Source organism: Dipteris shenzhenensis, chromosome 32 (genome assembly GCF_047967505.1).
Source record: "Dipteris shenzhenensis isolate YYH24624 ecotype China chromosome 32, Dip_SZ_1.0, whole genome shotgun sequence".
In the NCBI taxonomy this organism is placed as follows: domain Eukaryota; kingdom Viridiplantae; phylum Streptophyta; class Polypodiopsida; order Gleicheniales; family Dipteridaceae; genus Dipteris; species Dipteris shenzhenensis.
Genome location: NC_141627.1, coordinates 28534635 through 28606723, shown reverse-complemented (window position 1 = coordinate 28606723; position 72089 = coordinate 28534635). Strand labels below are relative to the sequence as shown.

The window sequence follows — 72089 nt, the reverse complement described above, 5'->3', positions numbered from 1 at the left end:
ACTTGTGCATGATGCACCCTTTCCACTTTTAAATTTTATGCATATTTTGTAAAAGACATGATTGAGATGTCAGAACTCTATGAGAATCCATCGGGAAACTTGAAAGTCCAATTGAGACTTGAGAGTGCATTTGAAAATTCAAAACTCTACCAATATTGCATGATGACTTATGAAAATTCTTATTGGGACTTTGGATCTAAGACTATAATACATAGAGACTCAACAGATTTTGTTGAAAGCTTCATGAACATTATGACAAGAGCCGTCCTTTTATCAAGAGTAACGATGAACAAGGTATTCGGGCAACAAGTACATCAACAAAGGTAAATTCGGATTCATTAACAGGCTCAATACACACAAAGAACTGCTCACCCAAGTTTGCAAAACATCCCTGTTTGCGAGTTTCCAAATTTTTTGAAGGAAAGTTCAAACTGTTTATGTCCTGTGAGGAAGCATTGGTGAACAAAGATGAAAAATACTACTCTGAAGAACAGACTTCTAGAAAGTCAAAAGACCCTGTCCTTTTAATGTTCTACCACAGGCCCCATACTCGATTTATTAAATCTGTAAGGAGCGCATTAGCCTCACGAAATAGGCTCTGTCATTAACTACTCAATTCAAAAGCATCTTCTTTAGCATGAGGCAAAGGCTTAAGGTTGCGTTTTGTACTGGCGAGTCAATGGACAATGGATATGGTCGGTCAAGGGAGAGTCCGATTTACCAAAAAGGCAACTTCTGGTCTCCTAAGATGACTCCATGTCTAGCATGCTCTTTACAGACCCAGGCCACCCTGTTGGCAACCTTCAGCTTCACTTTGTAGAGGCCAAACTGTTTTCCCATGTCAACAACTCCAGGCAGAAAATGACGCAGCACTTCTAGGAGCTCCCCTTGATCTATGGTAGCTTGGCGGGTGGACTGGAGGAGGAGCTCATCAGCCCCAAATTGCAGCCCATCTGCGAATTTCTGAAGAAGTGTTGGGAAGACTGTTTGCTGAAGAGCCTTTCCATCAATGAAGCTGAAGGAGGGGATGACTGCTCCCATGCCAGGCAAGAGAACAGAAGCTGCTATCGTTGCTGCACAAGCAGCCACCTTAAGGGAAGGCACCAGCACTGGAGCGATCTTTCTGAGCAACTCCCTTTCTATGAACACATCCAGCCCAAGCTTGTGGCTGTCATCGTTGATGGGATGTGGGCGTGTTGGACACTCACAGGAGAACCGAAGCAGAACCCTTTTTCCAACCAGAGCTGTTAACTGTTGCCACACGTAACCAGTGTCCTCTGGTAGTGTGAAACATGGGTACTGTGGTAGATGCCCTTCCACCAGCTGTTCCAATATCTGATTAGAGCACTTGCTCAAGATTTCATGTCCCAGCTCTGATATCGTCTCTTCTAGTTTGTTGATATGTTCTTTGATATCCTACATTTCTTGCATTACAGCCTTGAATTTCTTGGTGAGGTCTATTCGCATCGGAATGTCCCTCCCGAATCCATCTTCAGACTCTTGTCGCTTCCTGCTTGCCCACCAACAAACTAGACTTGGGGATACCAAACTCCTCGGCAATTTCAAGCAGCTTGAACGCCTTGGAAGTAACAGATGGACGACTCGATCTGTATAGCCATGATTCCAAGTATGACTATAGTTCTTACCTTTTGTTTGAAACTCCTCCTCGATCACTGAGACACGTTCCACTTGCAAGTCCAGCGTATTGAATCTCTCCACCGACTCATTCATTATGACCATCTCTAGTAATTCGACAGAGGAAGAGAACCCGGTGCCTGGTTCGCAAATGTCTCGAATTTGCTTTTTAAGCTGACTGAGTAACACTTCTGCGTCAGAGAGCCTGCTTTCAGCTTCCATGCTAACCAGAATGTCAACCCATTGCCGATCTTCCCAAAAATCTCAAAATTACTTTCATCGCATTCTCACTCAACGATATCCATCCATCCCCTACATCATAGTCGTTGGGATATGCATTATGGAGCCTCACTTGTAATCTCGTGAAGATTCCTTTCGGAAGGAGAGTTCGATCTTCATCCTTGCACTGAAGCCTTCTTCCCCTGTATACTCTTCGCCACTACTACTACTTGCACTTGGTAGTGGTGACCATGTTACATTCTTATTCTCAAGCAGGGCTGGAACTATTACCTTTGAAGGCGGGAGAGAGGGATTTTCACCATGGGGATAGACCAGCTCAAGCTTGTGCAGGTAGTCAAACATCTTCTCAAGCTCGTCACGCTTAGCAGCGCATTTTCCCAAGATTAGATTCTGAATGTCAACCCTGCTCCAAATCCATGGTGAATCCTGAGAGATGCGCTGCTTTGACCTAAACTCAGGATCGTTGGATGGCGCTATGAGCGTTCCTACAACCTTTGTCAGGAACCATTGAGGTTCTAGAATGACCATAGGGCTGTAGATGTGGAGGTGGAGGTGGAGGTGGAGGTGGAGGTGTCGTCTTCTTCCGTCTTAAAGAAGACTACTTGTCCCATATGATGCAATAGCAGGAGGGCATCACTTAACATTTCCCGAGTGAAACCTTCCGGCCGCACTTCACGGCATGCAGCTGCCAACTCTGTCAAGCTTAACACGCGCCGTGCGGATGGATTCCGTTGGCAGAAATGGAAACCTGTTTACAATATTTCTGGTGCGTGCTTCGGCTGAGCGAGACATGGACTCTCCGGGCACGCATGCATTCCTGGAAAAGAAGTTGACAACTTTCGGTTTCCTGGCATTAGATCTGCAGTGGGAAACAATAAACCGCAACCAGTAGCGCAACTGCTTCTCGAATGCTTCGAACGCATTGAGAAGATTTCCATTCGATTTCAGCCTTTGGCGTTCCCCCGTATGTGTGTACCTTCAGGTGTTCCAACTTGCTTTCTTGGCCAGCCTTCACTAAGGCTTGTCCAAGCTCCAACGCCAATTCACCAACAATTGATGCCTTCACCCACACCTCGAGCCTTTCCAATGGACAGGATTGGATTGCGATGGCGTGAGCGATGCTAGCCAACCTCCCTCCATGGTCGAAGTATCTCGACATTAATTCAACACATTTCAATCGGCATGAGGGGTGAGCGAGAGCTTTCCCAATCGATCAGGCGGCACGAGTTGCTGTTGAAGAGTCCACCCACACGTCTTCCAAACGCAAGCGTGCCAGAAGACAATGCTCACTGAGCATTGCGCTCCTCAAAAGTTCTTCTACCTGCTCTTTCATATGCTCCTGCACCCTGTCAAGCTAAGGTCTTCAATCTGATTGTTGGGGCTCGCAAAGATCTTCGCGATATTAGGTTCGACAATGTCCATCCATCGTAAAATTTCAAGCTGACTTTTGAGCAACGCTTCAGTACAGGTTCCAGCAACAGAAAGTCTAATTTTCTTGTTTCTGTTGGGTTCGGAGAGGTTCTTGTGCAAATGGACAACCTCTTCAGTGTGGAAGATTCATTCCCCAGCCATTATTCGGCAAGATGACTCAAATCGTTGAACACTCTTCCTACACCTGAATCGTTGAGTTTAAGTACTACTGTTCAGTTTCTTCCCTACTTCTTTCCAAAGCTCACGGCATAAAGGGCATTCCTAAGTATTTCAAATAAGAGCATAATAGTTTACAATTTTAGTGAAAAGCATTAAGACTCATGAAGTGGAAGAGAAGTAATAAAGCTAATAAAAAACTCAAATTAAAGCTTGAATTACAAACCCTCCTAAAGGTCCATGGTTTTTGGCCTGCCTTGAGTAGGCTTAGCAAGGCTTCAAATTAGGCATTTTTAGAAATTTTGGAAGTGCATTTTTCTTGACTTTTCTTCATTTGACGTGAATGAAGACTTTAAACTAGTTGACCCTCTCTCTCTCTCTCTCCCCCCTTCTTTAGTTATCTCCTCAAGTCTTCTTACACACCATCTCCACCTTTTCTCCCTCCCCCCCCCCTTCTCTCTCTGCTCTCTGCTCTCTCTCTCTCTCTCTCTCTCCCCCCTTTATCTCCTGAAGTCTTCCTCCACACTATTTCCTTTTTGTTTGTTTTTTGATCTTGGGCAGGCCTTATGAATGATTAAATATCATTCACCTTGTTACATTGCCAAAGGCAAACTTAGCCATTTAAAATGCCTCACTAATCAATAAGCCCCCATATCCAATCACTCTCCTCTTTATACCTCCCCTTGCAATGGACTAGTCCTCGCCCTCCTTTGTCTTATATCATTTGAATTATAGTTGATTAAATACTCTCACAATTTGAAAATGTTTAATATTAAAATTTAAATTATTAGTTAGTAATAAATGGTTGGAGAAGGGGGGAATTTTTTTCAATTGTAAAAGAATGGTGGCCTTAAAACATAACCATCTAGATGGAAAAGTGTTTTGTTAAAGCCAGTGCGCACATGTAGGGAAATGCGAGATCGAGAGAAAGGCAAAGCGCCACCAGTGCGAGAAATAGCACCTTCAGTTTTACAGGTGCAAAATTCGGCACCAGTGCGCCATCGTTGCTCCATTTTGGCCTCAGCCAATCGACTGCCTCTGGAGTTTCGTCTGCCAACACTCAGAACTCTCTGCACTCACACAGGTCCCCCTATTAAGCTCTATGCTCACACAGTGCTATTGACATCGATTTTTGATGTAGACAATTTTGCTTACTGTTCACGTGAGTGATTGCACATTGGACTCGCACCAAACACACATTTGAACCAGCGTGTGCATTAATTTGGCCATTGCAAAAAGAAGAAGGGATAGCCCTTCATATATGAAGAGTGTCTCCCCCTCCTACCTTTTCCAAAAATTATTAAGTTTTTGCATTCTTTTCAATTTGGGGGACTTTGCCCCTTCCCTTGCTTTCCACCTACCCTAGTTGATACCTTTTTGCATTCTTATCAATTTGTGGGCCCTTCCCTCATACATAGAGGGATGCCCTCATTATTCATTCTCCTTTACCCCATGCCCCACCCCCCCCCCCCCCCCCTCTTTACATACTATGGGCTTTTTCTATGAGGTACTTTCTTTGAAGCCATTATCATTCCTGTCATCAAATTCAACTCCAGTCACACCTCCTCTACATCAAAGCTATTGTTAGTTCCACCTCTCTCCTTCTTCATCACCTTGGTAATAAAAGAGGTAGAGACATTGTGAAGATATAAAAGTAGATGGAGATTAAGCTAATTATAAAGTTGATTTAAAGAGAGCGTGAATGGAGTTGAATTAGAAGATGAGGATGCTAATGCTTTCCAAGTGAAGCACATGATAGAAAAGCCTCATAGGTTTGAGTACATTGCCATTGTAAATTAACTCTACTTCCATGAAGAAACTATATACAATAGCAAACACCATGAATATAAAGGAGATTGATGAATGTATGATGATGACAATAGTGGAGAGAAAGATAGAGATAACTTGAGGATGAAGACGACTAAAAAAGAGGGCCATGATTTGTTTTTAAAAAAGTGTAGCTCAGATTATGAGGAAGAGAAAGAAGAACATGCTAATGAAGAATCCCATGATTAAAAACAATGAAAGAGAGGTCAAAATGAAGATAGACATGTTCATTCTTACTATTTTTCCTAACATTTTCGACCAAACTTAATCGCCATCTTCTTTTCTATTCTTATCTTTATAAAGTAGCATGTACAAGTAGACCTTTTAAGAAGGACATGCATTAATGACAATAATAAAGATGAAATGCACATGGATTGGACACAAGGACACTAATAATAAATAGCAAAAGGCAAGAGGTTCATGACTAAAAGCAAGGAAAAATAGGTTGGAGATGAGGCCATTAATAAAAAAGAACAGGGCAGTTGGTTTGAAAAAGTAGATGGAAGATCTTGAATAATAGAGTAAGGGGCCCATGATTAGAACAACGAAAAGAAGATAGCGACTAGTTTGCTTGACAATGTTGAAAAACAAGCAAACAATGACCATGGCGTACCTCCATTTTAGTCTCTTTTTCCTTGTTTTAAGACTATGGAGTGTGGATCTTTTTGAGATTGATAGAAGGCCTCATAGGTAGAATGGGTTGACATTTTGGTAGCAAGTGAATAGGATAGTCACTAGAAAACTTTGAAACAAGGAATAGATAGAATGACTTAGATGAGAATGAAGGGAGAAATTGCACTTAGGAGAATAGGGTCTGAGACAATAAACGAGAAAAGAAGATGGAGATGGTGAAGATAGGTAGCTAGGTTGAAGTTAAAAAGCTAGATCTCCAGAAGAAAACATGCAAGAAGTAGCAAGAAACATGCAAACACACTAATACTGACCTTTTTGGCCTGCCCTCTCAGGGTAGCCTTAGCAAAGAGGTGAATTTGGGAAAGCTAAAAATCACTTTTTTTTTAGATTTAAAATTCCTATATTTTGATTGGTTGATATGAATGAACTACCACGTCTTTATTGTTTGGTGGGCAGCCCTCCACGTGGTGTTTCACAATGCTAACTGATAGTTAGCTGGTAGATGGAATGCTAACTGAGAGTTAGCTTAGTTAAATGGGTTGGTTCAGTGTTGCATGGCCTTGGTCCATGCATTGTGGGATTTCTCGGACGGGCTCGATGGCCCGAACATGAATTTACTATAGGGAAGGAGGGGTGGAGTCTTCGACGATGGCGATGGCAGTGATAATTTGTCTGTTTTATTACATTCTTTGTGCAGTGTATCTAGGGAGGATTCGCCACACCAGTCTCCATGATGAGCTTATCGAAAAGTTCTCGTGAGCTTAGTTTCTCTCCTGCCTATTTAAGTGGATGCTTGGAGAGTCTTCCTCAGTCTGTTGTCTATCCAGGACCTCTTGGTTTTGTTTTGATGGCTAGTCTCAAAGGAGACAATGACTACATGGACACTGATAATGGAGCGTTTGAGCGAGGTTCCACTGAAGCTGACTTTTCTTCCATTTCTTCTCTTCGAAGCAGCAACTACATGGACACTAATAGTGGAGCATTTGAGTGAGGTTCCACTGAAGCTAACTTTTCTTCCATTTCTTCTCTTCCTTCATTCTTTCTTTGATTTTAACTTCGTGCTTTTCTTCCATAGAGCTTTGTGTTTGCTGGCTCGGTGTGATTATTATCTCTTCTAACTATTTATCTTGTGCATGCAGGTCTTGCAAAGGTCTGCCCTGACATATGTCAATCACTCGCCACTCCTATAGCTGTAAAGGTTGTTTTGGAGAACAAGGTTAGCATGGCTGAGGAAAATGTGGGAGAAAACTTTGGAGAGAAAAGTATCGACCTGCTCTTTCATTACAAACTGATTTTTAGTTTATTCTAATTCGTTAATAGATTGTGAGTTCAAAGAGAATGGATAGCTTTTGTTTGTTTTTCTTTAGAGCAAGAGGACTGTTACATGCAAGAGTATTGTTACAAGCAACAATATTGACATATCTTAGATCTCGTCATTTCTAACGAAGTTGTTTGATATGCTATGATTCTGAGTTTTGAAAAGACTCGACGGCTTTCCATTTTGCATGTTTTGCTCAATTTTTGTGATTCATCTTGCCTACCCTACGTAATACTGCTTCCAGTGTGGTGTCCATCTTGAGGGAGTCATGGAGATCCATCCAGATTGATTTACTGCTTCAGTATTCATTCTTTTATAAAACGTTGGCGACTAGGTAAAGCTATTGATGTAGGTTCTTAACTTGTGCAGAAGCCTATGTGTCTTTGGCGTACGCATTTCCTAGCCAAAGTTATAGCTATTTGCTAAGCATATCGTAGCCTTTCAAACAACTAGCAAGCATATGAGATTGTGCCTTTGAATCACGACCTTTAGTTGTAGACAGGCACATTTGTTTTGGCTTGCCGTTTTGAAAGCAAGACGAATTTGTTCTGGAGATGGACTTGAGACAGTTTAGATTTCACTGTTTTCAATTGGAAAATAGTTTAGATTTCATTGTTTTCTATATTCATAAACTTTGAAATAGTAGCGCACCTTCATTGCAATTTTTAGATTTATTTGATTTGTTTTTTTTTTTTAATTTGTTTGCAATGTTTTCTATCAATGAAGGAGCTCGTAAAGAAAAATCCGGAGTATGTTGATTTTAGATGTAAAGTTAGTGCAAGAGTGGTTCGTTCAAGTGTTAAGGATCGTGCCAAGCGTGTAAAAAATATGCACTTCCCCTACTAATAGTGGCATGATTGACATCATTAATATAGAGTTAGATTGATAGAGTCACTTATTGTTGTTTTTATGTGATGGACTTGAGACTCAAGTAGAAGTTATTACTTTGATCTATTATAATATGGAATAATTTTGCAAATGTACTTGTGTTATTAATGAGTATATTATAGTTAGATGTTTTTTGGTTTTTATTAATCTAAAGTTGTTTTTTGCAAATCTCATAATTCTTGTTTTAATGGTAAATAAAAAAATTTCATGGCAATAAATTATATGAATTAAGACATAAAATACAAAAGCAAAACTCTCATTGTTTTATTTTTCTATTTGCAGCTAGCAAGCATGTCTCCAAACAAAATGATGATGAAGTGAATTCCTATAATGGACCTAATGACAATAACAATTCAAAAGCACCACCCCATTATATTTTATCCAATGCTAAAGCTATTGTCCCTAGCAAAGAGAATTTTGTTGGTGGTGGAAATTCATTAGTGTCCTTGGCCATTACCCAACTATCTGAATGTGTACCTCGTAGGTTTGTATTTGAAGGCAAGCTCCTTGCTAAGTATGGTACTTATAAAGTACCAAATCCCAAATATGCTGTCTTTTTAAAGGTCAATTTGATAGACAAGCTTTGTTCCCATACTATCACATTGCTTGTACCCTCCACCTACATTCACCAATTCGTTAACTTCTTGCAAGTTGGTCAATTTTAGAGAATTGAGGGTGATAGTGTTGTTCCAAAAGGAACAAGTGAGGGTGGAACCTCAAAATTCTCTCTACTTGTTGATGCAACTACATGCATTATTAGAGGAGAGCCTTTTGATGGGAATCTTTGTTTGGAGCCGAATCATTCTCTATGCACCTATGTACCTTGGGCTGCAAAAATGATAAACCTTTGCAATTGGAATGTTTCAAATGTTGTGGGAACCATTGCAATAGTGATCATTAAGGTTACTAGTGAGGATGGGATGATTGATCAAATCATTGTTGCGGACGGGCCTAGGGACCAAGATTAAGCAGCTGTAAGTAAATTTTTCTTGTGATATCATAGGTTTAGACAAAATGTTTCAACAACTTATATCTCTATTGTTGTGTTTGATTTTGATGGTTAAAGCTTGCATTTGTCAAAGAGCGCAAATCCACACTTACACAACTCGTACAAGATTTCAATGAAGATGGCATGGTTGTGTATGTGCTTAAGAATGTTTCATTGTTAAAAGCAAAGGGAACAATTTGTGTGTTTGATTCCACCATACTAGCAGAGCTTGCAGATGGTCCAACAAAGGATGGATTAAAGGAAGCATTTGTGGCCCAAATCTCCCACTTGGGTTGTGGTACAAAGGTAACTCTGAAAACATATCTCTGCTTCTTCAATGTAAATGCATCCATAACACACTTTGCTTTTTCTAGGTATTTGGTATCTTGCACTTTACAAATGTGAATGCTGATTTGATCGAGCACGAGTACGAGAATTGTGGAGGCCTTCGTGTCAGCAGCAGGGATCCACTTTGACCTTATTGCTATTCTTGCAAAAGTGCCCAAAGTATTGTTCAAGTTCCTTCTTTGACAGGTGACATACTACAGTGTGGTGGTGAGCGTGTGCTTGTTCAAATCCGAGGACCATATGTGGATCTTGTACTTCATTTATGTGTTCCTTTTATTGACATGTATGACCAAGATGTAATGCTAGCACATGGCAAACTTAAGTCAACAAAACCTAGTGGCAGTTTCACTGTCAATAGCTCAGGTTTTGTTATTACTTTTGAAGCAAGTGAATGAAATAAGAAACATCTATTTCCATTAATTGTTGACTTCTATATATTCCTTCAAAGTTCTTATCATTTGTAGAGTGGAATCTCAAATCGAAACAATGGATTTAGATGCATTATTACAAAGCAAATTCTTAGTTTATGACTTGGACTTTATGGAAAAGAACCCAATGAATAAAAACACTCTCTTATGTCTTAAACATATATATCAATGCCTTACATATGATCAATTGATAGAGATCTTGTTTCAACAAGCATTATCTAATCCAAGTACAAGTACAACCCCATGGCACATCCTCTCTACAATTTCCATGAATGATACATTGACTATTGACATGGTTCAAAACTTACTTTTGAATTAATCAAGTCCTCGGGCGATAGTTGTAGAAATTCTTAACTACTTCCACAAGACTTTTGGAACAATTTCCAAAAGACTTTTGGAACAACATTTACCTTGCTTTGCTTTAATGGCAAGACACTCGAAAATAAAGCAACTATAGGACCAACAAAACATTCTATTGTTCATACTCTATTGTTAGATGAGTCCAAGTCAATTTGCACAATCGTGCCAGTAGTCCAATTGAACATAAAGCGCACATATTTAAAGTCGACTGAAGAAGATGAAACAAAATTGCACGACTCAATCATTAAAAATCCTGAAGAACCTGCCAAAACCATTGTAGAAAAGTTCTCATCTCTAGATCACCATAAGAATTACACAATCCAAAGCACATTGAACAAAATCTACAAGCTTAGAAAAATAATGACATTTCCAAGTTCTATTGCACAACAAAATAGCCCACAGCTAATAGTAACAAATACCTTGATCAATATGACCCAACCAACTAAATTAATCATAAGTTGTAAAAGAAAAAGAAATGTTGTTTCTTTTGTAGATCAATACAAGAATTTTTTTTTGGACACTCCTAGCTTTGAATGCGCTTGTTGCATTGAAATTTTTGTCCAACATGAAAAAAGTAAAATCAAACATGGCAATATTTCTTCAAGCAAATGGAATTGATGCAACAAACTTAAATTTATCGACGAACATGTTATGTTCTCAATGTTACAAACATGTTAAAAATGACAAAATGCCTTTGTTGTCTTTTAAAACCATGAAGATGGCTATTTAAAAAAAATACACAAGCGAGCTTAATGACATTGAAGCATGCTTAATCTCAATTCAAATACCTTTTGCTCAAATAAGAGAGCTAAATCATGAAGGTCAATATGGTTTGCATGGAAGCATTGTTAATGTTTTTGTCGATGTTGATAGAGCTCAACAAGTGCTGCCAAGATTTCTACACCAACATGACACAGTAGCACTTGCAATCAAACGCAAGCTTGCATATAAGCATAGCTACATGAGTGGCGTAGTGCCGCCAATAACCACAATGCTAGCACTATTAGAACTATTGGAATCCCCACTATACAAACAATATAAAGTAAAAATGAACACATTGTGGGAGAATCATATAAAATGTTATCAAATGAAAGAAAAAGAACATGAACAAAATGAAGAAGAAAACATAGAAGACCATGAGAAAGACTTCTTGGATATAGATACTTTGGTCCATGGAATATATACTAGCCAACAAGCTGTTGACTTTGAAGATAAAAGCATTATTGTAGCTCCTTCAGAGGGATTTTCCCCATTGAGCATTTTCAAAGACAAATTTTGTGAGGAGCTTGCATACCCAAAACTATTCTATGGTAATGAACATAACTACAACATTCCAACGTGTACTTCATACCAAGACATTGCTTCTTGGGAACTTGTAAACATGGATCGTCGATTTGCATTATCAATTGAAAACATTTTTTTCAAAACAATGAAAGTTCTTGTCAAGTAGGTACTTTCATCCTCTTGGGTTCACATGCGTAAAGCACAAACGAAGGGAAGAGCATTACAAGCGAAGGATGCAATTTTAGACACAAACATTGAGAAACTCTTGAAATCAAACATTGGCTACAAAGATTTCACACACCTTCGTACTTCAATAGAATACAAATATTTACTCAAGAAGAATGTATTTGCAATGATAAGGCAATTAGGGCCTCCAACTTTCTTTGTAACTTTGTCTTTAGCTGAAAGATTGTGGAAACCTCTTTTAGATTGTTTGCACAAGCTTAATCCAAGCACAACAAATGAGCAAGAAGAAAATACAAATGTACGAATAAGACAACTCATACGCTCCGATCCGGTAACTACAGCACAATATTATGTTCACAAATTCAAAGCTCTTAAACATCTTCTTAAGAAAGATAATAAGGGAAAATTCATGACTTCTTCTTTGTAACAGAATTCCAAAATAGAGGAAGCCAACATGATCATGGCCTAATTTGGATTGAAAATGCACCTACATATGGGATATCAACAAATGAAGAAGTTGTGGCTTTTGTAGATAATGACATTTCATGTGAGATATCTTTATTTCAACTTCAAGAAAACCACATTCAAACACACAAACATCTCAAAACATGCTTTAAAAGAAAGACGAAATGTAGGTTTGGCTTTCCAAGACCACCAATGGCCAAAACATGTATATTGTTACCAATTAAAACTCATGACAAACTTCATGCCCTCAAAAACAACATGAAAAACATACAACTTGTTCTAAATGAGCAATCTACGATGTTATTGGACTATGACTCCTTCTTAAAAGCAATTGGTCTTACCGAAGAAGAATACATCTCAACAATTCAAGCATCAATCTCACAACCAACTATACTCTTAAAAAGACAACCTAAGGACATTTTTACAAATAATTTCAACCCAACTTTGTCCAAATTATGGGGTGCGAACACAGACATTCAATTTTACTTAATCCACATGGAGCTGCATCATACTGCACCTCTTATATTACCAAAATCGACAAGGAAACAATTGAAGCTGTTAAAATTGCTATTTCCCAAAGAAATATGGCAAATGCAGTACCAAACGAATGCATTAGCAAAGTCAGCAATGCAATCCTCCAACAAACCCAAAGAGCACACTAGGTTTACACCAAACATTGCATTTAAAGCTAGGCATGATAGTCAAAATTTGTTCAGGAAACTTGGACATTTCAGATGGACTAGTTAATGGATCTAATGGAATATTCAAGAGCTCCAACCAAGAAATAAAGCCAAATGTTGTTTGGATTCATTTTAACCATAATAACATAGGAAAAAAGGCAAGAATGAACAATGCACACCTTTATTCTTACCATATCCCTCACTCTTGGGCTCCTATGCTTGCAATGACAAGAGTATTTCAAATAGGTAACAATTTCCTCAACACAATTTCTTGCCATCAATTTCCAATTCAACCAGCAGCTGCTAGAACTATACACAGATCACAAGGATTGATAATTGATTCCCTCGCCTTCAACCCCTCTTCCATAAAGTCACATGGACTCACATACACAGCACTATCCCATATTCGAGATCCTGACAACCTTTTCCTTATCAAACCTCTTCTGCAACAACACATCAAAGTTGACATTCAAGTGCTTCGAGAACTTAAAAGGTTGCGCAACGACAAAAAATGGAATCCTAAGCAGCTTAACTTCTTTGCTAGCACCAACAAATTTGAAACAATACAATCCCTTAATACATGCTCTCTTGCCTCACATTTGCAAGACATCCTTGTAGACAAAAGCATCCTCTCTGCTACAATTCTATGCCTCCAAGAAATTCATCTACAAGACTCAAGACCATTGCAACTACCTGAATTCTCATGCATTTGCAAAAATTCAGGTGTCGGACTAGCAACTTGCTACAAAGCACATGTGTAACTAATCCATGAGAAATTTTCAAACATTAATATCACCCATCCAACTTTACCTTCATCTACCATAAAAACTAGATTGGTTTCATCTACAAACAATTGAGCAATCATTCTCTACTTTCCATTATGTGTTGTATTGCAAATGGCCCGCAACAAAGGCTTAGTGACAGTTGTAGTAACAATAGGGCTAGAGGGTGTCCCTACTCATCATAGATCTTGTAAGGGAAAGATGCTAAAATTCCTACCATTCAAGATCACTACCAAGGTAGCATTTTGACAAAGGCATTGTATGACTCTACAAAATTTAATTTTAACTCCCATATTTAAAACAATTGCACTAATATACCCCTAGGGAACCTTGTAATATGATTTCTCAAGTTCCAAATGGAGAAGAATAGAAGCCTTTAGGACGTTGCTCATGATATTCCCTTGCACAAACACATGTTCTTGGGCATCTATGAGTCCTAGGAAAAGGAATTTTTCCTTAGAGCTAATTCCTTAAAAATTATCTTATACGACATGTTCAATAAGGTAAGAGCTCTCCAAACCCCTACTATTGACCGACCACTACTTTAGTGGTGAGCATTCATATATTTGTGTATTTTGTTAATTGAAGGCTATAAAATCATAACTATTAAAAAAGATAGACTATAATTGGAAGATTTATTGCAAATCTTCTTAAGTGGAGAATTAAAAACCCAATAAATTAAGGAAACAAGTCTTGAATTTTCTTAGATTACTTACCTCTCCATCTAGGTATCTAATTAGGAATGCATTCTTTGAAGATAATATATATAAATTTTGTTGATTGATGGTTTCGAATGTTACTAAAAATATAATGAAGTCCAATTTTACACTAGGTCCATATGTCTCATAGTCTTCTCTAGACAATTTTGCAAATCCTTTTGGAATGATTATGCACCTCTAGTCACTAGGATTTACATGGTTGTCACTTTGCCTATTATTAAAAACTAAATATATAGAAAAATATACACACACATTATGAGATATTTTTTGAAGAGCAATGTGGCATTTCTTCAAACTTGTAGATATCTATGCTTGCGTCATGTTATAAGCACCATGAGCATGAATCTACCCTATCTGGAGAGACCTTTTACAATAGAGGAATTGAAGGAAGTGATTACAACTATGGTAGATGGCAAGACACTAGGAGAGGATGGGCTACCTATTGAGTTTTATAAGACTTTCTGGGAGTTGGTTGGCCCTTACCTTTTGTTATTGTGGCAAGAAAGTTTGTGTAAGGGTGCTCTTTCCCTTCATACCATAAACTGATTTCAAAAGGGGGCCCCAAAGATGAACTTAAAAATTAAGTTCTTTAACAATGTTAAATTGTAGCTATAAGATATTTGCAAAGGCTCTAGCCCTTAGAATACAAATTAAGATGAAAGAGTGAATTCTTCCTAAACAAAAGAGTTTCATTAAAGGACATCATCTTCTTGAAGCCCTCATTAATATCTGGGAAGGGTGTGAGTATGCCAAAGAATCTAGACAAGATATATGCTTTCTTAAAGTTGATTTTGATAAGGCATATGATAGGCTGGAATGGGATTTTTTAATTCAATCCTTACAAGACATGGGTCTGGGTCCATCCGTTGTTTCTAATGTCAAGCTCCTTATCACTAATGCTTCAGCTAAAGTGAATGTCAATGGGGAGATGAGTGAACCCTTATTTTTTAAAAGATCAATCAGGCAAGGATTCCCTTTAGCTCCTCTACTTTTTGATATAGCAATAGATGCTCTTAGTTGGCTCCTCAGAAGTCAAATTCAAGAGGGCAGTCTCTAGGGGATTGAGCTTATGAATTGTAAACAGCTTGTCTGTCAACAATTTGCAGATGACACCACACCTACCCCTAGAAATAATGAGCAGGATGTTAGGTGTGTTATGGATTGTCTTGATGTTTTTTGTAAAGCCTCAGGGTCCTTAATTAATCATTCCAAAATAGGTTATGATACTCTAAGTAACAAAGAATTTCTACAATAGCTGGGGTGTCTCAAAATCTAAAAGGGCACAGTGTTTAGACTTTTGGGTATCCCAATGGGCTTTGAGATAACAATGAAGCAAAGGTTGAAGTGGTTCTTAGACAAGTTTCAAAAAAAGTTAGATAAGTGGAGAAGCTTTTAGGCAAATTTAGCAAGGAGGAGATTGGTGCTTAACCACTGTCTTTACCCTATTTCTATTTTTTATATATATTGATGCTCTCCCTCTAAAACTAGACTAGATAGATTTATCAGAATGTGTAGATCCTTTTTGTGGGGGGAAACAATAAAATTTCCAAGGTAAAATGGAGCTACTACATTAAACCCAGGGAAGAAGGGGGTCTAAGTGTTATAGACATTTAAGTTGCTACCAAAAAACTCTCTGCCACATTGATAATCCAAGCTCTACTAAATTTCAAAGATGACTAGGCTCATAGATTTTATTGAGAAACATGAGGCACATCAGACCCTATAGGGCTTTTAAATGGAGAAATTATCCTCTTACCTCATTTATTTTCAACCCTAAACCCTGCAAGACCAAAGGAAGCTCACTGTGGAAATCTATTTGGGGTGCCTTTGAAGAGATAAAAGCCTTTCTTCAATTCTCTGGTAAAGGTGCTTTCATGGCCATTGACTCAATCTGGGCATCAACAATATTCAAAAGCTATACGCTGACAGAGGAACAATTCAGCTTGGCATCTTCTCTGTTTAAGAAGGGACTACAATCTTGGGGGCAATTATGGAACAGATAACTTTTCAAATGGAAGACATGGCAAGAAATTAGAAGGGAATTTTCTCTCACCAACCAAAGCCAGGGACTTATCATGGGTAGGCTAGAATTATGGAAGGGAGAAATTAGCTGGAAAGGTGGCTCTGTCGTGTATACATAAAGAGTTCTGTTGGGTAGGATGTTCTTCCATACTTCCAATACCAACTCCAACTTCTAATATGGATGACCTTTTCATAACTCTTAATGATAGAGGATAGTAGAGCTTTTTAGTATGCCAGGTTTAATAGAGTTTGGGATAAAAAAGTTCTAGAGAAGATGTCTTGTCTTGCTTGGCTTATTCTCTACAAAGCAGTTTAGACTAATGCTAGAGGGCTCATAATAGGAAAGGGAGATGGCAAATGTCAAAGATGTCTTGACTCCATGGAGGATATTTTTCATCTTTTTGTTGCTTGTCCTCATACTAGAAGACTTTGGAAATTCATTCAAATTGAGTGTGGAGAACCTATTAACTGGAATGCTATTTTACTAGGAGATGCTTGCAAAATAAGCCATGAGCCTTGGTTCCAGATAAGGGCACATGCTCTATGGTTCATATGGATCTCTAGAAATAACTTTCAATTTAACCATAAAGATCTATGTATTGATGCCTTGTTTGCTTCATGGTGGGACAAGAAAAAAGATGCCTTGATTGCTAGATAAGTGCCTAGAATTTGGAACACTCAAGATTGAATGCTGATATTTGAAGACACAAACGTTCATGCTTTATCTCTGATGGAGGGACCCACAAAACTTCCTCACTTCCTGCAAAGAAGAACTACTATAGTTGATCCCAACCCTACTACTACTGGTCCCTCCACTCAGATTCCTTCTGCTCATATGTTGGCTGATGCTACTCTCTCCTCTCAGATGCAAGATACTGAGGAGATGTCTATTGACCCTACCCAGGGTGTTCTTGCTGCTGCTGTTCCTGCTGTCATAGCTCCTACACTGACTCCAATGAGGAATCCACCAATTTCTCCTTCCATGTTCATGAAGCATCTCTCAATATTTATTAAGGAATCTACTATTTTTGCTATTATCACTGTTTGTAGGAGAGTAAGCCTATGTGAGGTCAGCTCACTTGTTTTGGATGAACTCTGATGATGTACAAAGTTTACTCAAGTTAATATAAAATACTTTTTTCTACCCCAAAAAAAAAACAACTGGGAATTCATAGGGTAGCTAGGACCCAGTTCATCACCTCTGAGCCCTAGGTTAGGTCTACCTATATGTGCAAAAACATTCATATTCTTGTGAGCGTGCATGCAACAATTTAGTTGTAGCTAGGGGGGATTTGGCATTCCCAAATCTTTGATACACCTGTGTCAAAGAGAGAAATTCCATAAATTGAGAAACCATTCATCAAAAACTATAGAGACAACTGGATGCATGTGATAGCTTGCCTTAACTATTAAGGAATGGTAATGGCATACTTGGTCCTGAGCTCTTGGCTCAGCCCCCCCTCCTCCTTCCGCCACAGCCTCCACCCCCGCCTCACCTCCCCCATCTACCTCCCTAGCGTATCCTCTCCTATTCGCCTTCTTCCACCTCTCCCTCACCTTCTTTTGTCTGCAGGCCACCGGTCCCCACCTTCCCCTTCTGCCCTCCCTACCTCCTCCATTCGATAGCCTTTGCCTCTACCCCCACTCCTTCATGCCTCCCTTCGGCCACCTCGCCTCCTCTTGCCACCTCACACCCCCCCGCACTCCTCCTTGCCTCCTTCTCCTCCTTCTCCTACCCTCTCCTTCTGCCCTTGCTGCCTCCCCACCCTCTCCTCTCTCCCCTCCATCTCCTTTTGCCTCCTTGTGCCTACCTCTACCTCCTGCTTCTTCTCACCCCCTCCCCGCTTCCATTCCTCCTTCCGCTCTCCCCCATCCGTCTTCAGCTTCTCCACCTCACCTCCTCCTTGACTCCCTCCTCGCCTCCTGTTCGTCTCCCCCTTTGCCTTCTCCTCTTTGAGGGCTCTCCCTCTCCATTGGTAGCCAACTGCAAGGGTGTGCTTCCCTGCAAGTGGCTCTTGGTTTCTTCCCCAACAGCGGTGAGCGTTTTCTTTATCTCCGGGGAAGATCTTCTTGGTGGTGACCCTTGGTCTGGCTAGAGGGGCTCTATGGAAACACCCTCGAATCCCACAACCATTAAGATTCTTCTTTCCCCAACTGACAAGCAATAGGTGAAGCATGTAGTTCGATCACTTCAGGACAAGGCGATCGTGGACAAAATTGTGGGCCTCATGCCTACAAGGAGAGTGGATCCAGGCGAGCTTAGCACTAGAGGGAGACCACATTCAAGAGGTCACCATTGATGGAAGAGGCGTATTCCTCATCCAATGAGCTCCCCCAACACTACCTCGACACTTCTGGAGCACAGCCCCATTCTCCTTGGTGGCCCGCATCTGGTGTACCTCTTTCCTTGGTACCATGGCTTTACAGTGGAGGACATGGACACGGCACACCATGCTCCCTGTTTTTCGATTACCCTCTGCTTCCTAGGGCTCCCAAAGGAGTATTGATCCATCCTCCCCTCCATTGGTCAAGGTCTCCGTTGGATTTAGCCGCTTCAGTGGTTGTAGATGATGGGTCCTCAAGATCAGCAGACTGGTGGTTGAGAACCCAGAGTCCCTCCCAGAGTTGATCCTACTAAAGACCCTCGAAGGGGGCACACCGCCACAACGAGTGGAGATTTCTGGGCTACCATGCCAATCTCTTCATTGCAGACAGATGGGTCACCTAGCTAGAGATTGCCCCTGTGGCCATGGCCGCGCCCCTCCCCCCTACTCTCGCAAGAGCAGACCGAGTCAGTAGAGGCCAGAGGCCAGCACCCCCCCAGGTAGGAGCAACAGGAGTCTCAGACAGGACTAGAGAAAAAGAAAGTAAGCAAATAGGTCCACAAGCGTCACAGGCAGAGGGCTAGACGCATTGAGAGAGAGAGAGAGAAGGTTTTTCAAGAGGTACCTGAGGAGGAGTAGTAGCAGTAGGAGCCCTTATGTGGAGATCCACCTCCCCCAGTGGTAGGGGCCATTGCCTAGCCAGAGGATCCTCATGTAACGAAGGTTCAGCAACAGTGAGCTCCTAACGCTGCAATGGTGGAAGCTTAGGATGTTAGCCCGGTAGCGACGAGACTGAGGAGGAGTGTGCGGTGAGCCTGATCAGCAGGGGGCTCGTGGTTGCCCCTACTCCCCCTCACCCTCCTCCCCCTCTAGATTATGCTCCCTCTCCACCCCCCCTCCCTCCTGGATTGCCCCCACCTCCGCCCCCCTTGCCCTCCTGCTATGGTCACCCTCACCACCCGCCCCCTCCATCCGTCTCCCTCCCTCCCTCCCCCTTCCCCCTCTGCCTCTCTCTCCACCTCCTCAGCAGGTTCTTCAGCCTCCCAACCCCCTCGCCTCAACACCCCTGGTAGCATGCAAGGGTAAGACAATGTCCCCTTTTGCTTCCTCACCACAATATCCGGTCCAGTCGAGGAGGGATCTAGAGGAAAGGGGCTCATCCTCTCGGTCAGCAGCTCCCCATCTCCAACCTGGATGTCCCTTACTACGGGACTTTTGGAGGCTGGTGGGACCCTGGAACTATCTAGAGATTCCGAACTCGTACCCTCTACCCCTAGAGGTAACGCTTGTGGTCTTACAGCTCCGAAAAGGAGGTTCAATCAGCATAGTGGGCTCCTAGACACACCCAGTTTGGAGATTCCAATTAGCATCCACAGGGTTGGAGAAGTGGTCCCCAGTGGTGTTTGATGCTATTATGGGAGATCAGGAGTGGATGGGGCCACAGGGATTGGACCTGTGGCACGTCCATGGTGCGGAGGTGAATTTTTAGTTGGACTTCACGCGAGAGAAGCCGATGTGTGGCTTGGCAGTAGGAGTTATCAGATTGCCACTTGAGGCAAAGGTTGATCAGGCATACGACTGGCCACTCCAGAAGTATCCCAAGTTGTTTGGGGTGGAAGTCTCCTTCATGATGAAGTGGGTAGGTAAGATTGGCATTGAGCCAGTGTCCACCTTAGTACGTCGACGTAGAGACACAGACTACTCACCCTCCAAACCCCCGACAAAGTCACATAAGGCAACCTTTTGGAACTGGCACCCACCCATAGGAGAGCCTTGTTCTCTACATCCCCGTCCTCATGAGCTGGACCATTGTGAGTTGGAACGAGCTCCATGACCATGCTCGTAGTCAACCATAGTACCTGGTCCTTTGGCAGGAGTTGTAGAGGGTAGTGGTAGGATGGACAATGGACATCCTTTTGATTCAAGAGCACATGTTCTCAGCATCAAACATCAGACGACGACACCACCTCCTCCCAAGGAGAAGTCCAGAGGTGTAGTCCCCTACAGTAGGACGGATTGGAAGGGTCTGCATCTTGGTCTCACAGCTAGTGGCTCCAGAGGTCTATGATCAAGACGAGCTTATCCTAGGACGAGGGCAGTTTGGATGGGAGAGTCCAGGATTGGGATCCTGAATGGTATGCCCCAGCATGCAGATAGCACCGTTCGGCCTTTCGGAGGAGGCTTTCAGAGTGTCTTCTAGATGTAGATTCCTGGATTGTTGGAGGGGACTTCAACAACCTGGAGTTTGGGGAGGACAAGCAGGTGGCGCCTCCTTCTCTGAGATGCTAGCAGCAGAGCGGAGCACCTGGGAGCATTTCATTTTCATGATTAATGGTGGCAAAGACCCATGGTGAGAGCCAGATTTCAATAGGATACCTAGCAGCCTCCTCTTCTCTTTTGGATAGAGGAGACATGATGGAATGCTTGAGAGGCTAGACCTCTTTTATGTTGGGGACTGGGCATTGCATAGCGGCTCTACAGGGATTCTAGCAGGTACCATGATGTTAGACCACTCTCCAGTAGTACTTCAGTTAGAGCAGCCCCTCTAAGGCCTTCCCCAAAAGGGGGTCCGCATTCCAGAGGACCTCCTGCAAGACGAGGAGATTCAGCAGGTCATGACAGGGATTTGGTAGCAGTCAAAGACGACGACACTCTATGCGAGAGCTCGGCTTTGTGGGTGGCTAATTCGATCCAGAGGAGCAGCAGGCTCATGCCCTTAGGCAGAGGGGGACTCTTCAGGAGCGTGAACGGGCATTGAGGAGAGACGTCGCCTCCATAGAGCGACTCAAGGAGCAAGACCCAGGTTCTCAGTGACTGAGCGACAGGTTCGAGAGCACTCATCTCGAGCTTCAGGACACAGAGATTCGGCGAGTTGAGTTCTCATATCATTCTTCCCAAGCCCGACAGGTACAACAGGGTGACAGGATGACGAAGCAATTTTTTCAGACCATAGGGCCCTGATCAGTAGGCACACAATTGCAGCGTCTCTGAGATCCATAGGGCACTGGGCCCCGATCAATAGGCATGCATCTGCAATGTCTTCGAGATCCACAGGGCCCTGATCAATAGGCACACAATTGCAGCGTCTTCAAGATCTGTAGGGCACTGGGCCCCGATCAATAGGCACGCATCTGCTTGACCACATGTTTTTATAGCCAGCTTTTTCAAATAGAGAGGATGACTCCAGTTGTGGTCTTGTGGCCTGGGAGGTAGTTTGGGATCACGTTCCGACAGTAGTCTCTGGAGGAGCCTTTCACGGATGAGGAGCTTTGGGAAGCCCTCAAGGCTTTCCCGACCCAGAAGTGTCTTGGTGAGGATGGCTTGACTCTGGACTTCTTCCAAAACTTCTAGGAGATTATCTCCACCCCTTTCTGACTAGCTTGCCAGGAGATTTTTGACACGGGTTCCGTCTCTCACAAAGGGTGAATTTGTTTGATCCTAAAAGAGGGAGATCGGTCATATATCCAACAGTGGAGACTGATCACTCTACTTGCTTGATACTGCATACAATATCCTCACCAAGGTCTTGAGTTTGTGGTTACGGCCCCATCTTACTGACATCTTTCACGACACACAGACTGGGTTCTCGTCCAAGAGCGCAGCATCTTGGACAACATCTTCATGTTCTAGGAGGCAGTCGATTGGTCCAGGGAGGAGTCATAGCCATCCTCCTATTGGATTTTGAGAAGGCCTATGACAGGGTGGAGTGGTCCTTCCTAGAGGGTACTATGCAGAGATTGGGTTTCCCAGACAGATGGGTCAGAGGAGTTTCTGCGCTTTATGCGGGGAGCTCTAGCTAGATGCTTATTGGAGGACACACGGGCGAGGCCTTTCCTCTCGCTGGGTCTGCCAGAGCTGCCCACTCGCTCCCTTCCTCTTCTTGTTTGTGGCAGAGGCTTTGGGCTATTACTTGAGATCACAGGTGGTGGACCGCATAGGGTTGAGGCTCCCAATCAGGCAGGAGGAAGAGCTGCTAGACTCTGAGTTTGCAGATGACACGGCCTTGTATGTAGAGGGCACCACAGCAAGTTTGGAGAGAGTCAGGGGAGCCCTGGCTATCTACTGTGAGGCCTTGGGTGTGCGGATCAACTAGACAAAATCTATAGGTTTCTTCACAGGCTCTGAGGAGACACAGGAGATTCGTGAGTGGGGGAGTGACTTTGGCTTCACATGGATACCACAGGGCTAGACAACGAGATACCTTGGATGCCAGGTTGGTATTGACATTACAGCAAAGTAGCAGATCGCACCAGTCCTTGAGAGTGTTTGGCGCAAGCTTCTCTACTGGAGCTCGGCCAAACTCTCCTTAGCAGGTCGTGCCTTAGTGGCAAACTAGGTCCTTCTTGCCATGGCCTTGTATATCACCTCCTACTGGTGTTTTCACATAGGGTGCATTGGGCAGCTCCGATGATTGGTTCAGAAGTTCCTTTGGGTAGGTTCAGATGGCACGAGGAATACTAGAGCTCGGGTCACTTGGCAGATGGTGATCATGCCATAGGCACTGGGAGGCTTGGGTATCATTGATCCGGAGATGCAGAGCAGAGCCCTCTTGGGCAAGTTGGTTGTTCGCAGCCTCATCCTAGGTGCAGAGCCTTGGAAGCTCCTCTTACAACAAGGGCTTCTCAGGAACACCACACGCACTGGGGGCAGTGGCAACTTTCACACATATGGATCTTTTCAGAGGCCCCCCTTATAGGGAAGGGTTCCCCCTTGATGAGGAGCCTCCATAGGGTCTAGCAAAGACTAGCAAGGGGCCTCATTCATGCTCAGCTCAGATGCATAGAGGAGTTCAAGCGTCAGCCCCTTGTTTGGCACCTAGAGATCCTTGATCAGGAGGGGCATATGCTCGGACAATAGACTCACATTGGTTGGGCACAATGGGACAATGAACCAGCTGGGTCATTTGGTAGTTGGAGCAGATTACCCATGGAGGTAGAGGCGAGGCTTGGTGCCGTCACGCATCTGCGCGAGGCAGGGCAGCAGATGAGAGATTAACCTAGCCACCCTTGAGTCTGGTGGGAGGGACTTTGCATATGGATGGACAGCAGATGGTTGGGCCAATTTTCTCGAACTGTTGTCCCCTTGAAAATGAAGATGCAGCAAGGCAGCACGCAGCTCAATTTTTTCCATGTAGGACTTAGAGGCCTACTCCAGGCCTCACTAAGAGAGACCCCGATATGGATGGGAGTCTTGATGGGATTCACTGTAAGATGATCAGAGTGGTGGGATAGTTGGGGAAGGAGTGGCACATTGACCCTCCCAGTATCTCAAAGTAGCATGCCCCTAGATGGCGCCTTTGGCTTTGGGAGGGTAGACCCTTGAGGGAGGTCCAGCAGGATTCGAGAAGAGGTCCAGCAGGATTCGAGAGAGTGGTTCTAGCCCTCCAGGGGCAGCCTTGCCGAGCCGGTGGACGAGGTGCCCTTCTTTTCCTACACCACATGGATTGGCAGGAGGCTTCAAATGGTGGACTCTTCGATGTAGACCACTTCAAGGGAGAGGCATTGGGTGGCCAAGAGAGTGCCTTGGGATGTCTGTTTTAGGTTTTGGATGCAATTATGGTCAAGTTTGTGGCCGAGGAAGATATCCTACTTCTTCTAGCTAGCCGCCCATGGAGGCTTGCCCATCGGACCATGGTTGGAGCAGATGCAGGTAGAGGGGCAGTGCCATTGCTACTCTACTGGTTTTCTAGAGACGATCCTGCACTGTCTCTAGAGTTGTCATAGTGTAGCGAGGATTTGGATGGGAGCCCTCAGGATCATGACTCGTATGCAGAGTCTTCAGAGGGACTACAGTTGGGGGATGGTGGCCTGGTTGACTGAGGGAGGACACGCGTTTCAGATTGATGAGATCTCCCCAGCTTATTGGATACAGGGTCAGAGCATTTAGAGGATAGAGCTCCATGAGGCAATCCCTCCTGATAGCCTGGCTTCTCCTCTGTTCTGCAAGACAGCATATCGGAGGTAGTAGCCGGTGTCACTGCATGGAACATTTGGGTGGCTCGCTGCAGTCGGGTGATGGGTGAGCATTCGGTTCCACCCTCGGCTACCTTGGTCACCATTTGGCAGGATATCATCTACACCCTATGCTCCACCTAGGAGTGTGGGACCCCAGGCTCTAGGGCGACTGTCGTGAGGCATGCTCGATTCTACAAGGCTTGGCCTACAAGGATTTTTTACATTTTCACTCAGTGAGGGATTCGCTAGTTGTATAGTCCTCCCTCCTGGCTATTAGCCCCAATACGAGAGATCCCCTAGGCAGTGAGTTGGGTTTCTCTGGAACAAGCCGTCCATACTCAGCACCTTCGGGGCTGCTGTTTTGTATGAAGTCTTTTAAGCATTAATAAAAGTTTCCTTTCTTTGCCCAAAAAAAAGGAAAAAAGGAGAGAAACTCCATACACTTGTGTCAGAGAAAGAAACTCCATAAAATTTATGTCAGAGAGAGAGAGAGAGAGAAACTACATACACTTTGTATTGGAGAGAGAAACTAGATACACATCCACACTTTGTATTATAGAGAGATTCAACTAAGGAACATGTATTATTGCAAAGAAGCTCTCACTCTTTGGGGCTTAGTGTTCAATTCAATTTTGTGCTCATGTGCTTGATCTCCTAGCATATATGCTCCCTCACACCATCAATACAGTGTTCGAGCATGCTCTCACCCATGCAACCCCAATCGTCCCTCCTCCTACCTCCTCTCTTCTCCTCCCTCCTCCTTCCTCCTTCTCTCTCCTCCTCCCTGCTCCTCTTTCTCCCTTCTCCTCAACTATGTTCACACCATCTCAACCCTTTACTCTCTGAATCCATGAAAGAGACTAGCTCTCTAGTCCTCAACCTTGAACTCCTCCCAAACCCTAGGACTCTTTTTAACCCCTACAACCCTAGTTAGCTTTCTCAAACCTATCCTACTTCTCATCCCTGCAAACCTTTCCTAAGCCTTGAACTCCCATGAAGGTGAGAACCTCCATTAATCCTTGGGATCAATCCTCTTGAGCACACACTATTTTCTACCCTTGAACTTGGAAATGAGAGAAAAAGAGACAACAGTTGTGCTAGCTCTCTTATGATGTGCCTCTATTTGGATTTTAGTCTTTTGTTCGTCCTCTATTTTGGTGGTTGGTGTTGTTTGTGTTTCCCTTGAGGGTGAGTAACTTGCTCTTCATGGTTTTTAGAAGTTGAATATGCATTTAGTAATGATTGTAATGACATGTCATGTTGCTCCCTAGAATACAGGTTTTCTATCTCCTTTGTTTTCTCTTCAATCATGTTCTCAATTGATTGTAGTAGCGTTTTGCTCTTCCTAATGTACAAGTTTCATCACGGTTTTTTTTTCTCTTTTGATCATATTCTCATGTTGTTTGGTTGTATGCATATTTATTTCCCTAAAGAGATATCTTTATGTATGGAAGCATTGTTGGTCGTGTGCTTGGTTTGTCATCTTCACTCATTCAAAAGTCTCTTCGAATGGGGGTGCCAAAATGGATTGGACTAAGATTTACTACCTTTGGACTAAGACTTACTACCTTTGGACTTATTCTCTTTCTTTTGTTGTTAGTTTGGTGGTTGGTTCTATCATATGTTTATGTTTTGGATTCTTCTTTTCTCTAATTGGGTGGAAATATCATTATACAACTGAAAAACTAATACAAAACTTAAGAAATTGCTATATGAAGCCAAAAAAGGATTATGAAGTTGAAAACTTGGTTAAAATATTGAGACTTAAAAAAGTGTTTTGAAGATGAAAATATTGATATGGACATTCTAAAGTTGAAATATTGCTTTGTCTTTCAAGTAAGAAATTGTGACTGCTATATATATTAGAGCTAAAAATGCTAAGGGTATCGAAATGCATACAATTGTTATGAGAGAGAGAGAGAAAGAGAGAGGGGGGGGGAGGGAAGGAGGGAGAATCAATATCATGATTTAAAAAATTTTAAATAATAGATGATGCATTAAAGGTCCACTAAGAAAATTGCACGCATAAGATATTGATTGATTAATTAAAGGTGCTTGAGTTCTTTTTCTATCTCTTTAATTTAATAATGGTGTATTAAAAAAAAAAATAACGGTGTTATTTCCATATTTATGATAGGAATCAACATGGAGTTTAACATTGTATGCCGTGGTATCTTCTCCGCTCTCTGGTTTCATGTTCTACAGAGGGTCCACACTTAGGTGGCGCCCAATAAATAAGGCAGGGGGAAAGAGTTCTCCATGAGATGTCTGGTGGGTGTAAGCGCCTCACACAACAAAGTCGGCTCTCAAAACAAATTAAAGTAGTTCATGAGTTTGTCACCACGTGGTTCTTTGATTTTTTTTTGCCATGCCAAAGGCAAAGCCATAAAGTTTGTTTTAGGTTCTCTTTAAATGACTATGCTTTGATTAAAGTAGTTCATGCGTTTGTTACCATGTGGTTCTTTGATTTTTTTTTGGGCATGCCATGAGATGTCTGGTGGGTGTAAGCGCCTCACACAACAAAGTCGGCTCTCAAAACAAATTAAAGTAGTTCATGAGTTTGTCACCACGTGGTTCTTTGATTTTTTTTTGCCATGCCAAAGGCAAAGCCATAAAGTTTGTTTTAGGTTCTCTTTAAATGACTATGCTTTGATTAAAGTAGTTCATGCGTTTGTTACCATGTGGTTCTTTGATTTTTTTTTGGGCATGAAGGGCCCGGTAGTTTCGGACTTAGTCTCCAAATGCGAGCACCTTACGTCGGACCCGTTTCCGAGTCCCAGCCTCCCTTAACGTCTCTGCTGATACCAAATCCCCTTTATGCGCAGCTTATCCAACACGACCCCTGCCCGGGCCGTCCACCGTTTTTCCCCACTTAGCCACACGCCCCACTGGGCAAGCCCTTAGGCTTCAACACCTTGGTCTGCAGGTTCTCCCGGGTCTCCAAGACCCACAGGAACGTCCTCCGCGCAACGTCCTGTTCAGCCCACTTTCTTTCCCAGTTAACGGCCGTTACGTGGGTCGGCACGTTAGACCCCTTCGGGCAATCCCAATGTCCCGGTTCGGTACCCAAACGGTTCACGGTTTATACAGTGGTATGGAGAATGCAAATGGCCCTCACCGTCTCTTCGTCTTGGTCCTTCTTGACCTCATCCTGCACCTGCCCAAAAAAAAATCAAAGAACCACATGGTAACAAACGCATGAACTACTTTAATCAAAGCATAGTCATTTAAAGAGAACCTAAAACAAACTTTATGGCTTTGCCTTTGGCATGGCAAAAAAAAATCAAAGAACCACGTGGTGACAAACTCATGAACTACTTTAATTTGTTTTGAGAGCCGACTTTGTTGTGTGAGGCGCTTACACCCACCAGACATCTCATGGAGAACTCTTTCCCCCTGCCTTATTTATTGGGCGCCACCTAAGTGTGGACCCTCTGTAGAACATGAAACCAGAGAGCGGAGAAGATACCACGGCCCTGACGAACCCAGGCATGCAGGACTTGCCTTTGACCCTCAAGCCTCCGGCTCACCACGTTAAAACTCCATAAACCAGCGGGTGCTCGAACTAGAGCTGCCATACTCATACTGGACGTTGGTTGTGGTGTCAGCAAGCATTCAGAGTCTCACACCTCTCCGTATGCCTGCATTCAACATTTGATTATGAAGCCAACATTTGATAATCAAAGCATGAATGTTTAGGAAGCCAACATTTGATTATCATGTGCAAGGATCCAACGTAAGGTCACTCGAAAACTGGGCAGGAGTTTGCTTCCATTTTGTTCCACATGAAGGGGGGACAAAGCAGTGCCTCCAGATCGAACGTTAGATTTCGAATGTATGTATTTCTATTGTCTCCCTCGCCTTTTGCTTCTGATTTCCTTGCTTTGATCGAGCTTCCTTTGCATCACTCCAGGCCAACTGCCGAAAACCTCATTCCCATCCGCATCGATGTCGAGGCAGAAGGACAACGCTACAAGGACGCCTTCACCTGGAACGCAAACGGTATGTTTCTCCGATGTTGAAATTGGCTTTTTCATCAGAAAATCACAGGCAAAAGTGCCCCCTATCCCTACCCTCGTTGGGCTTTAATGTGCGACGTTGCAAGATATGGCGAGCCTGTGGTGTAGAGTTGAAGGCCTTCTGAAAATCCACAGAGCAGAATATACTCTTTGTTTGTAGTTTCTGGCATCCTTAGTGAGAGCTTATGATCCGTTCTCGGCTTGACCGATGGCTCGCATGCATGCTTGCTCAGCATACTCCCCGATGTTATCTCCAGTGCTGATCTGTATAACTTGGGGTGCCTGCATGGATCCCCTACCTTTTGAATCAGAATAATGGTAAAGTGCTGGAGGATGTGGGAAAGCCTTTGCACAAAGGAGGCTTTGTGGAGCAAGGACAGGATGGGAAAGTATCCCCCACCAATGGTCAGAATTAGGATGAATAACAGAAAGATGGAAAGTTTTGGCTGGTTGTCTAACGAATATTCTTCCTGCTGCCGAATGTGCGTCTTGTGTGGGACTGGCACGGCGATCATAGCGGCTCAATACCTTGAGTCATGGCTACATCACCACGAACTGAAAGCATTTCGTGTCACAAACATTCAACCTTGATAAGCAGTAGTTAACGACTTTGGCATTCGATCATGACTTTGTTTAGTCTTCTTACGTGCACCACAATTTCTTCTACAAGTGGCACTACATGGCAGCAACTTAGATGGAAGCAAGCTGAAGCTGAAGGTACAGAGCTAAGAAAAGGTCTCTAAAGGAGAAGTTAGAGCTGAAGGGGTAGGGAGGAAACGGTACAGAGGCTCCGTTTGGGCTTTGATCTCAATGTAGAAAACGGTATGGAACAGATTAGTGAAGGGAAGTGGGAGAATTATATCATTGGCATATAACAATATCTGTATCATCAAGTCCATAAGCAGTGACCCCTCACCTCCTAGGTGGTCAATAAAGGTCGTGATCTTATCAAGGTAGAGCCCAAAAAGTCAGTGAGATTGCTTCACTCCGATCGTGCCCTCAATCCAATTTGGCAAGCCTCTTGGGGCACGTACTCTCCCTCTTGCTGACTCAGATAGACTTGTCAGCCCTCAAATAATGACTCATATAGACTCATCACCCCCAAAATAATTACTCATATAGACTCATCACCCGCCACATAACGAGTCGTGGGATATGCCAGTCTTGAAGTCTTCTTAGAGCGTGAGACTGTTTCAAGGGACTTCCTGTCTACAAAGCAAGTGTAGACTTTTTGATCTCGAATTCGCCTCTTGGTGATGGCCCGTAGAGCGAAGATGTGGTATGGTGTCTTCAGAATCCAGCTTGTCTCAAAGCTCCCTGCCTTTGTGTCTTTGTGTGGAGATTGATCTCTCTCTCTAGAAATCTTGGCCAATTTGTGGTCAATCATGAGAGTGCAGTAGCTCTTTATGTATCGGCATTATGGTTGTGGTATACCAACCAGGGGGAAAGCCATGGCATCCGGCATGGTTGAATGTTTGTCCTAGGATCAGGACCAAAAAGGCCTCCTGTCCATGTGTAGAGTGCTTGCTCTGTAGCCCCTTGTGGTCCTGGGCTCTCTTGTTATGGAGTCGATGCAATGCAGCCTGCACATTCCAAGCAAGTAGGATGTGGTGGGCTTGGGCAGGGAGGACATATTAAGTGGTGCATGGGCTGGGACATCATAGAGCGACGTAGCATATGTGTTTTAGATAGCTAGGTTGGTGATGGGGATGGGTGGCTTCCCATCTAAGAGAAGTTTCCATGCCACTCAATAGTGGAGTCCTCTCCTTGAAAAGAGCAAATCACCTCATCCGACCTATGTGAGATGAGAGCTCGCCTCTTACGGCATGTGAGATCCTTTGTGCCTTGGACATGTTTGATGCTTGAGTGCCCAAAGATGAGATCTCACCTCATACGCGAGGAGGCTTACAAGCCATGGGCTAGCCCTTGTACAAAGCTTGTGGGCTAGCTTGTGAGCTATGTAGCAAGTACCTATTGAGCTAGCTTGTCGGCTAGCCCTAGTACCTTACGGTGTTCTAAGACTCCCTAGGTTTTTTGCTGGTTGCTCTAGCAGACTTTTCAAGTTAGTTCTGCTGTCCCCATAACTCTCTCTGATGTTTGTGTAAGCTCGGCATTTTAGGAGTACATGCTGCTCATTTTCTACCTCCCTGTGGGGCAGATCTTGCAGATCCTTTCTTCTTTGGGGTTTTTGGGTGTTGGCCACCTACCCTCTCCACCTCTAGATCATGTAAACTGGTTCTGATTTTGCAGATTAGATGCTTTTAAATATTGATGTCTTCCCCAAGGTATTTCTGTATCCCATAGCTGTCCATTGAGTTAATCTCCTGCTTGTAAAACTGCATTTTTGTCCCCGGGTTTTGCCATAACTTCAGTAGCATTTTCTGCGTTACTATCTCTCTGATTTCACATGCATCTTCTGACAGCTGTCATGCCCCATCTTTCCATCCACTTCATCCCTTCCCTATGCCGTCCTGCTCTTTGAGTAGCTTCCATCGCCTTGTGTGGTGCCCTATTGGTGTCCATCTTAACAAATTTCTTGAGGTAAGCCATGAATCGACACATGGCCTCCCTTTCTATAGGTATCATACCTATTTCAGCGAATAGGATGGGGTAGGATGTCTGTGCTTGAACCCCTAGCTCTCCTATAAGGAAACATTTATGTTTGGTTTCTATTCTTTCCTAGTAATCCTAGAGAGCCTAGGTGCCCAGGCTGGGCATCCGTAAAGAATTACTATCTGCACAACCATAGTGTATAATAATTTTCTCATTTCCCAATTCCACAAATGTGATATTTGGCATTTATTTTGGAAGCTATATAATGCTTTCAATCCTCCTAGTATCCTCCTCTCCACACATGCATTCCATTTCTGTGAAATTCAGCCCTAGGTATTTATATGTGTAGAGAGAGAGAAAGAAAGAAAGAAATGTGCTAAGGAACAGAAAAGAGACTGAAATAGCAAAGAACAAGGAATATTTGTATTGCTCGAGTGTCTGTAGTGTGTCATCCATACAGTTGGGCCTCTCTTACATAGAGTGTGAAGAGTCACACATGAAAAGGTGTGTACTCTAAAGTGTATGTGCATGAAGAGGTGTGTGCCCCTTGTGAAGGGTGTGACCCTTGATGAGAGGGTACATTACAATGGTAGTGTCTCTTGTGAAGGGTTGTGCCTCATAGGAAGTGTCCCGTCGAAAGGGCATACCTTTCCACAAGTGTCCATTCATCAAACCATCCATAAGTCTAAGTTACAGAGAAAGAAATACGTCATAGATCGTGACATCCCCTCCCATTCAAAATAAGACCTTGGTGGAGATAATGAACTGGTGTGAAAAATATCATGGTAAATTCTGAAAATATTGCTGTAATATGTCAGGGTACTGCTGTAAGTCTTCATCAGATTGCCAAGTAGCGTTGGAGTTGTCCAGATATCCCCAAAGAACATGGAATTCCATGATAAAAAATCGTTGGTACAATCGGAGTGTGTCCATAAGTTGCTTGAGATGGAGTCATGCTAATGGCACTATGGAAAGAGTTATTATAAGCAAACTCCCCAAGCTGCTAAGTGTGACTGAATATAATGTCGAAGTGTTTCTTTCAAAACTTGGTTGACTCTTCCAGTCTGGCCATCTGATTTTGGGTGGTAGGCTGCAGGTCGTCTGGGTGCCGAAGTTCAAGTCACCATTGCGCAGGGGAACAATAGGGTTGTACCCAAGGATTCGAACAGAGAAATCCAAAAGTGACCGGTAAACTTAGGATCTTTGTCGGAAATGATGTTCTTGGGCAATCCATGCTGTCGAAAGATATGTTGTATGAAGAGTTTGGCGATGTCTGGAGCGTGGGCACTGCTTTTGCAAGCAACAAAATGTGCCATTTTGGACAATTGATCAACAATTACCATAATTTGAGTGTTACCACTGGATGATGGTGGTAGTGTTGTAATCAAATCCATGGAAATACTTTCCCACCTTTCAGTTGGAACTGGAAGAGGCTGAAGAAGTTTTGCTGGAAGTCGTCGACTTGCTTTCATTTGTTGACAAGATAAGCAAGACGTAACCCTTTTGATGATGTCGCTTTTCATTTGAGGCCAGCAATATGTTGCACTGAGTAACCTGTAAGTCTTGTTGATGCCTAGATGTGCAGCATAAGGAACTACATGATGCTCTTTTAACAAAAGACTTCGAACATCCTTGTCATGTGGTACATAGACGTGATCTTGATAATACAAAAGGTCGTCCGTATAAGAATAGGATGAGAAGATCTTCTGTTGTAAAGTTGAAGGTTGATCTTTTGAAAGAACTTGTACTGCGGTGCCGAAGTCTTGATTCTGGAGATACTTCACTTTGAAAGAATTCGGAACATCCATAGATAATGTAGAGATTACCATAGTTGATGCTAGAGGTAACCTGTTGAGAGCATCTGCAACCACATTGCGTAGTCCTGGAATGTACTCAATGGTGATGAGAGATTACCATAGCTGATGCTAGAGGTAACCTGCTGAGAGCATCTGCAACCACATTGCGTAGTTTGGAATGTACCCAGTGTGCTTGATGAGCGTTCATCACTAGCTAAGTAAAGATATACTTTAGGGAGTGATGGTCTGCTTTCACCACCAAGTCGGCTCCCATGAGATAATGTTTCCAAGAGTGGTAAGCATGTATAATGGCAAGAAACTCCTCATCATAAACCGGGTATCTGGTTTGGATATCGGAATGTTTATGGCTATCAAAAGCAATAACTCTGCCTTCTTGCATCAAGACTGCTCATCGTCGATCATGACCTCAAACGGAAGGTTTGGTCAGCAATAGCCATAATAGGTGTGGTAGTGAGTGCTTGCTTGAGTTGTTGGAAATTATACTCTATTTCGGGAAGCCACTAGAAAATTGCCGTGCTTTTCAATAATTCGGACATCGGAGCTGCAATCTCGGAAAATTGATAGACCTTGGTATGGTAGAAGTTTGCCAATCCGAGAAAAGAGCGGACATCATGAACGTTCTTAGGAGTAGGCCAGTTTCGGATTACCGTGACCTTCTTGGGATCCACAGAGATGCCTTGGGCTGAAATAACATGTCCCAAATATTTGAGTTGGGTTTTGAAGAACTCACTCTTCTTAATGTTGATGTAGAGAGAATTTGCACGGAGAACTTTAAGAACTTGGTGAAGATGTTGTTTGTGCTCATTTAAGGATCTGCTGAAAACAAGGATGTCATCGAGGTAAACGATGACGAACTTATCGAGGAAAGGCTTGAAGATATTGTTCATTAGTGTCATGAATGTGGTCGAGGCATTGTTTAACCCGAAAGGCATGACCAAACATTCATAGTGTCCATATTTTGTTCGCAAAGCCGTCTTATACTCATCACCTTCTCGTATGTGGATTGGATGATAACCTGAACAAAGATCAATATTTGAAAATTGTGTTGCGTGTAGAAGTTGATCGAAAAGGTCATCGGTAGTCGATGCAAAGGCGCATGGACTTATTCTCTTTTCCACAAGTAGTACAGGAGATCCGAAAGGGTTGGGACTAGGTCGAATGTGACCTTTGTCGAGTAGTTCGGTGACCTGTCTTTGGATTTCTTCATTTTGAGTGTAAGAAACCCGATAAGGAGGTTTCAATGGTGGATTACTCGAGGTGGTACTGCTTTGGCAATTCTTGTGGGAAAATATCCAGGTAAGGTTGGAAAAAGGGTTGGTTGAGGTACTCAAGAGGACCCTTTGTTGGTGTCTCCTCAACTGCCATAGCCAATAGAAGTGCAATCTTTACTTGACGTTTACGAATCCACTTCTTTACTTGTAAGGCCGAGGTAACTGGAGTTGAAGGAGAGTCCCTAGAACCAGTTAGCTCGATAAGTTTTCCCTAGTGGACAAATTGGATAGTATGGCTGCGAAAATCGATTGATGATCATAGTCATATAGCCACTGTTGTCCGAGGATGACATCGTACCAGGAAAGAGGCATGATGTCAAAATTCAACTTGTCTATATAATGTTGGATGTGAAAGGATAGGTTTTTGACCCTGGTGTTGCATAAGAAGGTAGTTCCATTAGCGAGTTCGATCTGATAGTCCTTGGAACTAGGACTAGTGGTCAACCGAAGTCTTTCGACCATAGAACTAGCTAGGAAGTTATGAGAGCAGCCACTATTGATGAGGATAGTGACCGTTCCACGAATCGATCCTTGGACACAAAGTACTTGAGTGGCCAGGGAATGTTTGGGGTTGCTAGCAAGGTTCATGTGGATGGTATTTGCCATTCGAACAGCTTTGCTCTTCTTGTCTTGTGCAGGAGTAGCATTCTGGGAAGTGCTGGGTTCCATATTGGAATTTTACTTGGGTCGATTTGGATAATTGAACCATCTATGGTCACCAGTGCATATGGTACAAAGTTCTTTTGTGCTTTAGTTGTTCTTCTTATTAGAGGCTGCACCTTAATGTTGGTGATGATGGTCATGGCTTTGTGAAGAGGAAGGGGCACGATCCTTAGAGGAGTGCTTTTGTTGGGATCCAACATATGATTTCTGAGACTTGTTGGGATCTTGAGACTGTCGAGAACCTAGTTTTTTCTGAACTTTGAGTTATCTTGAGGGCGAGCACCCTTGGCCGATGTAGAGTTCTGTGATTTGTTAGAACCCTGCTCCTTGTATTCTGGAAATTTGTAATGTGCTCTGCGTAAGCAATAGTGCCAGCAGTGGTTTTGATGTTTGCTTTAAGGACATCAATGCGTAACGGGGGATTTAGGCCTGAGATGAAAGCATGGAGGCAATCATCATTAGTCAAACCATCGATCTCCAGTACCAAAGTGGTGAACTGGGAGATGTAGGAAGACAGGAGCCCGTTTGCTCCAACTGTCAGAAATTTTGAGCGTGCTTGGAAGTCTGCATTGGCAGGTATGAACTGCTTACGGAGCATGTGTTCAAAACGTTCCTAGGTTAGCACACTTTTGCCGTCCTTTAAGCGTTCTTGCCACCAAAGAAAAGCTGTATCTTTGAGGAGGGAGGCTGCCAAGGCAATCTTCTTGCCTTCAGTGAGGTCGACAATGTCAAAGTACATGCGCATTTTGGTGAGCCACTGGTTAACTGTTCGGCGATTCCGTTGACCAGTGTAGGCTTCTGGTAGTTTTATGTCAAGTCTTTAGCTTGAAGTAAGTGGTAGAGGGCACGAAGTTCAACGTTTTCTACCTCTAGTGGAATTAGGTACACGTAGTTGTCGGGTGGCCTCACGTCATCCTCTGTATGTGTGGTACTGCGAGACAATATGAAAGAGAATCCTTTGAAAAAGAGAATGGAAAGAATCCACCTGGCATAGATCAGTTCTGCCCAATTAGTTGCATAGCCAGGCCTGAAAATCTCGTCTGGAGGTCCATCGATTATCTGTGCAAGTCCACATTGAATGGTGAACCAGAAAGAGGCGCCAGGCGAGACTTTCAAGGCTGATCGAGGCGATTTGCAGAAGAGGGCAGATTGCGTGGAACCTGGTGCTATCTCTTGTGTTGAAACTGCGCTATGTGCTGCATACAATTGGAAAGGCAGCAAAAGCGGCTGTTCATGGCAAAGATGGCGTGAGAAATCAGCGAGCGGCAGACTGGTCTGAATTGTGATAGATGGGCAGCACGGGCTGCTGGTCACAGGCGGGTATGGTGATGAATCCCTGTTTTAAAGAGGGGTGTCCCCACAGGAAAAGGTGTGCCTTTTTCATGATAGGGCCCCTTGGATGAGGAGTCAAAAACACTTCATCAAAAGGTGCGTCCAAAGGTGAAAAAGGTGCGTCCCTTGGTTTTGGGATAGCCCAAGCACATCAAAAGACACGATTTTTGTTGTGTCCACTCACATCAACTAGTGATGTGAGGAAGATGGAGAGGTCATCGATGACTTAGATGGGGTTGGCCATTCTCTCCATCTCTTCCATGCACAATGTGCGTGGGTCTCCTTCTAGCGGAAGTAGAGGTATCAGATAGGCACTAGAAGGTGAGGGACATTTCCTACAAGTAGGAGCAAAATTTGCTCTGATACCACTGTAAGAAATCCTCGATTTACTATATTTAGAAATGTGCTAAGGAACAGAATAGAGACTGAATAGCAAAGAATAAGGAATATTTGAATTGCTTGAGTGTTTGTAGTGTGTCATCCATACAATTAGGCCTCTCTTATATAGAGTGTGAAGAGTCACACATGAAAAGGTGTGTACTCCAAAGTGTATGTGCATGAAGAGGTGTGTACCCCTTGTGAAGGGTGTGACCCTTGATGAGCGGGTACATTATAATGGTAGTGTCTCTTCAATAGAATGTGTCTCTTGTGAAGGGTTGTGCCTCATAGGAAGTGTCCCGTCGAAAGGGCATACCCTTCGACAAGTGTCCATTCATCAAACCATCCATAAGTCTAAGGTATAGAGAAAGGAATACGTCACAGATTGTGGCACAGAGAGAGAGAGAGAGAGAGAGAGAGAGAGAGAGAGAGAGAGATTCATGCTTATTTTGATTTGCAGATCCTGATTCTGAAATACCTCTTTTTGCTTTCTTGATTTGCAGATCCTGACTTTGAAATACCTCTCTTTGCTAAGTGTACAATAAAGGATTTGAATCTTCCCATTGCTTTTGCTCCACTTATTGTGCAATCAATCCAGGTAAAGTTACCATATAATCTTTGTAGAGGTTGCTGCACTTTTGTCCTTATGAATTGATTCAAGGAACCAATCTTGATGCAATTAAGGGCAAGTGACTGAATTTCACTCTTACTTTTGTCCATACGGAATCATTCTTCACTCTAATGTTGATACATTCAGGCGCAAGTGACTGAATTTCGCTCTTATGAGGGGTTGGAGATGACCACGGGAGAGAGGGTTCATTGCTTGAAGGTGGAATGCACAAATGCGTAAAATTCCTTATCTAGTTGACTTGCTCTCTTCCTTTCTGAACGTTTTATAATCATAGAAGAGCTTGATGGTTTGGTTTTTTGTTTTCGTTGATTGAATGATTCTCATTTATTTTGTAGCTGGACCTGAGAGTGAATAGCACTGTCATTCGTGATCAATTTTTATGGGTAAGGTTATGCTCCAAACTATAACTTGGTTTAGGATTATGAAATCATCTAGTTCGTGCTATGATTTAATTTAGAAAACCCTATAGTTTTCAAAGTTGGAAGGCTTAAGAAAGGGTAAGGGAATGTGATAATCCACACTTTTCGAGAATGCAAATGTGTGCAATGCATGCAGAATTTGAATGCCGATTGGCCCTCCAATGGGGAAGAGCGCCCTCGTGAGAGTACTTGTTTCTATTTCGACCTACATGCAAGGTGGGAGAGAGATGAGGGATGAATGCAATGTGGTAGAGAGAATGCAACGTGAGATTCACAATGAAAGGGTGATACCCTTTCATTAACGTCCCTTGAGATCACTGAAGTTCCATCTTCCCATTTACTCCTACCCTTAGCTTATGACCCAAGCGTCTACCCTTCAATGCACCTTAATGTACCCTTCCCTTCCTATTGCCCCTAGGACCTAGACACGTGTGCACATTTTTATTAATAGAATAAGTATCACATGTCCAAATTCGATGCCGTCTGAAGCTGTGGCTCCAGCTCGACTAGTGCTATCTACTCAGATGATCCACCGCCATGACAAATCGATCGGTGTCCATCATAAATACAAATACATGTTACACCATTGGTGTATAACATAATTATAATGTTTTAATGTCTACTAATCACAGATTAGTGATTTCTCTTGTCATGACACTCCCTCGTGCTTGAATGGGCAGAAGTCCTCTTCTGGATCCTCTCGTCTCTTTCTCTTGCATACGCTTCTCTTTTACTTTTGCATTTGCATCTCCTCTTCATAATCTGCAAATAATCTTCTCCTGGTAGTACACGATCTCTTTTGAATCCGAACTTAAATCTCATCTTCAAGTTCTGGTTCCTCTTGATGCTGAATATTCAAAATGCAAAAGTACCACTGCAGTGCCTCTTCAGTATCTCTTCATGCTCAGAATCCTCTTATGAATACTTAGCTGCTGAAATCTCTTTACAGTAACCTGCTCAATAAGCTTAAACACATTCTCAACAAATTGGTCAGTATTGAAACGATTCTTTCACCCAAATGTTTTCATTGAACTAGGTAGACCTTGGCTATGGATGATTTTGCGATGGAGAGCTACTTAGTCTATAGAAACTATAGACCTTCAATCTCTTTTTCCAACTCTTCTATTTCAGCCCTATTTATCTTATCAGATGCTCTACACGGAGGAGAAAAATATTAATTCTCTGTCCATACTCTACAATAAATATGCCTACTCTCTATTCAGTTCACACATCCATACACCAGTGTTGGCTGAATGGATAGCATTTACTTTTGGTTCTATGTTCATCGTAGAGTCTTGGGATGAGGAGGTAGAAGCCTCACCCTCCTGCTTGGATGCTTTGCCTTTTCCTTTTATAGAATTGGTTTTGACAATTTTGGCTAATAGAGTAGGACATTTATGCCATGGATGCCCTAGCTTATGTTTCTTACATTCGAAACATTTTCCCTCCTTAATTAGCTTTTTCTTCTCATCGTCAGTCATGGAAGGAAATGGTATCCATCCAGGATGTGATTGGTTGTTAACATTTTGTACAATAGCTTTCTCATTTCCTTTGTTGAAGGGTTTACGCGGATTCAATTTCCTCTCGGCTATTTCAGCCAGCTTAGTGAGGTCCTTAAGCGTGGTCGGGTTAAACATTTCAACCTCATACGTTACTTTTGGGCTTAAGGCTGCTAAATACTTCTTTCTCCTATCTTCCTCACTCTTTTCGGGTAACTCTATAGAGAGTTTCCAAAATCTGGCTGCAAAATCTGCATTACTCTCATTATCGAACTGCCTAAACCTCTCCCAACGAAAGGTTAGGTTCTCTTCATGCCTCGGTGGCATGAAAGTGGCTTTCAGTTGCTCCACGAACTTAGCCCATTCATGAATAGGCTCTTTTCTTGTTTGTGACAAGGACCACCACATTAGAGCATCCTTCTGTAGATGCAATGTGGCAAGAGCAAGCTTCTCTTGCTCGGTCTTGTCTTGATGGGCAAAGTATAGCTCAAAATGGCGAGTCCAATTGAGGATTTTGTCAGCCTCCCTTGCCCCATCATATTTGGGGAACTCAATTCTCTCTCGTGGTTGGAATTTGGACCTCTTAGAAGGGGTACTCAACTCTTCATCCCCGAAGTTTAAAGTCCTCTTAGTCCCTAATCTTGTCATAATGGACTGCTCAATCATATTGCTAAGCTGGAAAATCAGCTTATCAACAGGAGTTGAAGGCGTGACCTCATCACCTTGTTCTTGGTTGGTCTCATTTCTTCTTTCATTACGAAAGGAGAACTCCCTATCAAGAGGTTCTTGAAGGAGAGACTGTTGTAAATCTATTTGTGGGTTATCGTACTCAAGATGTGTATAACTCTCACCTAATCCCTCCTCTTCAAGAGGGGGTGAAGGTGTTCTTTCTCTCTCTCCTTGGGGTAATCGAGAAAAAGGAATAAGTTCATTGTTATATGTCCTTTCCCCTTCCATTCTTTCCTTTTAGTAATACAAGAGAGAAAATGCCTTGCTGTAATTTAAAAAAAAAAAGGTTTATTTTACAACAAAAGTCAAGTGTTGTAGAGTTGGTGGTACTTATCCGACTCCCGCTTCATTTGTGTTGAGAAGACACTTAAAATGACCTCCTTTCCCTTCTCTTTCAAGCTTTTCTTCTTGTATTTCTGCTGTAAACTGGTACGCTTTGTTTGGGCTACTTGTTTTGAGCGGATTGGAGCTCTAGATACCGTTATAGGGGGTACTTGATGGGTGGATCACCCCCTTAAAATCTTATTTCGATCCGACTTTCCGTTGGGGAGAACGGGGGATCCCTTTTCCTCACGGTTTAAGGCTTTTAAGGGTACATTCACTTTTTTTTTGGGGGGGGGGGGGGGGGCAATTCACCTCGTGAGGACACCCCGTTCACCGTTCAAGACCATAAATTTTCAGAAAAATCCCTTGTCTCAGAACCTCGGAGATCGGTCGGTCGTGATCCTCTTCCGCAACTTCTCTTGCGACTTCCATCGTTTGCAACTGTCGCCCTCTTCTCGTCCCGCTCGTGGATCATCACCGCTCTGATACCAAAATGTGAAAATCCACACTTTTGGAGAATGCAAAGGTGTGCAATGCATGCAGAATTTGAACCCTTCAATGGGGAAGAGCGCCCTCGTGAGAGTACTTGTTTCTATTTCGACCTACATGCAAGGTGGGAGAGAGATGACGGATGAATGCAATGACAAAGATGCAAATTTCACATTCACAGCAAAATAACGTTGGCACATTGTGGTGCATTTGTAATTTCTTTGTAAGTGGAATCTTGGAAAATTCTAGATATTTGGTGAGGAATTCATAGGCCTTATAGGATAACTTGTGCACCGATTTTAGACAAGGAAAAATGATCTCATGGATGAAGGAACATATGGTAATGCATCATAAAGACTACAAAATCCATAGACCATTTTCAATCATTTTCTTTCTTCAAGAAAAGTGAAGGAAGCAAAGAATTGCGCCTAAAGGATCTAAGGAAATTAAGGACATTTTCAAGGAAATTGGAAGATTTAAAGGATTGCATTTTATAAGTCAATCGGTATTTGGGATGCTTGGTTCTCAGTTAGGGAGCAAAAGCAATCTTGGAATTTGGGATGCTTGGTTCTTACTTAGGACTACTTTTTGATTAGCCTTCTCCTTTAGTGCTAGGAGCTAGGAGTGAGGCGTCCAAGATTATGGCCTCAGAAGCAGGAAAGGAGGACTTTTGTCGTGAAGAAAGTCAAGAAAACCTTCAGAAAAGGCCCAAAATGAAGGCATCCGTCCAGGTCCAGGAAGCATGCCAGCAGTAGGAAACACCAAGGGGAGGAGAACTGTCGCGAAGTCCGCCATCTTCAGAATGAGAGACCTTTGGTAAGGGAGAAGACCCAAAACAGCAAGGAAGGGAAAGGAAAGGCTCCAGGTGCTTCCAGGTGTGACACACAGGTGCCACAAGGCAAGCAGAGAGACCACACAAGCTCCACACACAGAGACATGGCAAATGGGGTGTGGGATTTTAATGCCCCTAGGGGGGTCATTTGGCAAACCATGACCCTAATGCTTGGAACCAATGGCCCTAGTTTATAGGACCTCTAGTGGGTCAATATTTAAAGGATGACCCTAGTGAACTAAACCAATGACCTTAGAAACTAGAACCACTATAATAGCACTAGGAGTTGCACTTGTTGCACCTGAAATCATAGGTAGCCTTTGGGCATTAACTAAGGCTTCTAGCCTGGCACCCCTTAGGCCAAATTTAGTGACAGTTAGTTTAGACACTTCACCATCACCATCACATCCCCGTGACATACCCCCCTCTTGAAACAACAAACTATCTTGTTTGCTGTCCCAAAATTACAGCAAATAGAAAAGGGTATCACAATAGGAATAAACAGCCCATAATCCGTAGTACAACATCACATGAAGTACGAAAAATACAATGTACATATAACAGGATTGCAGATCCATCCATATGGTAGTGTATCAACCGTCTAGAGTGTCATGATCACTCATCGTAGAAGTCTCTAGTAGAAACACTGTCAACATTAGTGCTTCGGGGGAAACCGCAGTGTCACCAAGCGACCTCTAGATATCCTGTGAGCTTGTCTGCAGTGTGGGTGCGGAGGTGCTACCCTCCCCATGAGCATCCGGTAATGCTCTAGACCTGTGCTCTGTTGAACCGGAATGAGCCGCTACTGTAGTAGGCTTGAGACCAAATGCCTGAAGGTAGAGCTGCAAAACCTGTGGTGAATCTGCCAATTCATTCTCTTCCAGATCGCATCGTTTGCAGGATATTTCTTGCACTTTACTCGATAGCATCTGGCAACTCTACCATTAACCTTCCGATCCTTATGTGCTACAATCTGCTTAGGAATCAAGACTTCATCTTGCTCATCAACTTCAGGTTGCTCTTCAACTGGCATATCCTGTGGCACGTCTCCATGAATAGGATTCAACAAGCTAACATGGAAAGCATTGTGGATGGTCCGCTTCTCAAGTAACTTCAGCTTGTAAGCTACCTCATTGATCTTCTCAAGAACTTGAAAGGGCCTGTAGTACCGCATATTGAGCTTGGTGTACCCTTTCTTGCTCCTAAGGCGTGCCTTAAGAAAACGCAGCAATACCCAATTACCTTCCATGAAGACTAGGTTCCTGCGATGCTTATCTGCAGCTCTTTTTGTGAGTTTTGGGGAGAGAGAGAGAGAGCAAGAGAGTGAGCTGAGAGCTTAAAGCTTGAAAGCTTAGTTGCAATAGAAGAGTGTGAGAGTACAACTGAAAGAGTGAGAGATAAGGTTTTGTCCTAGTGACAAAACCTTAGTAGTCACTAACCATAGTTAGTGGACTAACTACGGTTAGGGGGAAAAACCTCTTAAAGAGGGAAAAGTGCCCCTAACTAGCTTATGAAATTACATTGGTCACTGCTGAATTATATCTATAATTCTAACCTCCCCCTGCAGTGCCAATGTCATGTACAAGGCTGATTAATCACCAAACGGATATAAGTTCAGGGCACTGCGAAATGCCTCAAACTTTTCATGTGGTAGTGCTTTGGTGAAAATATCTGCAACATTGTCATGTGTGGACACAAAGATCATACTGATCTCTCTTGCATGCAACTTCTCTCTGACGTAGTGATAGTGAACCTCAATGTATTTCGTGCGAGCATGAAACACTGGATTCTTTGCCATTGCAATGGCACTCTGACTATCAGTGAGAATTGGAGAAGGACCCTCCAATGACAGATGAAGATCAGCAAATAGACGTCGCAGCCATACACATTCAACTGTTGCTGTGAAAGCTGCCTTTTACTCAGCTTCACATGATGAGGTAGCCACTGTAGATTGTTTCTTGCTCAGCCAGGAAATGCAAGATTTACCCAAAAAGAAACAATTGCCACTAGTGGACTGCCTAGTGTCATAATCACCAGCCCAATCTGAATCACTGTAGGCATGCATCTGCAAGTCACCCCCCCTGGGAAATAACAAAAACTTCGTGCCCTGCAAATAACGGAAGATGCGCTTAACTGCCTGCCAATGCATAGTTTTTGGGCTGTGCATATACCTGCTCACCTAAGATACTGCAAACTGAATATCAGGTCTAGTGTTGTAGAGATATATGAGGCATCCAACAGTCTGACTGTAAAGTGTGGCATCAACTAATTCTCCTACTTGCATTGTGAGTTTCAGCCCCGGCTCCATGGGAGTGGCTATGGGCTTACAATCATGCATGTTAAATCTGTCCAAGAGTTTCTGCACATACTTGGACTGAGACATAACAGTGCCACGTCTCTCTTGAGAGAACTGGATCCCCAAATAAAAGTGAAGCAGTCCCAAATCTGACATGTCAAAGTTGGTCTGCAAATCAGCTTTGAAATCTGCAATATTATCTTCATTGGACCCTGTGAGCAGTAATTCATCGACATAAAGAAGGATGACTAAAATTCCCCCCCATCCATCTTGATGTAGAGGGTGCTCTCAGTAGGACTATTGTGCAGCCCCTTGCTGGTAAAAAAGGCATGAATCTTGGCATACCATGCACGAGGGGCCTGTTTCAGCCCATACAAAGCTTTGTTTAGCTTGCATACCTGAAGTGCATTTGCTGTAATTTCAAAGCTTGGAGGTTGTTTGACATAAACCTCTTCCAACAAATCTCCATTTAAGAAGGCTGTTTTTATGTCCAACTGATGAACATTCAACTCAAAATGTGCAGCCATTGAAATAACAAATCGGATGGTGGTCATCCGGGATGTAGGATCAAAAGTCTCCTCATAATCTATGCCCTTTTTCTGAGCATAGCCTTTAGCAACCAGCTTTGCCTTGTATATGTCAATGGAGCCATCTGGCTTCCGTTTCACCTTGAAAACCCATCGTGTGCCAATGGCATGTTTACCTGGTGGCAAGTCTACAACATCCCAAGTCTGATTTTTCGTAATGGACTGCAACTCATCGTGCATGGCATTCATCCAATGCACATTGTCCTTTGCTTCTTCGAATGTTGCAGGCTCTTCCTCATCGAGAAGAGTACCTGCATATGCTGATTCCACTGAATTAGCACCTTCCATGTGCCTTGCTGCACTGCGAGTCCTGCCAGGTAATGGAGCATCAATCTTACTCTCCCTGAGAGTCTGTAACAGCCAGTTTGGGACTGTTTTTGCTGCATGTATGTCTGCAATTTCTTGCTGAACCACTTGTTCCACTGCCTGTGGAGGTGGCAAGACATCTTGTGGCTGAACTGGAGCATCGGGAGGTGGCTGTAAATTCTGATTTGCATCAGAAATATCAGTAGGGGAACCCAAGGCAATGGGTAGCAACCCCTTAAAAACATCCTCTGAAGAAGAAGGCGAATGAAATTCAGCCTGAGTGTGAGCTGAATTTTCTGCAAATATCACCTCTCTATTGACAATGATCTTGCGTGTAGCAAGATTGTAGAGACGGTACCCCTTGCTTTCTGCACTGTACCCAACAAATATGCACTTAATTGCCTTATTTGACAACTTATGCCGAAATTCAACTGGCACATGAGCATATGCAAGGCATCCAAAGACTCGGAAATGATCCACTGAAGGCTTTCTCCCATTCCAGACCTCATAGGGAGTTTTTGTTTTCAAAGCCTTAGTGGGAGCCCGATTTAAGATGTAGTTGGCACACATCAGACCTTCAAGCCAGAATTTGTGAGGCATGTGTTTGCTTTTCAGCATACATCTATCCATCTCCATAAGAGTTCTATTTTTCCTCTCAGCTTTGCCATTTTGCTGAGGGGTCAGCCTCACTGTGAGCTGATGCACAATACCCTTGCCTTTCAGAAAAGCATCAAAATCTGCAGACAAGTATTCCCCAGCTCTATCTGTGCGCAATGTCTGTATCTTGAGTCCAGTTTCATTTTCAACCATGGCTGAAAAGTGTTTAAACACCATAAACACTTCTGATTTGCGCTTCAGCCCAAAGACCCAAGTGAAATTGGAGTAATCATCAATAAAAGTAACATAGTAGAGATGCCCACCCAATGATGGAGTCCTCATGGGACCATAGACATCACTGTGTATAAGCTGTAATTTGCGGACAGCTTTAACTAAACCATCCTTTTTGAAGGGGAATCTATGCATCTTGCCTAAAATGCACCCTTCACAGGCATGTGGAGGAGGTATCTCAAGAGGTGGCAATGCATCAACCATAGAGTGCTTCTGAAGTGTCATCAAGCTGTTGTAATGCATGTGGCCATATCGGGCATGCCATAATTCTGCATTCTGCATGGCAGCAGTAGGAGTAGAAACTGCAAGAGCATGGGCTGCTCTTTTCTCAAAAAGATCAAGCTGAAAAAGCCCACGCAGCAGAGTACCAGATAATCTCAAGGCATAATCATTTTCCCTGTCTCGAACAGCACATTTGTCATCCTCAAAGATGACCTGAAATCCAGCCCTGTTAAGAGTGGACACTGAAAGGAGATTTTTAGTGATACCAGGTACATACAAGACATCTGAAAGTCTGAAAACTGAGTCATCAATGGCGGTAAGCTCAACTTCTCCTGTGCCACGTACTGAATATGACGAGTTGTTGGCACAAGTGACTTTCTTACCAACGGGAGGTGGATGCAAGGAAGTAAAGAGACACTTCCTAGAAGTGATATGCTTGGAGGCACCGCTGTCAAAATACCAAGTATTCAGTGTTTCATTGACACTGAAAGCTGATGCATTCGTAGAGGGGTCATAACTGCAAGTCAAAAAGGCATATGTATCATCATTACAAGTGGCTGTACTATCCCGAGCATCTGGAGCAGCCAGCCTAGAATCTGAAATGCAAGATAAAAAGGCATAATCTTGTCCAACAAAGTTGGCTGCAGCATTCCCACTGTCAGATGCACGAGGAGCTGAATCTGAAACAGCCATACCGGAGCTGTTTTTCTTCTCTTTTGCAAGCCTTTTCCTGCATTCTGCAATGTGATGATCTGGCTTTTTGCAGTAATGACAAAAACCCTTCTTCTTGGGCTTACTTGCATCATTTTTAGCCTTTTGTGAAGGCTGTCCTGACCCACTGGAAGGCTGATTTACTGATGTCTTTGCTTGTCCCTTTGTTTTTGGCTTGAACTTTGAGAGCATAGCTTGTTCACCTGCACGTGAAGCCAAGTTTTTCCTGGTCCGCTCTTCCTGAAGCAGAAGTCCTATCAACTCATGAAAAGTGAGAGGATTTGCACCCCCCCTCAATGGTAAGTTCAGCGAGGTATGAAAGCTGAGATAAGACTCAGGAAGAGAATTCAGAGTGGTGGTAATCATCTGTGAATCAGGAATAATCTCATCTATGTTCAATAATTGCTCTCAGAGATCCATTAGCTTTGTGAGGTGGACTGACATGGAGTCACCCTCTTCCATATGTGTATTACTTAACTCTCTTTTCAAGAAAGATACCCTTGCATCATTCCGGGCTGCATACATGCTTTCTAAGATATCCCACGTTGCCTTCGAGGTCTTACACGACCGGATATGCGGAATGATAAATCTTTTCACTGAAAGAGAGATGCATGACAAAGCTAAGGCATCCCGTGAATCCCATCTCTTCTGCTCTGGAGTAGTGGCTATAGCTGCACCAACAACTTGTTCTGTAGCTGCACCCTGTGCACGACCTCTTCCACCTCCTTGCTAGGGAGGGGTATTAGGTGCCATACCTGCTGGTCGGATCTCACCCCCATTCACATAATCCCATAAATTGCGAGAAATCAGAATATTGCATACCATAAAACTCCAGAGGGAGTAGTTGGTACCATCCAACTTGTCTTCCTGTGAAAGACCACCGAACTAGAAATCATTACTGGATTCCCTTACTAGGAATGAAATGCATAACTCCCAAAAAACACAGCCAAGCACTGGCTGTAAATGCAACTCAAATTTTTGCACTTGCACTGTCAGAAATCTGCCCAAGCATAAAAAAACTCTCCAAAATCTGCCAAAAGTGCTGCAAAACACTTCAAGAAAGGTAGTATGAATTGAAATCTCCAAAATTGCTCTCCCAACATAAAAGCCCCAAAATAGGCCCGAAATTGCAACCAGAAAGGGGCAAATTGATCAAAAGCCCCAAATGTTGCAAGAATTGCGCTCTGTCTGCAAAAGCCCCAAATTTCACTGCGAAATTGCAGTGTAATCACAAAATCCCCAAATTTCTTCAAGAAATTGTACTGCAAAATTGAAAGCCCCAAATTTCGAGCTTGAAATTGCAACGAGAAAGGAGCAAATTTACTAAAAGCCCCAAATTTTGCAATTATCTGCAAAGTCCCAAATTTTGTTTGCAAGATTGCAAGCAGAACCAAAAAGCCCCAAATTTTTAAAGCAGATTCTGCAACTTGATTGCAATGTCTGCAACAAACAAGATGCTTAAATGTGCTCCCAAAAACTAAGCCAAACAATGGCTGTCTGCAAATTGTGCCTACCAAAGATCACCTGCAAGGAAGAGCTTGTGCGCAAGTACAACCTGTACGGCCTGGTACACACTTGGAGTAAGAACCGTACAAGTGTACGGCCAATGGTGTATGGACACTCAACGATGTATGGACCAGCTGTACTGAATGTCCTACAGATGTACGGCGGTATGGACAGTCAACTAGTACGGATAGAGTACATTCGATGTACGGACAGTTGCACAGAACCGTATGAGGCGATATGCAGACAGAGAACGGGCGTTGTACAGACAGAGTATGGCACTATGTTCGGATAGAGTACGGCGCTAGCAGAGTACGTTGGTATGGCGCACTTGCAGCAAGCTGTATGGCAACTGTCACACCCGCAAAATTTGTACAGCAAACTTGCGATGGTGGTACGGAAGGTGTTGCAAGGACGAGTTCACCACAGTTCCATACAATCATACGAACTGTACGGACGACGTTTGTACGGATGGCGTGCTCCAATGGGAATGCAGCGTACAGACGGAATGCAACAGGAGGAGGAGCACGAACTATCCGGGCAAGAGGAGCTTGGGCTGGGAGCAGGAGCTCAACGAGGCTCTGATACCAAATGTGAGTTTTGGGGAGAGAGAGAGAGCAAGAGAGTGAGCTGAGAGCTTAAAGCTTGAAAGCTTAGTTGCAATAGAAGAGTGTGAGAGTACAACTGAAAGAGTGAGAGATAAGGTTTTGTACTAGTGACAAAACCTTAGTAGTCACTACCCATAGTTAGTGGACTAACTGCGGTTAGGGGGAAAAACCTCTTAAAGAGGGAAAAGTGCCCCTAACTAGCTTATGAAATTACATTGGTCACTGCTGAATTATATCTATAATTCTAACACTTTTCTGCTTGTCCTGACTGCGTTGAAGGGCATACTTAACCTTTTCACACGTTGTTTGCAAGTCTTTCACATACTCATCAGCCACAAATATCTTCTCTTTTGTATGCAAAATAGGAGGAACCTTTCTCACTCCTTCCACTATTTCAAACGGTGCCTTACCCGTGGAAGAGTGCACTGTATTGTTGTATGCATACTCAATCAGCGGCAAATACTGTTCCCAGTTTGCTTTGTGCTTAGACACATAACAATGCAGCAAATCCAAAGCTGTAGAATTTGCCTCTTTTGATTGACCATCAGAATATGGATGATATGAAGATGAAAACAGCAGTGAGGTACCCATGTTATCAAACAAACCTCTCCAAAACATGCTTGTATTCCGTGGATCTCTATCGCTCAGGATAGACTCAAGCATCCCATGATACTTGAAAACAAACTTCAAGAATTCCTTTGCCATTTGCTTGGCTGTAATCTTCTTCCTTACTGGAATGAAGTGAGCCATCTTGCTAAATCTGCAAACTATAGTCCATATGCCATCAATACCAGAAGGAGTGCGAGGGAGATAAAAAACAAAATCCATAGCGATGCTCTGCCATGGTCTATTTGGTATAGGCAAAGGCTGAAGTAAACCGGGCTGTTTCTGCCTGCCATACTTCACCTTATGGCAAGTGATGCATGTCCTGACATAAGGCTCAGCATCTTTTTGTAAAGAAGGCCAATAAAAGTAGTGCTCCACTGCTTTGATTGTAGCCTCAATACCCCTATGCCCTGCATACGTGGGGCATGACTTTCAGTGAGCACCTTATGCCTCAATGGCTGCGTTACACACAGCTTACCATGCATCATCATGCATCCCTCCTTGAGTGTATAATGATCATGCCGATTGCCCTCCATTAGCTGATCATAAATTTGTGCAAAAGCATCATCTGTACCATACTGCTCCTTCATGGGATCTAGTTCATTGTGATAAGCAATAGTAATTGCAGATACCTGTGGTTTCTTGGACATAGCTTCCGTACGTGGCCTTCTGGAAAGTGCATCAGCCACTACATTTTTCTTTCCAGCCACATGAACAATCTGAAAATGAAAAATGGAAAGGAAGTTTGACCATTTCATGTGCTTCTCTGACAACTTTCTCTGAGTGAGAAAGTATCACAGCGATTGATGATCATTTTGCACATAAAAATCAGCACCTAAAAGATAGTGCTTCCACACAGTAAGAGCATGTATAACAGCTACCAATTCTTGCTCATACACATTCATGTTGTCAGAGAAGCACATTTCATGTGCTTCTCTGACAACTTTCTCTGAGTGAGAAAGTATCACAGCGATTGATGATCGGTTTGCACATAAAAATCAGCACCTAAAAGATAGTGCTTCCACACAGTAAGAGCATGTATAACAGCTACCAATTCTTGCTCATACACATTCATGTTGTGTTCAGCATCTCGGAGCAGCCTACACTCATATGCAACCACTCTGCCTTCTTGCATAAATACTCCACCAACACTGTTGCCGCTTGCATCGCATTGAAGAACAAAAGGCTTTCGCAAGTTTGGCAAAATGATAACAAGATCATGAATGCTGCAATTTCTTTCTTCCCCCAATGGAGAGGCACTGCCTTCTTCTGCAAAGCATGTAAGGGTGAAGCTATTCTCAGCAAAATGGCATATGAAGCACCTGTAGTATGAACACAAGCCAAGAAAACTACGGACTTCATGTAGGTTCTTCAATGGAGGCCAATTCTTGATTGCCTCTATCTTGGCAAGGTCCATCCTTACTCCATCCTGTGAGATGATGTGTCCCAAGAAATGGATCTCTGGCATGAAGAACTCACTCTTTTTAGTGTTGACCAGCAACTTGTGTTTCCTGAGCTTTGCAAATACAACTGCCAAGTGTTGCCTATGCTCCTCTTCATCTTTCGAGTGCACAATAATGTCATCCAAGAATGTACCCACAAACTTTCTGTGCTCTTTGAAAATGCGATCCATCATGCGATTGAAGGTAGCAAGAGCATTAGTTAGACCAAATGGCATGACAAGAAATTCATAAAGCCCAAAGAGTTCTGAAGGCAGTCTTGTGTACATCTTCGGGCCTGATTGTATCTGATAATAATCACTCTTCAAGTCAATGTGGCTGAAGATGGTTGATGCCTCTAATCGATCCAAGATGTCATCAATGCGTGGAATAGGAAATCGATTCTTGATAGAGATCTTATTCAAAGCCCTGTGGTCAATACATATTCTTCAAGATCCATCCTTCTTCTGCACAAGTAGGACTGGAGAACAATAGGGAGAAGAGCTTGGCTGAATCAGCCCCTTCTGTAACAATTCATTCACCTGACACCGTGACATGGTAGGAGTGCTGATCCCCAAAGGTCCTTTCCAGGACATCACGATGGATTTGTGGGACCCCCTCGCATATCGTTTTAGTAAATCTTGTATGCTTATTCCGTGTAAGCAGATAGCCAGTGCAGAAGGCGTAGCCCGCTTATTTATCACGGATTGGTTTGTGATTGGAGGATTGCCACAGACCATTACCATGGACAGAGATTCCAAATCAACCTCACATCTATGGAGGGCTCTCCTCGAAAACTTTGGCACCAAGCTCCAGATGTCCACCAATGCATTTCATCCGCAAACCAACGGGCAATCAAAGCTATACAATCAATCGGCTTTTAATGTACTAAGATTGTATTGTCATGATGCGCAGTCCAAGTAGGAGCAGTACCTTCCATCAATTGGCTTTTAATGTACTAAGATCGTATTGTCATGATGCGCAGTCCAAGTGGGAGCAGTACCTTCCATTAATGCATGCCATCTTGAACGATACTTATTCCTCAAGTATTGGGCGTACCTCGTATGAAGACGCTTTCGGTAGGAGGTTCTCTTCACTCCTCACGAGGATAATATCACTGTCCCTCGAAGCTAACAAGACTACACGGAGTCTGTTAAAGACCGCCTCGCCAAAGCACAAGCAACGTACATGCGTCAAGCCAAAGTCTCCTCGAGATGTCAATTATAAAGAGGGTGATTGTGTTTATGTGAGGATTATTAAGCAAAGACTAAAACATGTGGGCAAGCGATGCCCGAAGTTATCCTTCATAAGTTTCGGACCATTCCCCATCATGAAGAAGATCAATGACGTCTCCATGAAGCTGAGGTTACCAGAAAGTTGGACAATGCATAACGTCTTTCATGTGGCATGGTTGAAGCCATATTTTGGGCCAGCACTGAAGATATCTTTGATGAGCGGCAGCCCGAGGGGATTGACGAGACAGAAGTCATTGAGCCGGAGCAGATTCTCCTCCAACATTTAAAGAAGGTCTTGCTGCACATTACACGATCATTAATCATTGCATGTTACAATGCTCCTCCTTCCTCATCACAAATATATAGGGTCTCATATGTGACAAAAAGAGAACTGCCACCCCTCCCGAGCCTCGTACACCACTGTCTCTTTGCATCTCCTTTCTATGTGCTGACTCCCATTTATATCTTGTCACTATGGCAACTCCCTTTGTGGGCTCTCATGGGTCTCTGTGTAAAAAGATCACATTCCTGTTAGTGGTTGGAACAGAGGGTCATTACAATTCCCTACAACCATTTGTAGTTTGCTTTGTGCTCTCATCTCTAGGCCCCAAAACCATCATGTGATTCGAGTTCTCCTCCCCCCCCCCCTTCTCTCTCTCTCTTTGCACATGCCCAGAAGCTCTATTGTGGATGAATGGCCTAAGCTGATGCAGAGCATAGCACCACATCATTCCCTATTTACCCGGCTGTTGGCAACTAGTTTTGGTTGACCTATTCACTCTGTTAAAAATGATTCACCTATTAATTTGTATCTCCTCCATGCATTTGTCCAAGATTGTGAGTAAGAAAGTACATACATATCAATATAATATTCATAAAATAACACACACATTGAATGCTTTATATTATAAGATACCTATGCTAGAAAACTGGTAAGTTGAAAGATTACATCAAGAGAAAATATCCGTGTAGGACAAACACACACACACTCTCACACACACACATACACATTCATATACATATACATATACACATACACATACACATACACATACACATACACATACACATACACATACATATACATATACATATGCATGTGTGTGTGTGTAAATATATATGCATTCTTTTTTCTAGATTGTTTGGAATGGGGTTGGGGGGGTTGGGTGTAGCAAACATCAAGGTCCAGCTTCACTTTTAGAGAAAAGATATGGCAACTATACTTGGGGTTGCATAAATTACTTTATCATTGCTAGGGAAGCGTTTGCAGGAGATTGTTTTGTGGTAATTGCGTATTGTGTTCGATTTCTTCAGGACTTAGGAAACTTTGACAGTGATCCGGAAGAGTTCGCCAGGTGTCTTTGTAAGGATCTTGAACTTGAAGACCCTGAAGTTGGAGTGAGTATATTTGACCGACATTTCAAAATAAGACTGCAGATTAGAATGTGCATTCATTTCCTTTGCTGGTACAAAAGAATAATGCAAGTGCTAGAGAGTGAAGATATGTTTTGCCATGCATTCTATATGTTTCTAAGTGTATGTGTTTGTTTCTTCTTGCACGTGTGTTTTGTCACATAGGTTGTATGTGTATATGTGTGTTACACAGACACACACACACACACACACACACACACACACACACACACACACGCACGCTCACACACATATATATACATACATACATGTATACATATGTATACACACGCGCGCATGCGCGTGCACACACACACACACACACTTACATACATATATATTTCTATCACCTTAGTAGACGTGCAAGTTCTTTGAATTTTTGTCCAAGTGGTGATCAGCTGTTCATCTCTCTCGAAATATTTTACACGGGTGTAGAAGCCCCAACTGCAAAAAGTTTAGAACAACAAAATTTTGAATTTGTACGATTGGATATATTCTTATATTTTTTTCATCTTAGCGGACATGCAAATTTTGTGAATTTTTTTCCAAGTGGTGATCAACTGTTCGACTTTATTGAAATATCTATATCGAGAGAGTTAGCCTCTATAGAGAGAGAGAGAGAGAGAGAGAAATAAATAAATAAATATATGTATATTCAATAGAAAGTGCAACAAATGATAAGGCTCGTGCATTTCTTATGTTTGGTAGCTTTTGCTCATTAGTGGGAGTTTCGGACTTTGGGGATCTTAGATCTATGATTCTTAGGGAGTGTCATGATATGTAGTGCAGGGCATCCAGGGGTACACATGACTTTGTCTCTTGTGAAACATACTTTCTATTGGCCTTACATGAGACAGTTTGTTGAACAATATGTCGTAGGTTGCCGAGTTTGTCAAACGACTAAGGTTGAAAGGCTTCGGAGCGCGAGTTTATTACAGCCATTGGAGATACCCAGTAATAAGTGGGAGAGTATTTCCATCGATTTTATTACGGGTTTGCCAAGAACGCGCACAGGTCATGATGCCATATGGGTTGTGGTTGATAGATTGACAAAGATGGCACAATTAGTGTTGTTGTGGCATGGATGTCCATCGAGATTTTTATGACCTAGAACCAACCATGGTTGCACGAAACGCTGCCACCCGTTTTTGAATCAGTGAAACGGTGTTTCGGGTTACGTGCTTTTGTAAAAAACTCTGAACAAGGTTTTAGTTGCGTTGTGCTCTTTTTCGCTGCCTGCATCGTCAAGGATACGCTCCAGCCTGTTGCCTCTCCATTTTCCTCTGCCGTCTCCATTCTCCTACTCTAGCCTCTTCACTCTCCTACCCTGTCCTATTCCTCTCTACTCTCCTCCCTCTCCACTCAGCTACTCTTCTCTTTTTCCTACTTCTCTCATACTTCTCTCCTACTCCTCTCATTTAGTCTACTTCAGCCTCTCCATCCTTCTACTGCTCTCCTCATCCTCTTGTTTTCCCTCCTCTTTCTCCCCATACTCGCCCTCATCCGCGCGAGTCCCCACACTCTCCCCCCTCCTTCTCATACTTTTCCTCCTCTTCCTCCTCTCTCCATCCTCCTACTCCTCATACTCTCCCTCCTCCTCCTTTTCCTCTCACTTACTCTTCACAATGCCAAAAGATGCGTATTAGAGCCATGTCACCCACATTGATAATTATGCAAGAGGTGGTGGCTTCAAGAAGTGCAGATGCCACTATTGTGGCATAAGCAAAATGGGGCTTGTCACATTGGGTGAAAGACCATCTGGCGAGTGTTCCCAACAAGGATATAGGACCTTGTAAGTTTGTGCCTCTTGTGAAAGATGGCCTTCAAGAATGGAAGCGTAACCGCATGACCTTAACAAATGAAGGAAAAGAAGAGGCCGAGCCATTGAGCGATTGGATGATGCTAGCACATTGGGTTCAAAGAGAAGTAGAGGGGCATCATGAACATTGAGAGTGGGCCTTAGTGCTGCGAGGAAAAGCAGGCAATCAAGGATTCATACCCTTGTACGTGGCGAAGACTTTGCGATGGAAGAAGGCCATGAGAGATGTCAGTCGCATTGGGTATGAATGGGAAGGGCCTACATGTGAAGCCTTGAGCACAAGAAAGTTGAGAAGAGAGAGGACATGTGTGAAGCACAAATGCAGCAAGAGGCTTCGGTAAAGTATGGGTGCACATTCTTATGCGATGGATGGTCGGATGTACATAAGAGGAGTGTGTAGGTACCTCTTCCCGCAGGTATAATGATTACAGGATTGTACATTTTGAACCACATGTGCGGAGCCATCTTGGAGATGGGTGCGGAGAATATGGTGGAAGTAGTGACAGATAATGGCAGCAATTGTGTGGCTGTGGTGAGATGTTGGAAGATGGAGAGGCTTGTGCGAGTGTGCCAAGGCTTGCTATGCACGGTTATGTCTCTAAAGTGGAATGATTGGGATGACAAAGGCCATGCAAAGTTTGTCAAATTTGCACGCATGATCATGGATGACGCTTGGTGGAATGAGGTGGAGACATTACTCAAAGTTAATCCTATCTACATGGTGCTTTCGCATCACGGACATGGAGGGAAGCATGTTAAGGCTCTTGTACGAGTTTATGGACAAGATTGGAGAGGCCCTCAATAGAAACACTTTCCTACAATTTATATTTACTGAATTACTATTAAAGCTCATTGCTGCAATTTTAAGTTTGTGTATAAATTTTGTATGTTGTGGTGTGATTTAGGGTCCACGACATCCATAGAGTCTAGAATTATAGGTGGAATTATGTATTGCATCCCTTATGGCGTGCTCAAGATCAATTATCAATATGAAAATGAGGAGTTGGAGGAGGGGATGCAACAATACCTACAAAAGTGGACGGGTGGTGATGTGCAAATGCAACGAAGATTGGAGAATAATCTTGTGTTGTTCCACAATCACAGCCCCTCATTTGGTCCTATGGCTAGGCTCCAAGAGATGCAATTTCAGCGTGTCGCTTGGTGGGAGAAATATGGCAATTATGCTCTTATTTTTGTAAGAGACAACTTGAAACTTCACCACTCGTAACTTAACTTTAAAGCAATTTGAAGTTGTATAAATAACAAGTTATTGACACCTATCTTTGCTTGAATGGATTATGGAAGAAATGCCTTGCTATACGAGTTCTGCAGTTCGGGTCCTTGCGAGAGAAATTGGAGCACATGAGCCCTCTTCCACACAAAGAAGAGCAATAGATTGAGCATGGCTCAATTGGAGTGGTTGGTGTTTTGCCATTTCAAACTCCATCTCCTTGAGTACTTTGCTAGCTCCCCCGAACCTCGCCAAGTGAGGTGGACGTGGAGAAGATGAAAGTCATTCCGGATATCCCACGAGAGGGGCTGAACATATATGCTATGTTGTATGAGGAGATGTCGGCACTAGCACACCGCACATGATCGCAGCCATCTAGAGATGGTGTTAGCACTTCAGTTGCACCTGATGATGCTACTTCATCAGACGCTGATACTCATGACTTATTTGAGGACGAGGAGCTAGAGGATGACTAGTCGATGGATGATGCAGATGCTGTAGATGAGGGAGATAAGACGAGTACTGTATCTTCAGTTGGACAGTGCTATCCTAGTACTACTAGATCAGGCCCTAGGGACACTTCAGATGCGCCCTAGAGTCTCTTAGTCTAGACTATGTTATTTCATCATTGATACAGTACGGAGTTTACTTTGGCAGCTGCCTGCCTTTTTTTGGACATGATGCATGATAATGGATGCTACGATGGGTGTGCTTTTATTTTTCTGACATTGATATGTGACCACTGACATGTCACATGGTTAACGAATCTGGAATCTGGATAATAGTAGATACTATGGACGCTTTTTACTTACCAATTGCAAATTGTAATCCGTTTCAGATTGTTATAACGAGTTGATTCTTGAATCATCATTCATGAATGATAGATCATAGAATCGTAGATGCTGAAGTCATGACTTAATGGCAGATGCTAAGTAGCATAACTTGTCACTTTAAGCACTATATTGATAATTGAATTATGTATAATTTTACACACAAATTGTACCATATTGCTGTTTCTTGTTCTACCATTTTGGCTTGGGCCGGAAACTCCGTTTCCATGTTGCTGCTGTTTCCATTTTGACGTGCAACTATGGAACCAACTCAACCAATCCTCTAGGCTATTGCCCACACAAAGCAAGTAACAAAATGTGCACATTAACATGCAAGACTGAAATTCTTTGCATTGGCAAAGAAGTTTATCGACTTGCTACTACCTCTTTTGGAGTCTATCGAAACCCGGATAGCAGCTTATGCTTGAATACTACAAGAACTTTATTGCCAACTAAATTATTGTTATTGTTATTTTTGGTTTTGTTTCATGGCTCTTCCAGACACCCTACTTGTTGTGAAGGGTGGGCTGGGTTTTGGGACTGAGGCACAATTGTTTCCAGCTCATCAATGCAGAGCCCAAACAGCTTGTCTGAGATTGGGCATCCCTGTGTCAGTCCCATGTTTACCCCTGTGTGAAGAAAGGTTGTGTCAAACCTTCATATGTCATGAGTTGACATATGAACTTCTCATAAAGGCGAGCTACTGCTGCTGTAGAACTTTTGGGCACCCTAATATTCTCCGTTTGTACGTGTAAACTTTTGGGTGGGATGCTATCGAAAGCTTTTTTAAAATCTACAAAACAACAAAATAGACCCTTACCACAGACAACTTTCTCCATAAGTACTCAAATGTTAACAAGATGATTAGGATTGCTATTTGGTGGTCTGAAACCTGCTTGTCCTCATGCCCTTTTTCCTGTGTCTCTGCGCATTTGCTGAGTTTCAGTTCTATAATGGTGCTGAAGAGCTTTTTCTGCAAACATAGAGTGTCTTGGCATAATTCAGCAAGGCTGAGAAATCTCCCATGATATCCTTTCATTTTCCCTGTACTTGCCTCCAAAACGTCTATGGAGGAATCATGATTAGCAAGCATGTGAGCCTGTTCATGTTCTTGCGTTATGTCAATTCGCCTATGTTTCCTCTGGGTTGTGGAACTGTAAATTCTATGGGCCTTCTCTCGTTCATCGCTGTCTGGCATGTTGTTCCATATGTGTGTAGTGGCCTTGCATTGAATGTTAAATCAATTGTTACATAGGAAAGAGGTGCCCTTTCTTGTGAGGCTTGCTTGTCTGAAATCACTTAATGGTACTAATAGAATTGGCATGCACTGAGAGAGAGAGAGAGAGAGAGAGAGAGAGAGAGAGATGATATAATATGACTGTATTAAAGTCCTCTAGAGACCCTTTGGGATTTATGGGACTGATGACCAATCTCAAAGTGGTAGTGGTTACATTCAAAAATCTGAGAAAACTTTATATATCATTTGCTATGCTATGCTGCAAGCACATATTTAGCTAACTGCTATGCCTATCGAGGACTTGGTTGTGATGTCCTGGGATTTCCTTTGTGTAGGCACCTAGCTACTGGGCCGGCATGTCCTGGGGAGAGAGAGAGAGAGAGAGAGAGAGAGAGAGAGAGAGAGAGGCTTTGCACTTACGTAACGTAATAATGTGTCAACAGCCTGCAATAGCTGTGGCAATACGTGAACAGCTTTATGAGGTATGTTGTTACAGCACCGAGAGATAAGAGGTTGAAGTTCTGCAATGGTTGGTATTGGCTCCTCCACTTATGCCTTTTGAGGATCATCAAGCGGGTCTTCTTTGTTGGCCTTTTGAGGATCATCAAGGAGGTCTTCTCTGTAGAATGTAACAGTTTCCAGCCTTTAATAGCTTGCAGTCCAGAGTGTATCATCTGGAAGGGAGACTCGAATTAGCAAAAAAACTCGCCGGGAATGGTCGATGGATTTTACTCAGTCAAGGTGGGTTAAATTTGTTATCGCCAAGGTAGGTTGAATTTGTCTCTCTGCACCTCTGACTATCACACACCATAGGATTCTGTTACTTTCGTGCCTTTGCTTAAGTGCCTGAGTGCGAGTATGCCAAAGTTTTGCTATTGATAACTTTCAGTATATTTTTTGGTTGCAGTAAGGCGGTGTCTGCATTTGAACTTATGAAACGATCAAGTAGTAAAAGCAGTGCTGTAAGGTAGATATTGTGATCTGCCAATAACTTGCATAACACAATGTCTTGAGGTAGAGGGTGGTTTTGAGGACATAGAAATGTGACCTTTCAAATGAACGTTTGAAACTTCATTCCCAACAGACTATTTTCTCTTATTGGGATGAGGACAAAAACCAAGATCTCAAGTCATTTACTAAAATTTTGCGCAGGAGATGAGTAACATTCTACCGATATATTGTGTGCCTATGTTCACAGGAAAAGAAATGAATGGGATTTGTTTGAACCTGTTGTGGAAATTCTGACAAGAGAAGAAGTGGAGGCCTTGGAGGCACGAGAGGAGCGTAATGCACGGTACGGAACTCAGTATCTAACAAACAACAGGTCATAGACAAGCAAGAGCACCTGTAAAAGGGGCATTTATATTCAAGCTTTATAATTAACATGGAATTGTGAATCTGGGAGGAGGATGCAGCCTTAAGAAGCGGCAAGAGGAGAAAGATGACCCTTATGTAAATCGTTATATGAGAGTCTGATTTGGTTGGCTTCATCAGCTGGTAGTCATGTGGTATAAGAGCAGCAAATATGGTGTACGTGTTTACAACTCTAAGGTACGTCAACTTTTGTTCTCTAAGGTACGTGAACTTTTGTGTCATGCATTTGCAACCTTTTTTTGACTATAATGGAACATTAGGAATGATTTGAGGACGTTTCTATTCGTGCATGTCCAGGATTACATTGATAAACAGGTTTCTGAATTAGCGGGGGCTAAAATCGTAGCGTGGTTGCATTAGTCACCCACTTTTTCGTTGCTCTGTGCAGGCTTTGTGCCATTAACCTAAACACTTTGCCTAAAGGCAGTGTAAGAAGCAATAAATGTTTCTTGGTTTTCTGATTGAAGTGACATGGCAACCTTCTCAATGGATTGAGCTTATCTAGACATGATGAAGTTGGTTATTTCTCTACCTATAAGTTTGCATTAGAGATGATATGTGCTAGATCTTGATCATTTTTCAAAGTTCTTGTTAGCGGGATGCCAATTCTTCTTTGTGATCTGCTTACAAATTATGATTTGCCATGTAGATTGTAGTAGTTTGTGACTCCAACTCTGTCCAAGCCATTATATTCGTCTCCATCTCTCTCTCTCTCTCTCACACACACACACACACACATTTTTTTTTTTGTAAAACCAAGATACTTATATTATAAAACATTCATTTACATCCAGGCCGTGCTCAAAATAGAGCTACAGCCCTATCCATCAGAAACAGTAAAAGAAAAGTTGAATACAAGAAACATCCAAATCTTCCTCATGTAAGGCATCATATAAAGACTGCCTTAATGAGGCTCTGAAAAACTCATAAGGATGCTGAAGAGGAGAATTCAGATATGCTTGGATGCGCTGCAGCCAGAGGGTCCATAAGGCCCAGTATCTGATCCAGTGGAAGAAGAGAGAATACTGTGACAAAGAAGCTGATAGTTTGCCATACATCCAGAAAAACCTGTAGAACCTGTGTGCTGGAAATCTGAGAGATAGAAAATAGGAGATTCTATCTAGAAGGTCTCTGGAATATGAACAAAACCACAATAAATGCGGAATACTCTCCGATGCAAGGTGACATCTTGGACATAGAGGTGAAGCTATTTGTCGTTTAGCCAATTTCACTCCCACTGGGAGAATACCAACAATACATCTCCATAGGAATCTCTCTCTCTCTCTCTCTCTCTCACACACACACACACACACACACACACACACACACACACACAGATCTGAGATATTTTCACTGCTTACAGGCGAGCCACCACAGTGCCAGGCTTTGTCTTCTGAGCCGGAGTCTTAGATCTCAGACCTCAGCATGCTACAGCTCTCAGGTAGTCTCCAGATTATATCTGATTTTGTTAGAGCTATTGATCAGTTTATCAGCTTATCAGGTTTTCCATTTTTCAGTTTAGCAGTATTAGCTCTCAGCAAGGGCCTTAGTGCGTCCTTTGCTCCAGCCCACTGGGGCTTGTATGAGATCATCCTTTTGGTGTACTTTGTACCTTGTCCCATAGGCCCGTGAGGTATTACACAGATCTCTCTCTCTCTCTCTCTCTCATAGGTGTGCGTGCGCACATTGTGAGAGGCCAAATGCTGGGTATAGTGCCTGCACAGAGTGGCGAAAGACAAACTTGGGCTCTCATCCAAACACATCGAACAGCAGATGCTGTAATGGAAACCACAATAGCAGAGATATGTAGGAGATAAAAAAGCACAAAGAACTTCACAAAATACTTAGTCTACGCATCCACTGATGTGGGAAAGTAGTAGCTCAAGGATGAGCTGAAACCCAAGGTGTGGCCGACAGAAGACTGAGAGAAGAGCAAGGTTGCGGTTACCTGTGTGAAGGTGGCTTTGGTGGAATGCATATACTGAGGCAAGAGACTCTCGCTTATAGCGCATTTGAGCCAATGAGCCCACCATATTTGAACCAGATATAGTTGATCCGAATAAGTTAACCACTAGGTGGCCGACCTTAGCTGCCATTTTTTGCTGATGATTAGGCCAGTCTTGCATGCCTTTTAGAGGCACCTGCATCACCCACAATAAATAACTCTGATTTGCTACTTCGATTGGTTGCAATCTGCAACCCTAATTTGTTGGTAGTCACCTTTGTTGAGGACTGCGGTAGTTGCTCATCATCCTTGCCCAACCTGCGTAACCTATAGATCTATTGCTCCCTTTGTCATTATATGGGGACTCTTACCCTCTCTCGTTGATTCAATGTGGGCCAACCCCATATGTGGAATGAGATGCTCCATCTGCTACGAGAAAGAGCCTTGGTTTCGGTGAGCTGTCCATTTTTAGCTCTTTGATGAATTGGTAGTGAACCTCGATGTGTTTCTTCTATCATTGGAAACATGATGTTCTTTGCAATTGCAATGCAACTTTGATTGTAGCAGATCTCCACGGCTTCTTGTGGAACCCGCATTTCTTCAAGGACCCATCTGAGCCATATTGACTTGCACGATGCCATGCAAGCCCCTCTCTACTCCATGTCTTTAGATGAAAGAGTGACGGTTGCTTCTTACTGTGCCAAGAGATGATCCCTAACCCAAGTAGAAGGCAATAGCGAGTCGTGGAATGTTGAGTGGCCTCGTCTTTGGTCCATCAGCACAGTACCCAAAGAAGTGGATCCCTATGTGATACATGATACCATATTGACACGACCCCGCAGGATCTAACCCTATCATTGACCTAGAAACTCATCCTCAATCCGACCCATAACACTTGAGCCCATCCAGAGGACCTTTGATATACCACCTATGATTGGCCATGTAGATGGCTAGAGTTTTGGCTAGGGTCCAAGCCTGCTAAACTTGTTCAATAGATCGGTGGCCAACTCTTCCATGTTTAGCACCTTGGCCGTCAAGCTTGCATCCTTAGTTGCTTTTGAGGTTGTATCCTTTGTCATTTGGGACACCTCAAAGGAAGTTGAGGATTTATCCTTCTGGGGCTTCTCCATCATATTATCCCCTAGTTCTAGTAAGAGCGTATGATTGATGTAAGGGGTGACACATTGTATATTAGGCGGTAGGGGTTCTCTTTCATGCTCTGAAGAGGTATGTGTATCCTCTTTTGTAGTGCCTATACTCGTAAAAATATGGGTGCATACTAAACCCGCTATAGATAGCATGACACTATGAATAGCTCCCTCGATATAAAGTGAGCACTACATATGAAGTAATCTCTATATATAGCAATCTCGGCTAAAAATAGCAATCCAGTCCTTAGCTATCCCATAACCCATGTTCACGTGCTATCCAACCCTAGGTACACCATGCACATGACATACTCCCTTTCCTCTAAGAACTTACTCCTTAGTTAACCAGAAAGTTGAAAATTCTGTGTGAAGGTTAGTCAATGCCAATAACGAAACTCTGGCTATCAGTTTGAGTATGACACTCAAATCAAAGAGAAGCTAATGCCAAGCCACTATCTTTGATAACCAACTCCATCTGAACAAGGTTACGTATCTTCGAGTATTGCTCTCTAGAAATCAAGTAACTCTTGAATCCATAGAGTTAGTTCCGCTGACATATCCGTACACAAGCATGGTAAAGTCATGGTACCTAAAGGTAAATGATTCTGTCAACCTCATCTATTGAGTTCTGACTTGGTATGTCTTGACTGAATTTTGATGATTTGTTTGTCAACTATCACTTTACAGTATCCAAGTATGTTAACTTGTTTCAAATGCACGTAGTGGACCTAAAAAATAGTGTTGGGAAATTCAATTCCTCACTATTCTTATCCTGGAATAATCCTAATGTCGTTTGGTTCTCACATGGAGGTATGAAGTGCATTGAGCCTTCATAATCAAGAACTTGCTTTGCATTAATGAGGTTGTGTATCAATGTGTTTGTATCGAGCTCATTGTTCTCCTTGTCCTCCAACATTGGCTCCATGTCGTTCCTACATTCACGACTTTGTTGCTCTTTGAGTGCATTTAAATGATTATACCATTCACTATTTATAGTTACATTAGTGCTTTTGTATAGGGGTGTTGGAAATAATTTAGTCATTGCATCCATGAGCAACAACGTATAAGTTGATTCGTACTCCAATTTCTTCTTTATAACAATCAGTTGATATGTGCCTCATTGTCCATGAACCTTGGCAAGATTTCAAAAATTTTTGAATTGTCGGCCAACACATTAACAATGCTTCCTTTCACACCAAGCTAGCCATCAAAACTCAATTCATGAATCGTGTGAATGCTAGTCTTTGTGAGACTAACCTTTCTTCTATTTCATTCAAGAGTGTAACTTCTAGAATATGTTGTGTTTGAAAAGGTGTAAAGTCTTTTGGCACCACATTTTTTATCCTTTCGACATTCCTTGCAAATGCCAAATTTTGTCATGTCGAATGTAAGTTGTGGCTTGTTCTGCTTTAGTGCAAATCCACTCATAGTTTTTCTTATTTAACAAAAAGTTTTGCTTTTTAAAGAGGAATTGCTCACGCGCAAAGCATTTATGACATGGTGTATCTCTAATTATTGGAATATGTCTGAGAATGGACTTGAAGCATCACCAAATATGGAAGCTTATTCAATCCCATCTAAACTTCATTTATAACAATGGATCTTTTCCTTTATTGCCCTTGCTTCTCTTGTCTTAGTTTCTCATGGACTTGAGTAATTTGTGATTGGCTTAGCTTGCTACTTTGAGAATAGTGTTGTTCAAGTTTTGTTGATGTCTCTTCATTCTTTCTTACGTACCTAATTTGCTTTATGATTGTGTGTATGGACTTGCCAATTAAGGGGATGGATTCTGTGAACGTAGTAGCAATATGCCCCATACTTCTCTTTTGATTATTGTTTATAATCTCTTGGAGGGAAGATTCCAATTCAGTTGTCCAAATGTTTTTCTTATTGAAGTCTTTATGGAATGTGCATGGGATGGCGTATAACAAGTTGCACTACGTTCATTTTTAGAATGAATTATACATGTAGTTTTTGTACTTCATGTTGTGATGTAGTTCAATCTTGAAGTTGAAGGCATTGACTATGTGATTGAATACAATTGAATCCAAAGGAGAAATAGCAAATGGACCTATTTCTAGCATGTCTATGTACCCGTCCATGTTCTTCACTTGAGGATATAATTTTGAGATAGAGTTCATTTTCATCCATGTTTCAGTGTTGACTATACCTCAGCTATGATCTTTTGAATGCCTTTTTTATGCTCTTAATTATAGTTTATCTAATCACTTCCTTTCTAACATGAAAATTCAAAGAGTATGTCAAACATTTGAAAATGCACTTATTATTTAGATAAAGATCCATGAAAGAGTTGTCGAATTCAAAATCAATGTTATGTTTAAGATCAATTTTTATGATTTCCTTATGATTGAAGAAGGAACAGAAATTCAGATTTCTTAGTTGACAACATAAAGTTCAACATAGGAATAGTGTTTTGAAATTTCTATCCATATGCTAAAGTCATAATTTGAAAATAAAAGTAAAGAAATGGAGGAATCATTTTAATTTACACAAATGAAAATAGGGAGATGTAATGCAAGCTATTTTTTTAATGAGGGGTAATTAATGCAAGTTCGATTGAAGAGAATACATCTCTCTCGATTCAAACTCAATATTGTCTCTAATTTTGAGTATGGTCTGTAATCCACATGTCCTCTAACTAAAATATTGACATTTGTCAACAATATTTTCTTGCACATTCACCAGCAACATATTTACCACTATATAATTAGAGGTGAAACCAATTTTTAATTTTTGTTTTGTTGGAAAGAAAAACACAAGATTTAGAATAACAGTAAAGATTTTTTTGCTTCAAGTGAGGATGAGATTGTGCAAACCTTGAGAACAATGATAATGAAGATATGTGCATATGTCAACATACTATTTTTGCATTACAATTTCAAATAGAAAGATAAAAGGTACAACATTGCTCAAAATAATGAGAAAGATACTTATTTTGAAATAAATAAGTACAAGAAAGGTTCTCTTTGTTATATGTGGAGCTTGATTCCTTTTTTAGAGGTTATTTTTAGGATGTTCTTTGGATCCAGACGTGCTTATACCCATTCCATGAAGGAGCAATAGGAGGGGCATTGCACCTCCCAGGATCTCGTCGGGGGTTTTAGGAGGGCAGCACTCTCAAAGCCAAAACTACATGAAAATTGGTGCGTGAGTTGCTTATGAGTAAAAATTATAAGATAAGGGTGTGGCTCACATAGCAAGAGAGTAATGGATATATTGCTTGTATCTTGTATCTTCTCACTTGCACGATAAGAAACGTGTAGGATTAATTGTTTCTCTATGGACGTAGCCCATATTGAGTAAACAACGTATATCGGTGTTTTTTTGTCTCTTCCATTTTGTGTGCCTTTTTATTGTGTATTTTATGCATTTCGCTTCTCATACTATTGCTCTGTTATCGCATTGGTCTTAATACTATTTTCAAACTCTAAATGAAAAGGCTTTCTAATAAAGCACAATTATAATAACAGCATTTATTCAAGCTCATTCTTTGTAAGAATGAAACTTATCATAAGCTTAAACATATTGGTCAAAAAACGATCCTCAACTTTGGATGTTTTCTTCAAGCAGTTGTATGGAGGGAAAAGACAGCTAAATCACTTTATCCACTATTGTAGTGTTGTGATTATGTCTGTCATCTTTGGGATCTTTTGGAGGATTGTGTTTGTCATAGCTCATATAAAAAACCTTATCCAATTGCTTAGAGATCTTATTGCCATTGCAAAGTACACATAATGATATGCGTAAGATTGGTTAATATGAAAGGTTAACACTCATTCATGGCATGAAAAAGTAATAAATAATTTGACCAAGTGTAAACATTAGAAAGTAATATCATAAAAGTTTCAAGAAGGATCAATGTATCTAGTTTTTGTACCTATCAGTTGTAGACGTGTTAAAAACACTTTAGAAATCTTGTTTGAGAGACAAGGTCTTTAATTGGTACAATTTTGATCACATCCAAAATACTAAGGGAAATGGGATGCGTGTTTTGTTTCACATTCACATTCCGCAATATAAACTGACACTTACCCAAAGTCTTGAATTTTTCAACAACTTGCATATAGTCTGATCTTTTATTACCCCAAAAAGTAAGCTATGGAGGGCATCCATCCACATGTTAGATTGACTAACCATTAATGATAGCAATCAAAGTCAATGAATAAATAAAATATTAAGTGGACTTACAGTAATCAAGTTATCAGCCAATGCACCATCTCCAATTATTGGCTTGTCCCTTTGCTTGAAAGAGGTGCCTTGCTTTATAATAGTAATTACTAAAGTGGCCAAAGGAAACTGGTTCCCATCACCCTTGTTAATGAGGTCTTTGCAAGTTCCCTTGTGCTTTGAAATGCTATTTTTTGTCAAGAAGTAGGGTTCTACGATGAAAGTAGGAATCCTTTGGATGCGGGTCGAGGGATCAAATGTGAGGGTGTAATGCTTTGTGTTCCTATCATTTCTCCCATTTATTACACAAACAGAGAAGTTGACAATGCGTACACAATCTCCCACATTCAATGTCTTCAAAACTTCTACATAGAAGACCTCATATGTATGAAGAGTAATGCATCTAATACCTTTCTGATCCATCAAGTCAATCTTTAGGGATTACATTTTGCAACACGTAAGTGCCATATTTGTTTAGCACCCTACCCTCAAACACTCTGTTTTAATTGATAAGTCAATATCCCGAATGCACAAAGGTTTACTATTCAATGGAGCACAAATTGTTGGTTTCTTCTCATTGTTCCAATGATCAGATGATCCTGGAGGAGTTAAAGGAAAGGGGTCAACATGGGAGGCATTGTTTAAAGTTTCAGCAGACAGCTCGAAATGCCAATGTTCTAGCTTTCTTGTCCTCAAGAGTTGCACTCATACAAAGATCACTTGGTAGAGGTCCTACCACTTGGAGACCCTACCAAAGATGGGGGTGGAGGGCTAGCTAACAATGAGGAAACTCCATGGAGCAAAGATGGATTGGTATTCTGAGATGTTGAAGCGGAAGGCTCATGGGACAAAGGAGAATTCTCTTTCTCATCAATAGATTGATCTGCTAGGCGAAATAAAAAACTATTTAAGATAATTTTGAAGCCATAATTCACACATGGACTACTAGCAGTCATTCTCTACAATTCTAATTGAAAGTCATTTGTCTTATATTAAGTCACAATCCATACAAGTTCACACAAATAAAAAATTTTGAATTTTTATTCATAGACTAACTGGTCCCAGGTTACAAGATTTAGTGCAAATTAAATAAACCAATCCTGCTAATTTTTTTAACCGTCACAACTGGCATAAAATATTGGGCACATAATTTATTTACTTGGTACTGCCAATCTTGTCGGGTGCCAAAAACAAAGGATGGGTGGGGATAAGAACACAATCAAGAAAAAAAGACTAGTCAAAGTTGACCTAGGGCCTCACCAAACATGTCACTTTGACCTGAGATTGAGTATGTAAAATGTGGAAGGACACTAAATCAAACATTAGGTGTCATTGGAGATCTACAATGCCAGATAATCATGTCCAATTGGTTCAGTATGTGGTGAAAAAGCATATTTACAAAACTTTTTGGACGATTAGGTGCATTCCTAATGGTAGTAAACTCGTATATATGGGCACAAGCAATGAAAAGAAAAAATGTGGGGAGGGAATCACGTTGGGTGCGGAAATGGAAAGAATTTCGGCCCTAGGATTGTTTGGAAAGTGGGTTTATAGTGGTGGTGATACAATGCAATTATGTGGTTTTGTACTGATGAAATGACTCATACATGGCATCCAAACAAGAGCATTATGAATCCACTTGTAGTGCCTCTATAGTAATGGCTCGTTGTTGATATTGGAACTAACATGAGCTATGAGGAAGTGGATGCATTGAAAAAAGGAGGCTACATGTTGGAGGTCCACAATGTGTAGGCAGATAAAATGGTGTCAAAAATTACTCCCGACACATGGGCATGCAACAAGGGGAATAAGAAGACAAAGAAGAATCATTTCTATTGTGTAGCAAATGACAAGATCAAGATGACAATAAATTTGAAAGTGGTGGTTGTGCAAGATCAAGTCAATAACCAAAATCAAAAGGCTGTGTTTCAGATTGAGAGTTATGCAACAACTCCTTCTAGTAGAATTTATAGTGTGGCTATGAGTGAGACTCCACAATGCAGATGTGTAGACTTTATTTAGAGGTTCGACAAAGGGAAGTTCATGACTTGCAAGCAAATGTAATTTGTGTACATAGTGGTTTTTGGTCTTGACATAACACTCTCCGATGTGACTCTTCTAAATTTTGACTTGTTGTAGAAACCACAAGGTTGTTTCAGTAGTTATGGTAAGCCATTGGTGAATTGGTTTTTAGGTGTGGACACAGGCACATATTTTCCTCTTATTAAGGGACTATATGTTCATGCAATAGAAAATGTTGCAATTCAATATAGACATCTCTTGGCTCTCAAATAATGAATTCATTGTTCAAGTTGCACATCTCCTTGCAAATCCATTTGGACGCCAATCAATTTTTTAGGGTGAGGAAAGCGCGTTTTGGTGAGATTTTAAATTCATCTTTGCACCTGCATATTGCGTGGGGGGTTCCAAATATGCAGCTGTGTATGGTGTCAATTGGTAGCATGATTTGCAAGTGACTAGTCACAACAAACATTTATGAAATTCTACTACTTGCAGAGGTTAAGGGGGGTGGGTGGGGAGGGCGGGGCGGGATCTGGGGGAAGATGCATTTATTGGGTTTAAAATAAATGATGGCTAGCCACTACTTATATTTTTGTGGGATTAAAACTCACATGGAAAAAATCATAAATTGCTAAGTCCCCTCGTGATCTTGAACGAGTACAAATTTCTCCTATCTTATTTAGCCTCCATAGGATGGAGACCGTGTGTTGTCGTCTCTTGAGCCATAACAAAGCTATAGTAGATCATATAACAATGCATTTTGTTGTACTCAACTCATTACCATCACCGTGGAAGTTTATCTCAGATCCGCTACCATATCCTCCTCCACTAGTTTCACATGTATATTTCCCATCATCAAGCCTCTTACCATGCAGTCATGTCAGTCAAGTACCCCAAGTTCTCAGACCGCTCTTCCAATGACAATGATACCCATATACTATTTTTTGAGCATGCTTGGTAGGTCAACATTCTCTTGGTATAGCAGACCAAAAAATCAAAGATGGTGACGTTCCTTTCCACTCTTTAGAAAATAATGATTTAAGATGACCACACTTAGATGCGTACTTGGACTTGTGATAGTAGCAAAGGGTATGCAGCTTATGTAGATGGATGTCGAGACATCTTTCTTGCAGGGAGATCTACATGAGGAAATGTACATGGTACAGCCAAAAGGTTTTAAAGAAAAGGGCAAAGAACATTTGGTTTACAAGCTAAAAAAGAGTCTCTATGGCCTTAAGCAAGCACCTAGAGAATGGTATCAGAAGTTTAATGCTTTCATTCGGTCTCAAGGTTTCAGAAGAAGTGAGATTGATCACTGCCTCTACACTAAAAGGGATAAGGATAATAACCTAATACTCATGGCACTTTATGTGGATATGCTATTGGCTAGCAAGAACACTTATGAGTTGGATGCATTGAAGGCCAAGTTGCATGAGGCCTTTGACATGAAGGATTTAGGACCTGTAAGTCATATTCTTGGTATGCGCATCGCGTATGACTAGAGTAGGAAACTCCTTTGGATTTCATAGGAGTACGTTACAGAAGTGTTGTAGCATTTCAATATGGAGGGGGGGAAGGCAATAAGTACTCCATTACATCCATATGTGAAACTCACTTAGGTAGATAATCCCAAATTAGATGAGGAGAGGGCCATGATGGCCAAGGTTCCTTATGCACCAGCGGCGGTTGGGAGTCTTATGTATGCTATGATAGCTACTAGACTAGACATTGTATTTGCATTGGGTGTTGTTAGTCGGTATATGGCTAATCAAGGAAAGAGGCATTGGGAGGTAGTTATATGCATCATGAGGTACATGATGTGCATCTGCTTTGGCATCATGAGGTACCAAGGAGATGTGCATCTGCTTTGGCAGAGGAGAGATGCATGCACTTTACACAGATTCTGACTATGCAGGGCATGTGGCTAGTGGGAGATTCACTTTCGGTTATGTGTTCACCTTTGCAGGTGGTACAATGTCATGGATGTCTTGCGCATAGAAGTGTGTTGCTTTGTCTACAATAGAGGCCAAGTATGTTGTAACCACAGAGGGTTGTAGGAAGGCTATATGGCTTGATCAACTAGTGGAAGACTTGGAGATTCATACATGTGTACAAACATTGCATAGTGATTCCATGAGTGCTATTCAGCTAGCACAGAATTTGGTTTTTCATGCAAAGACCAAACACATTGAGGTAAGGAACCATTTCATCAGGGATTTACTTGAGGACAAGCGCATAGAGCTTGTCAAGGTTCATACAAATGATAACCCTACAGATATGCTAATGAAGAGTCTACCTAGTCAACGGTTTGAGTATTGTCGTGTATTGATGGGCATTGGATAGTATGCTCACTGGCGGTTAACACTTAAAGGAACATTCAATTTGGCCTTTAAGTGGAAGGTTGTGGGGGTTAAAGGCCACTGTGCCTTGACCTCGGTAATGTACAATACTCAAACATACATATATATATGGATGACATAAAAGATTAGGGTGTTCTGCACCCACCAGAACTTGTGTGGCTCTCTTCTGGCTCTCTCTCTCTCTCTCTCTCTCTCACCCTCTTCCATTCTACTTCTATTGAGATCACTCTCAAGTAGTTCATTTTGAGTTCTTCTTCCTTCATCGTTAAATAGTTCTTCTATGGCTTCGACAGTTGGTGACTTGCATAGACTGAACCAACTCTTCGACAATTGGTGACTTGCGTAGACTGAAGCCATAGTTCTTCTATGGCTTCAATAGTTGGTGACTTGCATAGACTGAACCTTTCTTGCATTAAGACCGTGCCAATAGTTGTATTGGAGGCATCAACAGAGAAATGGAAGGAAAGCTTCCAATCGGCATGAGGGCTTTAGCTAGT

The 72089-nt window shown here is 42.2% G+C and overlaps 1 protein-coding gene across 1 annotated transcript; it reads left to right on the top strand.

Moving 5' to 3' along the window:
- The first annotated feature begins 28274 nt into the window (after window positions 1-28274).
- Window positions 28275-60474, top strand: BSH (transcription regulatory protein SNF5, putative (BSH)). Its single transcript, XM_087370788.1, has 12 exons — window positions 28275-28503; window positions 28582-28670; window positions 37205-37299; window positions 37459-37530; window positions 37668-37715; window positions 53340-53423; window positions 58999-59037; window positions 59208-59296; window positions 59463-59522; window positions 59754-59849; window positions 59971-60106; window positions 60227-60474. The coding sequence occupies exons 1-11, from the start codon at window positions 28454-28456 to the stop codon at window positions 60029-60031; spliced, it is 783 nt and encodes a 260-aa protein (XP_087226914.1). The 5' UTR covers window positions 28275-28453; the 3' UTR covers window positions 60032-60106; window positions 60227-60474.
- The last annotated feature ends 11615 nt before the right edge of the window (window positions 60475-72089 follow it).

Excerpts from the sequence above, each read along its gene's own strand:
- BSH (XM_087370788.1), top strand. The coding sequence starts at position 28,454 with ATGAAGGGGGGACAAAGCAGTGCCTCCAGATCGAACGTTAGATTTCGA. Across the intron at positions 28,671-37,204 it reads CTTCACCTGGAACGCAAACG|ATCCTGACTTTGAAATACCT; the intron begins GTATGTTTCTCC and ends CTTGATTTGCAG. Across the intron at positions 59,038-59,207 it reads TACGTGAACAGCTTTATGAG|CTTGCAGTCCAGAGTGTATC; the intron begins GTATGTTGTTAC and ends AGCCTTTAATAG.